This window comes from Lithobates pipiens, unplaced genomic scaffold (genome assembly GCF_037356315.1).
Source record: "Lithobates pipiens isolate NorthernLeopardFrog02 unplaced genomic scaffold, aLitPip1_a1.2 Scaffold_22, whole genome shotgun sequence".
Lineage (NCBI taxonomy): Eukaryota > Metazoa > Chordata > Amphibia > Anura > Ranidae > Lithobates > Lithobates pipiens.
Genome location: NW_027507784.1, coordinates 9,655,211 through 9,727,299, shown reverse-complemented (window position 1 = coordinate 9,727,299; position 72,089 = coordinate 9,655,211). Strand labels below are relative to the sequence as shown.

Sequence of the window (72,089 nt, the reverse complement as noted above, 5' to 3'; positions counted from 1 at the left end):
ATACGGGGGGGGGGGGGGGGTGATCAGAGGGCCCTGCTCGTTAGAGCTTACTATCTAGGAAGGACGGTCAAGTTATACAAAAGGGTAATAGCTGTGGGGATGAGCTAATGGAGAGAATAGTGCAGTTGTTAGATGGAGGCAGGATAGGCTTCTCTGAAGAGGAAAGTTTTCAGGGATCGCCTAAAAGTGGATAAATTTGGAGACAGTCTGACAGCTTGGGGTAGCGAATTCCAGAGGATGGGCGAGGCTCGTGAGAAGTCCCGGAGGCGGATATGGGAGGTGGTGATGAGGGAGTTAGAGAGCAGGAGGTCTTGGGAGGAACGAAGAGGGAGATTAGGTTGGTATTTGGAGACTAGGCCAGTGATGTAGCTGGGGGCAGAGTTGTGGATGGCTTTGTAACTTAATGTTAGTATTTTGAATTTAATCCGTTGGGCAAATGGCAGCCAATGGAGGGATTGACAGAGAGGGGTAGCAGACACTGAGCGGTTTGTAAGGTGGATGAGTCTGGCAGCAGCATTCATGATGGACTGAAGGGGGAGGAGTCTATTTAAAGGTGAACCAATGAGGAGGGAGTTGCAGTAGTCAAGGCGAGAGATAACCAGGGAGTGAATCAGGAGCTTTGCAGTTTCCTTGGTTAGAAAGGGACGTAGCTTGGAGATGTTGCGGAGGTTGAGGCGGCAAGCTTTGGAAAGTGATTGGATGTGGGGCCAAAAGTTGAGTTCAGAATCCAGGATAACACCTAGAACCATGTGCGTCCGCAGTAGTAGATCCCCCTGGAATCCCCAAGGTTTTTTACTGAGTCCGCCAGCGGCTGCATCCTCGCTCTCTCCTCTGCATCACAGAGCTGGCTGCCTCTTTGTTCGGCGGCCGCTCTGTAACATGCCCCCCCCCGACCTGCTTGTGTGATAGTAGAGAGAATCAACATTCCGCCTATCACATGAGCCGGTCTGGGGGGGCGGGGCCATGTTACAGAGCGGCCCCGTACACAGCCAGCCAGCGCTTTTATCCATAGGAGGAGATGCTGCATGTACAGCCCGCCCTGTGTGCCACAGTGCCTGGATAGGAGGATTGGGGGGGCTGCAGGGGACCCCCCTGCCAATTCTCCTATCCAAGTTATTTTACTGTCCCCAGTTCACCTTGCCCCTCCCCCAGTGCTCTCCTCCACCACCACACTCTCCTGCCCCCCAGTGCTCTCCTCCACCACCACACTCTCCTGCCCCCCCCGCTCTCCTCCACCACCACACTCTCCTGCCCACTCCCAGTGCTCTCCTCCACCACCACACTCTCCTGCCCCCCCCCCACAGTTTTCTCCTCCCCTGTTCTTGCTGCCCCCCTGCTCTCCAGCTCTCCTCATCCTTCTCTAGTCACCATCCCAGTGCTCCCCCCTACCCCCCCAGTGCTCTCCCCATCTGTCCCCCCAGTGCTCTCCCCCCTGTTCCCCCCAGTGCTCTCCACTCCGCCCAGTGCTCCCCCCGTTCCCCCCCACAGTGCTCTCCACTCCCCCCAGTGCTCTCCCCTCCGTGCTCTCCCCCTGTTCTCCTCCCCATTGCTCTCCCCCTGTTCTTCCCCCCCCAGGTGCTCTCCACTCCCTCCAGTGCTCTCCCCCTTGTCCCCCCCAGTGCTCTCCTCCACCACACTCTCCTGCCCCCCCCACAGTTTTCTCCTCCCCTGTTCTTGCTGCCCCCTGCTCTCCAGCTCGCCCCATCCTTCTCTAGCCACCATCACAGTGCACTCCCCTCTGCCCCCCAGTGCTCTCCCCACTGTCCCCCCCAGTGCTCTCCCCCCTGTCCCCCCCAATGCTCTCCACTCTGCCCAGTGCTCCCCCCCGTTCCCTCCCCACAGTGCTCTCCACTCCCCCCAGTCCTCTCCCCTCCGTGCTCTCCCCCTGTTCTCCTCCCTAGTGCTCTCCCCCCTGTTCTTTCCCCCCAGTGCTCTCCACTCCCTCCAGTGCTCTCCCCCCTGTTCTCCCCCCACTGCTCTCCCCCAGTGCTCTTCCCCCCATACTTTCTCCCCCCAGTGCTCTCCTCCTCCCCAGTGCTCTCCTCTCCCCCTGTTCTTTTTTCCCCCAGTGCTCTCCGCCCAGTGCTCTCCACTCCCCCCAGTGCTCTCCCCCTGTTCTTTCTCCCCCCAGTGCTCTGAAGCTCTACCCATCACTCTCCAGCCCCCACCCGAGTGCTCTCCAGCCCCCCATTCTTCCTACCCCTGTTCTTTCTGCCCCCTGGTGTTCTCCAGCCCCCCAAGTGCTCTCTATCCTCCGTGCTCTCCACCCCTGTTCTTTTTGGCTCCCCCCAGCACCCTCCACTCCCCACCCCTGTACTCTCCACTCCTCCTGCATTTTGCCCCCACCCATGTGCTCTCCAACCCTACCAGTGCTCTCCACCCCCCATAGTGCTCTCCAGTCCCCCGTGCTTTCCACCCCTGTTCTTTCTGGCCCCCACTGGTGCTCTCAAGCTCCCTCCCCATTGCTCTCCACTCCCCCCTGCTCTTTGTACCCCCCCAGTACTCTCCAGCCCCCGTGCTCTCCACCCCTGTTTTTTTGCCCCCACAGTGCTCTTCACCACCCCACACTCTTAGCCCCAGTGCTCTCAGCCTACCGTGCTCTCTACTCCTGTTCTTTTTGGCCCCCCAGTGCTCTCAAGTTCCCCCCCAGCGCTCTCTGCTCCCCACCCCTGTGATCTCAACTCCCCCTCGCTCTTTGCCCCCACCCATGTGCTCTTCAACCCCGCCAGTACTCTTTGCTCCCCCTTCTCTCCAACTCCCACCCAGTGGTCTCCACTTCCCCAGGACCAGAGGACAGGCTGACTGGGGCTGGAAAATGAGCACAGCTGAAGGTCCAGGTGGCCAGGGACCACTCCATCTCACAGCAGACAGATCCTCTGGAAGGAGCACCATCCCCATCCAAAACGAGAACAGACCCTGCCTGCCGCTGGCCATCATGGATATCCTGCTGGCATGCAAGGTACCGTACCAAGCATCAACAACACACCTTCCCACAGACAGGCAGTGTAGACCGGGACATGGGGCACAGGAGGGGCTGCAATGATGGACACAGTGAGGCTGCATTCACGGCACAGTAAAGCTGCATTTGATGGACACAGTGAGGCTGCATTTGATGGACACAGTGAGGCTGCATTTTATGTACACAGTGAGGCTGCATTTTATGGATACAGTGAGGCTGCATTTGATGGACACAGTGAGGCTGCATTGGTGGGCACAGTGAGGCTGCATTGGTGGGCACAGTGAGGCTGCATTGGTGGGCACAATGAGGCTGCATTTGATGGGCACTGGTGAGGCTGCATTGAGCTCTTGCATCAAGTTTACAGTCTCTGACCATCTCCTGTATCATGTCTGCAGTCTCTGAGGGACTCTGGAGAGGAGTCAAGAGTGGGAGCACCACTTCTGTGGACTGTGGACAGGAGACTATAGGATAAGACCAGAGCCACCAAGCTGGAACCGACTGACTGAGCCCTGCACAGTGCACCTGAGAGGAGGTCAGTGAAAGCACCGCCAGGCCAGTCGGGGGGGTCACTGATGTAAGGGGGGAGTAAATACGATAATGTAAGGGGACACTGATATAAAGGGTTTCCTCCTTATATTAGTAAGCCACCCCCCTTACCTTTGAGTATTGTTTCTGCAGAAGGTGGTCCCCCCCACGTTTTGAGTTCCTGGGGTCCCCCTTGATGATTGATCACTTACCACTATTAACTGCTAAAATGTATGGTTTTCCCTTTCATGAACAAGAAAATAATGACGTTATGCTGTTGGGCTGGTATAATAATGCTGTGAGGCTGGTATGAAATTTTTTCCAGGGGGGGCGCATGCGCGAGGCTCGACATGGCAGACGTCCTTCCATAGAGCTCCGCACTCCCCGCTGCTTCAACGGATCGTTTACAACAATCTGAACCGATCTTTTGCTCTGATTTCCACGGGATCACTCTCTGAATCAGCGCTGTACCTCGCGGTATGGTACTCACGGGTCCCAAGGGCAAAAACAAGCCGAAACCCATTAAAGAAGCTCTGGCCCGGGCCTCCTCCAAAATGGCGGTGAAGGCCCTAGCGAAACACCACGTTGCATCTCCGGCCTCGGACAGTGGTGATGAAGAGGACACTGATACTAACCTCGGCGGCTCCTCACCTCTACCCTCCGCAGGTATGTCACAAACTGCCTTTCTAAGACACATGGAGTCTTTGCTCCAGAAGGCTCTCAAGACAACCTCTGAGCAGATCACTGACAGGCTTTCACGAGAAATCCGGGAGATAGGTCAGCGCACTGCTGATCTGGAAACAAGGGTGGATGATATGGAACTCACCCTCCGGGAGCATTCGCAAGATCTCTCCACGCTCAGGGAGGAGAATGTTACCCTGTTATCACGATTAGAGGACGCCGAAAACAGATCCCGTAGGTCCAATTTACACCTACGTGGCATCCCCGAATCTATTGATGACATACAGTTGTTTGCCACTGCTCTGTTCCAGGAACTGTCACCCTCTCTCCCAATAGAACGTCTGGAGTTCGACAGAATCCACTGAGCCCTCACACGACGTCAACCAGACGGTCCCCCTCGGGATATCATCATAAAATTACACTTTTTCCGCACGAAGGAGCAATTAATTAATGCCGCTCACAAGAAAGAGGAACTTATCTTTCAAACCCACAAGTATCAACTCTTCTCTGATTTGGCCCCTCTGACTATTGCTAAATGGCGTGCCATGAAACCCCAGCTCCAGATTCTAATGCAACACCAACTTAAATATACTTGGAGATTCCCTTTTGCCCTGCAATTTACACATCTGGGTCAACAACACTCATGCTCCTCCCCGGAATCCCTGCAACAGCTCCTGGAAGCACTTCATTTGGCCCCGTCGGCCCAACACCCGGAGACCGCGCTACCCTGCACACCCGCCCGATCAGCTGCCCACCCGTACTCGGCTATGCCTAAACGCAACAATCTCAATCCGGCCTCTGTTCGTAAGGGGACTCCGCAACAACGATATGAAGACACTTTCCTTAGTCCGAAGTCCCGTACTCCACGCTGATTTGCTCGCAGATGCCTTCTTTTTCTCCCTCCTGGTACTCTCGGAGTGCCCCCACCGTGTCCCTGTTTCACAAGACTCCACAGTCGCCTTGCAACGATGGTTCTACCTTTCAAGCATCCTCAAGCTTCTAGTTATTCTGTTTGCCCTTGCTTTTTGTTTTTAGTTTTTTACTTTTTACTTTTTATTTTTCCTCATTGCTTTTGTGCCATCATGCTGGGTCCCAGCGATTCCTGCTGAACTGTACGCAGTCCGATCACATTGAGACATCCCCTGGGACTTGCGTGCTCCATATGGAGCTGCTGGTAGGGTTCAGTCATGCATTTACATTTTTTCTTTTTTATCTTCCTTTTTTTTTCTCTTTTTTGAACCAGCCGCTTATCCTTATTGTTTTCTTTTATTGCGGTCTGTACATTGGGGAGGGGGGGTATAGGGAGGGGTTTGGGATTGTTCCCTTTCCCCCCCTTCTTTATGCCTTGGGGCACCCTTCCTTCCCAACCGTTTTTCCCTTTTTTCATTACTCCCGTATTGCATCCTCCTCTAATGTTCAGTTATTTATTCAGTGATTTATGGCTTCTACTGTTTACTCCTCCATATAAGTCTTTTGGGCTGCTGTCCTCCCCTCTTCCTTTTTTTCCCTTCCTCCTATTCCTTCCCTCTCTGCCCCTATCCCCCAGGTCACTTTTTTTTCTTCTCCTATATCTTTTGCTTCTTCTTTTTTCTCTTCTCTAACCTTTCCTCTATTTCCATCCTTGCTTCAGTTCCCCCTCTCTTCCTCCCTTCCCCTCTTTCCCCCCCTCCCCTTTCCTATTGCCCCTGCACTAGCCCAAAGGTCAATTACGTTAAGCCCATTCAGGGAGGCTCTATGCTTTCTCGTTAATGTTTATAGATTTGTGTTATGCTTACTCAGCATGTTGTTTTCAGAATTATTGTAATGTTTTATATGTTAGATCCTTTTGCAGCGGGGAGTTGTCACTGCTCCCCCACCTTACGGTGCTCTCTCTCTTGGGCCGTTTTTGGTTGGCCGCAAAGAGAGTGCGCTATTTAGTCGGGCAACACAAGACTTGCTTTCCATTTCTCAACTTCAATGAGGTGCCCTACGCTCAATACACCACACTTTCTTTCCCTTCATCTTACTTTCTATCCCTATCCTCTTTTTCTCTCTCTTTCCCCATTCTCCCTTGCTGGTCAGGTGGTCCCTCTGCCCCTCCATCCACTTTAGTGATCCCCCACGTATGTCCGGATTGCCCCCCTAAACATACTCTCCCTTAATGTTAAGGGACTTAACTCCCCGAATAAAAGGGTCAAGGCCTTCCGCACCTTTGCTTCCCTGAAGGCTGATATTGTTGCCCTCCAAGAGACCCACTTCTCTGCTCGTAACACCCCTAAATTTTTTAGTTCCCGTTACCCCCTAGTCTATACCGCCTCTGCTGAGTCTAAACAAAGAGGGGTTTTACTGGCCTTCCACCAATCCTTACCCTTTACAGTTACTACAGAAATGAAAGATCCTGCTGGCCGTTACATTATCCTAATAGGCTTGCTACAAGAAGTGGAAACGACCTTTGTCTCCTATTATGCCCCTAATGTTAACCCGATCCCCCTTTTCTCCCATCTACTGAGGGTAATCAAGTCACACGCTAAAGGTACCTTAATTATGTGCGGTGACTCTAATTTGGTACTCCACCCTCATCTTGACAAATCACCCTACTCTCCGGGTCATTATTCCCCTTCATCACAATTACGTAGACTACTACACCAATTTTCCTTGTTGGACACATGGAGAGAGTGTAATCCGCTGAAGAAAAATTACACTTACTACTCCTACCTGCACAATTCCTTCTCTAGAATTGACCATATCCTTGTGCCAATCGCATCCTCTCCAATCCTACAACATTCCATTATACACCCCATTACATGGTCGGACCACTGCGCTGTGATCACCACGATCTCTTCGTTAATACCCCGTCCTGAGGCCAAAACTTGGTGCATGAACGAAGCCCTCCTAACAAATCAGTCCTACTGCCTAGACATCCAATCGGCTCTTAACGACTATCTCTTACATAATTCCATACCCGATGTCTCATCGACCCTGCTTTGGGAAGCCCACAAACCAGTAGTCAGAGGTACTTGTATTTCCGTTGCCACCCACCTTAAGCGGGAGAAGAAAGCCAGGCTCGGGAGGTGGAGCCGGCAGCCGGAGCGCATGGTGGTGTGAGGAGAGATCTCTGTATCAGCGGACCTTATTCAGCGGCTCACAGCAACCTTATATGCCCACATTCGGTATCCTCTGGCAGGGGAATACCTCAGGCACACGTTGAGCATCATGTCCAAACGCAAGGAGAGAGAGGGGCCACGTAGGCTGACCGATTTCTTCCCGCCGGCGACAAGCAGAGAGGCCCAAGATGGCGCCCACGAAGCACACAGTGCAGCGGCCTCCCCGGGACGCGCTGCTCACACAGACCGACCGGACCTGGGTGAGTCTCATCCCCCGCACTCTCCGCTACCCCCCTCTCCATTCACAAGCCCAGCCAAGCGAAAAAGAAGGCTAGGGGAAAAGGGGGACACCCAGGCAGACACAGAAGCTGAAGGGGAGGAGATGGAGGAATCCTCTCTGGCTACACAGCAGTTAGATGCCTTCCCCACATCAGGGCAGCCCATCCTGGACACCACTATGAAAGAGATGTTGCAGATGCTGAGGGGGGCTTTACAACAGGATATGGCTTCGTTTGTACGCTTCACTAAAACAGAGCTATCAGCAGTTAAAGAAAGAGTAGCTTATGTGGAAAACAAAATGGAGGAATTCACATTAGCTCACAATGAACTGGTCGATGCTCACTTTGATGTTGAGAGCGAAATTAAAACTATGCGCCTCAAAATGGCGGACATTGAGGATAGGGCACGCAGGAACAACGTGAAATTCAGAGGAGTCCCTGAGACTGTGAAACCATCTGACCTTACTGCCTATCTCCAAAAGCTTATGATTACCGCTCTACCAGAGTTAGGGCCGGCTGATCTTATTATTGACCGAGCGCACAGGCTACCCAAGCCTTCTTTTCTATCTGAGCAGGTCCCCAGAGATGTGATTGCACGAATCCACTTCTTCCATGTAAAGGATCAATTAATGCGATTTGCTAGACAACACCCGTCTCTTCCGGACCCCTTTACAGGGATTGCTCTCTACGCAGATCTATCACAAGCTACAGTCGCGGCTAGGCACAACCTAGTCCCCATCACCAAGATTTTACGTAACCATAAGATTTTGTACAAATGGGGTTTTCCAGCTAAACTTGTTTTGGAAATGCATAATGAAACACATGTGATTGCTTCCATAGAGAAAGGTATGGAGCTCCTCAGAAAATGGCACCTACTCCCTACCAATGGAGAAGCGGCGGATCCGGACCCCCTGCATGACAGAAGGAGCTATCATCGACTCAACAGAAGAAACAGATAAGTACAAGACTGACACCATTGTGATTTGCTATTGAGTCTCCGGATTGCACCATTCTATTACCCCTCATTCCGACCATCGTCCAAGTGCCTTAGTTGATGTAGTTGACTACTCGGGCATCGGTTCCATTAAGCATCCGCTGAACGGCCACTACTGTACGTTTCTCTCCCCCACTCAGTTTTCGCAGGATGAATCCTGCACACAGTTCATTGGACCTTCCTATGACTATTCTCCCCAAGTTAGCTGTTGGCCGTTGGAGGCCTATTCCCCTGTTTCTGACTTCCCAACCACGTTTTATCGGTGTCATTGACACGTACTACCCTCCTGAGCGTTACGATCACATCTTTGGCTCTACTCCTACCATTTACACTTGGATGGCAACGATCAGCTGTACTGTTTCAGAATGAACGTTAAAATTATGTCTCACAATGTGAGAGGCCTTAACAGCCCCTACAAGCGTAGATCACTCTGGAAGTCTGCTATCGACATGCACTGTGACATTCTTTGCATACAAGAAACTCACTTCCCCAGTGCTAATCCGCCTAGATGCACACATGGAAAATTCCCCTATATATTTACTGCCAACGATCTGAAGAAAAAGAATGGGGTATTAATAGCTGTAAAGGACACTGTCACCTTTTCTTTGTTGCAGGATTACATTGACCGTCGTGGTCGGTATATTATACTGATTGCTGAAATTAATCACTCCATATATACGTTAGTAAATTTATATGCCCAAAATGTCAGACCTGCACGTTTTGTCTGCAAAGTTGTGCACAAAGCGAAATCTATGCAAAAGGGTAGCCTAGTCTTGTGTGGTGATTTTAATATAGTACTGAATGCTGATCTTGATTCCTCCTCTGTAGCCCTCAGGCAGGGCCCCTGTCTAGACAGCTTCTGCCATGAAGAAAGGCTTTTTGATCCCTGGCGCTGCACCAGGGCTACGGAGAGGGACTATACGTATTACTCTGCAATGCATAACAGTTACTCGAGGATTGATTATTTCCTCACAGACTTGCATGTACTACAAAATGTGGTTAGATCGGAGGTCCACAGCATCACTTGGTCAGATCATGCGCCTATAACACTGGAAATTGTGGACTTTAACAAGACTACTAGTAGGCCACTTTGGCGCAACAATACTTTCCTCCTGTCTCGCCCCACCGTTAGGGACGAGATAGAAGCGAAGGTCAAGGAATTTTTCCAATTAAATGATAATGGAGAGTCCTCCCCTGAAATAGTATGGTGCGCTCACAAGGCCTTTACTCGAGGTGTTCTCATACAGATAGCCTCGAGGGAACGCAAAAATAAAACCCACCGCATAACACAGCTCCAAAATAAAATTGTTGAATTGGAGAGCCTACATAAAAAACCGACCCTCGCTTCTCCCACCATACTCCAACAGCTCACTCAATGTCGGGAAGATCTACGACAGGAGATCAAAACTGACCATGACTTGTACTTCAAAAGACTGAAACTATCATACTACTCACAAAGCAATAAGGCTAGTAAGCTGCTGGCTTTCCAACTTAAAAAAAGACATTCTAAAACTAACCTACCCTTCATCAAGCACCACCACTCCCATCAGACTTTTCATAATCCTAAGGACATAGCGAACGCCTTTAAAGATTACTACCACTCCTTGTATAACCTTGACCAGGACCCTGACACTCACCAACCCTCCGACACGGAAATTGATCGTTTCCTTAGCACTCTGAAGCTGCCTAAAATAGATACCCCTACACTAACTGCTTTAAACTCCCCCATCACTTGTGAGGAAGTGGCCGCAGTCATTAAGACGTTGCCCATGCATAAATCCCCAGGGGCGGATGGCTTCTCGGCCGAATACTATAAAGCACTTACGAATATCCTAACCCCCAAACTTGCGACTGTCTTCAATTCTGCTATATCCACAGGCTCCTTTCCCAAAGAAATGCTACAAGCTATCATAGTCACGATCCCGAAACCAGGAAAGGACAACTCCCTCCCCCAGAACTTTAGGCCGATCTCACTCTTGAACTCCGATTTAAAAATATATGCTAAAATACTAGCAAATAGATTAATGAATATTACCCCTACCCTACTAGGGTTAGATCAAGTAGGCTTTGTCAAAGGTAGGCAAGCACCCGATGGAACAAGACGCATGATCAATCTTTTACGGTACTCAGAAATTAACAAACTCCCTAGTGTATTTTTAGCCTTAGATGCAGAAAAGGCCTTTGATAGGGTACACTGGCCATATTTAAATAAGACCCTTCAAAAATTCGGACTGTCAGGCCAAATTCACACAGCTATCATGTCCTTGTACTCTCATCCGTCAGCAAGAGTCTATAACTCAGGCATTCTCTCCGACCCCTTTAATCTAACTAATGGCACAAGACAAGGGTGCCCACTGTCTGCCATAATCTTCTCGCTTGTCATAGAACCACTAGCAGAAAGTATCAGAAATGCGACAGCTGTGAAAGGAATTCAGATAGGTGCGGAAACCCATAAAATAGGACTATTTGCTGATGACGTCATCCTCACGGTTACTGACCCTGTCACATCCCTTACTGAAATTTAAGAGCTAATTAGTAGTTTTGGAAGAGTATCTTTTTATAAAGTTAATACTAACAAATGCTATGCACTGGGGTTGCACTTGTCCACGGGTATCCTAAGTACACTAAAAAATGTCTTCCAGTTCAACTGGAATACTCCCTCGATCACATACTTAGGGGTTCAACTTTCCCCCTCCGCTTCTGACATATACTTGCACAACTATCCTCCCTTGCTGGATAAACTAGCTGAAGAAATGAATCAAATAGCTAAATTGCATCTCTCCTGCGTGGGACGCATAGCGGCTTACCAAATGCAAGTACTGCCTAAACTACTATACCATTTCAGGACGTTACCAATCCCTATACCCTGTAAGTTCTTTGCTCAACTATCCAAACATCTAAACAAATTTATATGGGCAGGTAAAAAACCTAGACTAGCCTTAGCGAAACTCTATAAGCCAAAGCACCTTGGTGGAATGGGTCTCCCTAACGCACAGGCTTACTATCATGCAGCTATTCTGGACCTAATGAAATACTGGTTCTCCTGTCAATCCGACAATAAATGGTCGAACATAGAACGTACTGTCACCCCTGGACATGATCTCCCTGCTCTAGCTATGGCGGCTAGCATTCATCACAAACCAATTATTCCCAACTACCCTACTATACAGGCCACAATTACAGCATGGTCGGGCCTGACTCACAGCAAAGTCACTGACGTACCGATGAGCAGACTACAAATCCCATTAGCAACCTACCAATATCTCATTCCCAACTTCTCCACACAGCGATGGAAACAATCAGGCAATCACTTTTTTGCGCCCCTTGACGAACAAAGAGACTTAGCTGACTGTTATAGACTATACCAAATTCAGCACCACAATGTGTCCAATACTTCTAATCCAGTAGAAATTCCGCAAGCATCATGGGACTTCCTTCTAAACAAAAGCTCTAAATGTAGAAAGGGGATTTCACTTTTCTATAGACTAGCAAATCCTCTGTATCTGAACTCTAAACTGCCCTGCATGTTACACTGGGAAAGAGAAATGAGGAAGGAATACTCACTCTCGCAATGGCATACAGCACTAAAATATAGCGGGAAATCCTCTGCTTGTATAGATCACTGGGATAATGCCCAGAAGATACTACACCGATGGTACCTAACTCCGCTACGCATCCACAAAATGCATACAGACACAGCCCCTCTGTGCTGGAGGAACTGCCAGCACATGGGGAATCTTCTTCATATATTATGGAGTTGTGAAATTATCACCCCATGTTGGAACAAAATAGAATCTCTACTCAGAGACATCACAAAATCTAAGTGTAATCTTGACCCAGGTTTAGCTCTTCTTAGCCTCTCGATAGAGCAATTCCCCCCAGTACTGCGAAAAATAGTGATTAATATCCTCTTTGCTGCCAGAATCTCGCTGACAAGACACTGGAAGACCCCCACACCCCCTTCTTTGGAGGAGGTTATCACCAGAGTTAATAACATATATATTATGGAAAAGATGTTAGCATACAAAGAAGGGGGAATCCCGGGTTTCCATAAATACTGGGAGACCTGGGATTCCTCCAAATACGCCTCTCCACATTTGTGATCTAAGTCATAGGTTTTCATGGTGAATTGTATCTTAAAATTAAGTTGCCTGAATTCAAAATACGTTTCATCCAACTACAATGTGAGTATAGGTAAAACCAACCATCTTAGCCCACGAGTAGTGTCCAAAGAGGAATCTATATCTCTGTTATGTTGAAGTTCTTCTTTTGTTTAATGTTTTCCCTATGCTTTATGAACAAGTTTTGTTGTACTAAGTGTGAAAACAAATGAGCTGCGTACTCACCTGTGCTATCGCCCTTGACCCTCGGTAAGGTCAACGGATACTAATACTCAGTCAATCCTAATCCACAGCTAAGCCTGCTCACAGTGTGTGCCCGTAGGGGGTGACAGGCTGGGTCTACTAGTAGGCCATTTGAGATTTTCAACCTATAATAGTTCTAATGGGATAATACTGATTCCTTTTTCTTCTCTTTGTGAGTATGTGGAACACTGCCTTAATTGTGTATGATAATGCTGCATATTTCTTTGTCAAATGTTGTATACTTGCTTCATACAAAACTAATAAAAATCTTTGGTTATAAAAAAAAAAAAAAGAAAGCCAGGCTCCAACAGTTGGAATCTGACTTTCACCACCAGTTTTTACAATTTCAGGCATCCCCATCTAGTACCAATAAAAAGTTGCTGGAGAAAACCAGACTGGAACTGGACCTTCTTCTGGCTGAATCTGCGGAAAAGTCTATCCGCCGGTCTGGCCACAAGATTTATACCAAGGCCAATAAACCAGATACCTTTTTGGCACTCCGCCTCAGGTGACCGGATCATACCCACGCTCCGGTTAGGCTTCGGCTGGCTAATGGCAACCATACCAGTAACCCCGTCAGAGTCCTCTCTGAATTTCATAGGCATCTTGCTGATTTATATAAGGAACAGGGGCCTTTTCCCTCGCAGGAGGCAAAGACGTTATTTCAAGACATGCCTATACCTAAATTGCCTGACGCTAGTCGAGAGTCTATCGACAAACCAATCTCGGTCGATGAGGTACTCGGAGCTATCAAAACACTCAAACCCCACAAGCGCCCTGGTCCAGACGGCCTCCCTGGTTTATATTATAAAAAGTTTGCAACCACCTTGGTCCCACTTCTTGCCAATTCGTTTAACGCCTTACTAAAGCAACAATCCCTCGGTCGTGACACTTTGACAGCCATCATTGCTATGATCCCCAAACCCAGCACTGATCACACCCTCTGGTCCAATTATAGGCCCATTTCCCTTTTAAATTTGGATGTGAAAATCCTAGCTAAAATTCTTGCTTTGAGTCTCAATCCGATAATCGGAAAAGACCATGTGGGCTTTATCCCCCGTCGTCAGGCCAGTGATAACATCCGCCGAGTTGTCCTTCTACAGCACATAGCGAAATCCCGTAAGATTCCCATGCATCTCCTATCGCTCGATATCAGGAAAGTCTTTGACACAGTTTCTTGGCCCTATCTTCACAATATATTAGGACGTTGGGGCTTCGGCCCCAATTTTTTGCTCTGGATTAACTCTTATACGCTCACCCCCAAGCATTTGTAAAATATTCCGCTTTCAGCTCAGAGTATTTCCCCATCCGTAGAGGAACGAGGCAGGGCTGTCCCTTATCCCCATTATTATTTGCCCTAGTAATCGAACCCCTTGCAGCCCTCATTAGATCGAACCCGAATATTCATGGTCTAGACATAGCCTCCACATCTCACAAACTTTGCCTCTTTGCCGATGACACTTTACTATTCATTACTTCCCCACACATCTCCCTGCCCAACCTCCTACAACTCCTATCCAAGTTTGCAAAGATTTCAGTACTGGAAGTTAATCAAGCGAAATCCAAAGCCCTTAATGTGTCCCTTCCATTGACTGACCTTAAAGAGGAGCTGCACCTAAAAAAAAAAATATTAAAAGCCAGCAGCTACTAATATTGCAGCTGCTGACTTTTAATAAAATCACACTTACCTGTCCCAGGTTCCAGCGATGTCGGCGGCAGATGACGAGCGATCGCTCGTCTCGCTGCTGCCACAGCTGCCATCCTCTGTCAGGGAATCGGGAAGTGAAACATGACGGCTTCACTGCCCGGTTCCCTACTGCACATGCGCGAGTCGCGCTGCGCGTCTCTTATGGTCCCCCGCTGTGTCTCCGGGAACTGTGTGTTTCCCAGAACACAACGGAGGGGGCGGAGCATCTGCGGGGGTCTGCGGCCGTCTGGCCGGAAGTGGGTGCAGTTACCTGGATTATCCAGGTAACTACACCCCCCCCCCCGAAAGGTGCCGATTGTGGCACCGGAGGGGGGGAGGGATAAGATTAGCGGAACTTCCCCTTTAGGGTGAAGAACCGCTTTAAACTCATGCAGATGAACTTCCCTTTCCAATGGTCCTCTTCCTCGATCCCCTACTTAGGAATTAAATTAACTAGTGACCCCGCCCAACTGTTCCATTCTAATTATCTCCCAATGCTAAAATACCTGTCCTCCTTACTTAATACTTGGCTACCCCTCCACGTATCCTGGCTTGGTCGTATCGCAGCTGTGAAAATGTCCCTACTGCCTAAACTGCTTTATCTATACAGGGTTCTCCCGGTCATGGTTCCACCCTACTTCCATAGAGTGATCGAGAGCAGGGTATATAAATATATCTGGGGTTCTAAAACCCCACACATCTCCAGACCTACCCTACTTCGCAGTAAACTTAATGGGGACCTGGGAGTTCCTAATTTCCTCCATTACTATCACTCCGCTCAACTAGCACAACTAACCCTCTATCACGCAAAGACAGAGATTCCCCTATGGGTCGCCCTGGAGGCAATAGATATACATCCCATTTCTATCGCCAATCTTCTGTGGCTCCCTGCTTCGGCTCGGGGCCCTTTATCTAACCCCTTAACCCAGCAATCCCTTAAAATCTGGGACAAGCTGTGTAAACCGTTGAAATTGCTCTCTCCACATTCGCCTTTACTCTCTCTATTTGGCCAACCACTCTTCTACCCAGCTTTCTGACAGCCTGCCTCTTTCCAGACATGGTCTCGGGCCGGCCTGGAATGTATTCGAGATTTCGTCTCTAACGGAACCATCAAACCTTTTCCAGTCCTCCAGTCGCAGTTGCATATTCCCTCACAGGAATGCTTCCGATACATTCAAATCACACACTTCATTCATACAATCATGGGCCCCCACAGAGTTTCAGACAATCTATCTGTATTTGAGAGTGTATGTGACTCTGACCCACATGCTCCGGGTATCATCTCCAATCTTTATGCTCACCTCACGTCCCCTCCATCCTCACTCCCATCATATGCCTCGGCCTGGTCTAAGGACCTGTCCCTCAACTTGGATGCGGGCGATTGGACAGGGATATGGGCAACAACAAAATTAACATCACAGAATGTGGTCGCATTGGAGGCCAGCTATAAAGTTCTCATGAGGTGGTACCTGGTCCCGACTAGGATCGCTCGATACACCCCAGCCTACTCCCCTAATTGTTTTCGTGGCTGTGACTCAAGGGGCACACACCTCCATATATGGTGGACATGCCCAGTAGTGGAACACTTTTGGGGAATGATGTTTCAAATGGCTTCTGTCCTGTTTAATACTACCCTTATTCCTGATCCCGCCCTTGCCTTGCTTAACATTCCTCCTCCTAATTTTTCTAGGGCACAATTGCGACTCCTCCTTCAACTTACTGCGGCCGCCAAGCAGACCATTGCGAAAGCTTGGAAGACACCACTTTTGCATATAGCAGAAGTTAAATGCAGAGTTACCCAAGCCATGATTCACAGTAAAATTGAAGCTACAATATTAGACAAAATTCCCCAACACCTTAAAATTTGGCACCCATGGTCGGATCACTATCTTCCCCATGACTTTGATAAACGCCTCCTGGAGCCCTGATTTTTTCTTCCAGAACTCGGGGGAGGGTTTCCATCTCCCACAGCACTTGTGGACCACCTGGCCAGTACTTACTCCCTCTTTACCCCACTTTCCTTTCCATCTTTTATCTCTATTTTTCTTTCTCCTTTCTTTTTTCGCTCCCTTTCTCTTTTCCTATCTTGACTACTACTTTTCACACCTTTCTTTCCTTTCTTTAAACTTTATTGATGATGTAGCACATATTACTCTTTACATTTCCATTACTGTTGCCCAGCTTGCTTGGGCAGAGACTCTATCCTCATTGGCTGTTTCAATATAAATTGGGCCTATAACCCTATGATGTCCACATTGCTACCGGTTTTTGGTATATGCTTCCTATTGAGTGTCAAAGCGTTATATAATCTATATATTTTTATATGTAGCCTTTATCCCCCCCTATCTTCCTGTACAAATGTTCTGCTATCAGTGTTTTTCTTATGAAAACAATTATAACAGTGACTGTATCATTTGTATTTTCTGCTTGTTGTCAATAAAATTTTTGAACAAGAAACGTCTGATGGTTTTGCGTACACACGATCGGACTTTGCTCCATCAGACTTTTGCTGCCGGAAAGTTTGTCCGTTCACACAGCCAACAAAACTCAGATGAAAACCGAAAAAGTTTGAAAAAGATGTTGCCTTAAAACAGCTAATTTGGATGTTTGTTGTCAAAAAGTCCGATCGTGTGTATGGGCCTTTATATGTATTAGCCTCATAAAAATGATACCATGATGAGGCTCATGTAGTGGATGGATTAAAATGAACATTTTATTAAATATGACTCCACCATAAAGGCCCGTACACACGATCGGACTTTTTGACTACAAACATGCAAATTAGCTGTTCTAAGGCAACATCTGACCGTGTTTACGCTCCCCCAGACAAACTTTTTTGGTTTTCATTGGACTTTTGTTGGCTATGCAAATGGACAAACTTTCAGACAACATAAGTCCGATGGAGCAAAGTCCGATCGTGTGTACAGAAAACCATCGGACTTTACAAACACGCATGCTCAGAACCAATACAAAAGATCAAACAACAATACAGAAGTTGACCAAAGGTGGCGGAATAGAGCAGAAAAACCGTGTGATATGGTGAAAGTTGGCTGAAAAAGTCCTGCCATGTGTATGCAATACAAGTTCACGGCCAACGCCCTTTGTACAAAAATCCACTGTAAAGTTTGTACAAAGTTCGATCGTGTGTATGCAATACAAGTTCATGGCCAACACCCCTTGCTCAAAAATCCACAGGAAAGTTTGTACAAAGTCTGATCGTGTGTATGCAATACAAGTTCACGGCCAACGCCCCTTGTTCAAAAGTCCACAGGAAAGTTTGTACAAAGTCCGATCGTGTGTATGAGGCTTTAAACAACACTGGAAACCCTTAATTACTGGCTGCAGTAATCATTGCTTTGTGATCTTCGTAGGCAAATGATCATGTGATCAACCACCTGGAGATGCAGAGGAGTCATTTCTACTGTAAAAGCAAAGTATACATTTTTCTCAGTTTCTCTCTTTTCACCCCTGTGAGGGGGGATGTTTTTGGGGGTAATTTGAAGATCAAAGGCCTGCTAGTGTCTCTTCAGATTATTACTTGCAGCCATTATGTTAAGGTGACACAAAGAACAATAATCAGAATAATCACAGCGACGGCGCTGACACCTACAATTATCAACCATTTCTGTAAAAGACAAAAAGGAAAACAAATCGATGATCATTATTTTAAAACAGAGCAAGCAAAAATACTTATATTGAAAAAAAACAAAAAAACAAAAAAAAAAAACAGACTGAAATATTTTGTTTCAGAATTTAGTTTTCGTCTGAAAAATACATTTATTTAGTTACTCCCAAAATTAGTTTTTATTTTGTTTCGTTAAAAAAAATGCATTCGTCCGACAATCCGAAATAATTAAGGTGGAATCTGTCATTAAAGGTTTATGGTGTCTGTCGAATGTTCTAAGAAGATTCGACGGAGCAGCGAATCTGTACGCAACGCAATCGTACATTTCCAGTCAAATGTTCCGCCTACAAGCTATAGTAGAATTCTAATGTTGTATGACACTAGTAATAATTATATTTATTAATTATTATTACTAGTCAACCAACATTAGAATTCTTCTATAGCCTATGGGCGGAGCATTAGACCATAAATGACCGCATGTCGAATCTTTTCTCTCTATGTAGAATAATCTTGGACTAATAGAGTTAGGTTAGGCACATTCAACCTTTTTTGTTATTGTCTCTATAATGTAGAATCTTTTCTCTCTATGTCAAATCTTTTCTCTCTATGTCGAATCTTTTCTCTCTATGTCGAATCTTTTCTCTCTATGTTGAATCTTTTCTCTCTATGTCGAATCTTTTCTCTCTATGTCAAATCTTTTCTCTCTATGTCGAATCTTTTCTCTTTATGTCGAATCTTTTCTCTCTATGTCGAATCTTTTCCCTCTATGTAGAATCTATTCTCTCTATGTTGAATCTTTTTCTCTATGTTGAATCTTTTCTCTCTATGTGGAATCTTTTCTCTCTATGTTGAATCTTTTCTCTCTATGGTGAATCTTTTCTCTCTATGGTGAATCTTTTCTCTCTATGTCAAATCTTTTCCTTCTATGTAGAATCTTTTCTCTCTATGTCTAATCTTTTCTATGTTGAATCTTTTCTCTCTATGTTGAATCATTTCTCTCTATGTCAAATCTTTTCTCTCTATGTTGAATAATTTTTCTCTATGTTGAATCATTTCTCTCTATGTTGAATCTTTTCTCTCTATGTCAAATCTTTTCCCTCTATGTAGAATCTTTTCACTCTATGTCAAATCTTTTCTCTCTATGTAGAATCTATTCTCTCTATGTCGAATCTTTTCTCTCTATGTTGAATCTTTTCTCTCCATGTTGAATCTTTTCCCTCTATGTCAAATCTTTTCTCTCTATGTTGAATCTTTTTCTCTATGTTGAATCTTTTCTCTCTATGCCGAATCTTTTCTCTCTATGTAGAATCTTTTCACTCTATGTCAAATCTTTTCCCTCTATGTAGAATCTATTCTCTCTATGTTGAATAATTTTTCTCTATGTTGAATCTTTTCTCTCTATGTCAAATCTATTCTCTCTATGTCGAATCTATTCTCTCTATGTCGAATCTTTTCTCTCTATGTTGAATCTTTTCTCTCCATGTTGAATCTTTTCTCTCTATGTTGAATCTTTTCCCTCTATGTCAAATCTTTTCTCTCTATGTCAAATCTTTTCTCTCTATGTCGAATCTTTTCCCTCTATGTCAAATCTTTTCTCTCTATGTCGAATCTTTTCCCTCTATGTCAAATCTTTTCTCTCTATGTTGAATCTTTTTCTCTATGTTGAATCTTTTCTCTCTATGCCGAATCTTTTCTCTCTATGCCGAATCTTTTCTCTCTATGTCAAATCTTTTCCCTCTATGTAGAATCTATTCTCTCTATGTTGAATAATTTTTCTCTATGTTGAATCTTTTCTCTCTATGTCAAATCTTTTCTCTCTATATCGAATCTTTCTCTCTATGTTGAATCTTTTCTCTCTATGTTGAACCTATGTCGAGGCTGTGATTTTGATGGTACCCTTTCCCCCTCTCTCACACTCTCCTTACATTCCTCCTCCCCCCTCTTTCCTTTCAGTGATTTGTAATGTATGCTATTAATATTGTTTTCCTACACACTTACATAAGTGTATGTTACTGTAATCTTGTTATCTTTATAAATTCAATAAAAATACAATAAAAAAAAAACAAAAAAAAGAAAAAGCTGATAAGCAGACATGTGCCGACTATGACACTAAACTGTAGGGCACCGGAGCATCTTGAATAGGCAAGGAAACCTGGAGATGGTGGAATTCTTGGTGCATGCACCCAAAAGAGCAGGGCAACTTCATAAACAAAGTGTTGCCACAGAGAGTAAAATCAAGGCTGGAAGAGCTTGCTTAAAAAACAAAAACAAAAAAAAAAAACCCCAGTAACCAATGAAACAAAAAGATACCAATCAAACCAATTCAATCGTTTTGGCAATAAGTGGAGTCAGTGGTTGTAGAGCAATTCGGTAAGATTAGATGTTTTTGCCATTCTATATAAACACATGGTTATTATATTGTGTATTTTGAAAAAAAATATGTATTTGTTAGTAAATATTAAATTATTTAGGAACACCCACACGGCACTGTGTTTCTTTTTCACAACCAAAAGTAAACATTTTGAACATTTATATTCTCCTTATAGATTTCAGAGTTTGCTTTATTGCTGCTTTGATCTCTTGGTTCCTCAGGGTATAAATGAACGGATTCAGTAGAGGGGCGATGACTGTATAGGGCAAAGATAGGACTTTGTTTGCAACTAATAAATGTCCAGATGGAACCGCATAGACCACAATCATGGTGGCATAATAGGTGGAGGCAACTCCAAGGTGGGAACTGCAGGTGGAGAAAGCTTTATTTTTCCCCGTTGCTGAAGAAATCCTGGTGATTGCTTGGATGATAAACCCATAAGAAGTTACGATTGTGAGGAACGGCAACATGGTTGTTGATGGTGAAAGCAAAGATACAACCATTTCAACAATGGAAGTGTCGGAACAAGACAGCTTCAGTAAAGGACTGAAGTCACACATGAAATGGTCAATGATATTTGAGCTACAAAAGTTCAATGTTTTTAGTAAACTTAAAGGGATGGACATAATCAAAAATGGCAAAGTCCAGCAGACAAGAATCAGAGAAAGACACAACCTGGGATTCATAATTAACCTGTAATTGAGAGGTTTACAGATGGCCAAAAATCTGTCATAGGACATTACGGAGAGAAGAAAACTCTCTGCTCCGGCAAAAGACGCGAATAAGAAAAACTTTATGAAACAGCCAACAAGAGGAAATGTAGCACCAGCTTTACGTATTACATGGAGCATGGGGGGAGCAATGCTGCTGGTAAACAAGACCTCAGACAGTGACAGGTTGGAGAGGAACACATACATGGGTGAACGAGACAGTTCAGAGAAGAGCGTCAGCAAGATGATCAGGAGATTGCATGCTAAAGTCAGGATGTAGATAATTAAGAACACGTTGAAGAGAAAAAATCTGTAATTTTGAATGTTGAACCCAACAATGAAAACTTCACTGACAGAAGACTTGTTCTGAGTGTCTGGAAATTGTTGAAAACCAGATTCCATCTTAGCTTTTAAAATCTAGGATCAAAACAAATATTTGGAAATGAATTTTACAGTTTTAAAAGTGTTTTTGATTTAAAGGTTATTTTTTATTTCACTTTTGATTTTCCACTATAAGCCAATTCAACTTTTGCTTGGTATTTTAGTTATAGGTGCACAGTGGTGGGTCCTATATTGTAATATAATGAAATAATAATAATGTTAATAATACAGAAATAATAATAATAATAATAATAATAATAATAATAAAAGTGAGAGTGGAAAACCATCCTAATGGTAGTTTGTCAGGTCACCTTGAGGCCATTTGATAGATGAACACCGTAGGGATCAGGAGTGCACCGCAAGGTTGTGGACCCTACGGCTGACTGCTGCGGACGGGGGTCAAGGTGATAGGAAGGCAGAGCCGCCAGAACACCAAGATGGATCCCACCGGGGTTAGAGCGTAAGATTCCCTGGGGCGCGGAGTCTAAGAGCCAGCAGGTATTCACCAGAGCCTCGAGTGGTGAGGATGGACTTGGCTGCAACTGGCTCCAGGTCGCGACCCCCAGGGTCCCCCAGCTCACACCCACAGTAGGCAATAGGAGGATAGGAATGGTGAGGGACAAAGCCAAGGTCGGGGCCACAAGCAGACAGGAATAGTCAGGGACACACCAAAAGGTCAGGATCACAGGCAAACAGGGATAGTCAAGGACACGCCAAAGTCGGTAATGGAACAACAGCAGAGCACACGGCAGGTAACAGGAAGCTAACACACAAAGGTTGATCAGCAGGGTTGGCCTGCAGTGCACAGGTTAATATAGAGTTCTCTGATAGGAGCTAGGGTGGAGCCATGCCAGAGGATGGATTACAAAAACAGTCAGGTGAGGCTGGTCTCTAGAGATGAACACATGGAGACAGGTAAGCAGACGAACTCTATTGCATAACCATGACACTACCCCCGCTCTTCGAGGCCTCCCCCTTCCCCGCCTGGGACCAGGTTTAGAGGGGAACTTCCAATTAAACTTCCTCAACAGACGAGGTGCTAAGACCTCGGAAGCCGAAATCCACGACCTCTCCTCAGGACCAAAAGCTTTCCAGTGCACGAGGAACTGGAGAATGCCTCTACAGGTTCGGGAATCCAAAATGTGGCTAACCTCATACTCCTGATCATCCTCAGAGACCGGTGCTACAGTAGAGAGAGAACTTATTGAGGACTAAAGGCTTCAGAAGGGCAACATGGAAGGAGTTAGAGATTTTGAGGCTTTTGGAAATCTGGAGCTTGAAACAAACTGGATTCAGTTTAGAAATGATGGTGTATGGACCAATGAATCTTGGGGCAAATTTGAGAGAAGGAACCCGGAGTTTGATGTTTCTGGTGGAGAGCCAGACTTTGTCTCCTGGCTGAAGAGAAGGTGGCTTACGCCTGCGACGGTCAGCAAAACTCTTGAATTTGTTGGCAGCTTTCTGGAGGGAACCATGAACGTCAGCCCACATGGAATTGAATGATTCCTGAACAGTAGCCAAAGCTGAAATGTCAGAAGAACAAGTCATAGGAAGAGGGAGTTGAGGATGTCTTCCATAAACAGTGACAAAGGATGTTTTCTGAGAACTACCATGATTATTGTGGGAGAACTCAGCCCACGGTAATAGTGATGCCCAATCATCATGATGGGTAGAGACCATAGTATAGAGAAAGACCTCCAACTCCTGATTAACTCTCTCAGTCTGGCCATTGGATTGGGGATGATAAGAAGAGGTAAAATCCAAGGTAATGTCGAGGGATTTGCAAAAGTCTCTCCAAAAACGAGAAGTAAACTGCACACCCCTGTCCGAAACAACATGAGAAGGAACACCATGAAGGCGAAAAATCTCTCGTACAAAAAAGGGAACCAAGGCAGGGGCAGAAGAGAGATCAGGAAGAGGAACAAAATGAGCCATCTTGGAGAACCGATCGATTACTACCCAAATGGCCATATTATTCTCAGACAGTGGAAGATCAGTGATAAAATCCATGGCGATATGAGATCAGAGCTCCTAAGGAATGGCCAAGGGCATGAGAAGACCAGCAGGGGCATGAGTGGAAGATTTAGACTGAGCACAAACATGACAAGCCTTAATGTAGTCTTTAACATCCGAGTGGAGATTAGGCCACCAGTAGTGACGACTGATGAGCAGGAAGGATCGGAAGAACCCAGCATGACCTGCCACCTTGGAATCATGTCCCCAATGAAGGATCTTAGCTCTTAGCTCCGTGGGAACAAAGGTCTTGCCAGGAGGAATTTTTGATTCCAGGGTGGTAGAATGGGCAACAATGCATGAGGTAGGAATGATCGGCTCAGGATCAGGGTTGGACACCTCGTCCAAAGTGTCAAAATGACCTAGAGAGAGCATCAGCTCGACCGTTGAAGGAACCAGGTTTGTACATAATCGTGAATTTAAAACGGGAAAAGAAGAGACTCCACCTGGACTGTCTGGGGTTCAGACGTTTAGCATTCTGTAGGTACTGTAGATTCTTATGATCAGTGAAGATCGTTATGGAGTGAGGGGAACCTTCCAAGAGATGACGCCACTCCTCCAACGCCAATTTAATTGTGAGAAGTTCCCGATCACCAATGGCATAATTTCTCTCTGCCTGAGAATTTTTTTTGGAGAAGACCGCACATGGTTGACATTTCTTCTCAAAGAACTGAAGAAGCACAGCTCCCACCCCCATCGAAGAAGCGTCTACTTCAATAAAAAATGGGTCCCCAGGATTTGGTCTCCTCTAGAGGGGTCCGAGAGACAAAGGCCTATTTCAGATCGTGAAACGCAGAGACAGCCTCGGGAGGCCAGTCTTTGGCATTCGCTCCCTTCTTGGTCAAAGCGATAATAGGCGCGGCAATGGAAGAGTAATTCCTTATGAACTGCCTATAATAATTTGTGAAGCCAAGAAAGCGCTGTGTGGCCTTGAGGCTAGTGGGAAGGGGCCAGTTGGTAATGGCTGAGACCTTTCCAGGATCCATGCGAAGACCCGCACTAGAAACAAAACATCCCAGAAACAGGACCTCGGAACATTCAAAGGAACATTTCTCCATCTTGGCATAAAGATTGTTCTCTCAAAGGCACTGAAGTATGGTGCGTACATGGTTTCTGTGAGCAGGCAGATTTTCAGAAAAGATGAGAATATCATCCAGATAGATGACAACAAACTGGTACAGTAGATCCCTGAATATTTCATTAACAAAGTTCTGGAACACAGCTGGAGCATTACACAAACCAAAAGGCATAACCAGGTATTCGTAATGGCCGTCCCTAGTGTTAAATACGGTCTTCCATTCATCACCTTACCGTATTCGAATGAGATTTTATGCACCTCTGAGATCTAACTTAGTCAAAATGGAAGCCCCCTTCAACCTGTCGAATAGCTCAGATATTAGAGGTAAGGGGTATAGGTTTTTGATAGTCACTGCGTTTAAACCTCTATAGTTGATGCAGGGTCTGAGGGTACCATCCTTTTTGGCAGTGAAAAAGAACCCTGCTCCTGCAGGCGATGAGGATTTCCGGATGAAACCTCTCTCCAGATTCTCGGCGACATACTCAGACATGGCCTGGGTCTCTGGAATGGACAGAGGATAGGTACGACCCCTGGGCAGGGTTGCTCCAAGAACAAGGTTAATAGCATAGTCAAAAGATCTGTGGGGAGGAAGCACCTCAGCAGACTTCTTACAGAACACATCCCGGAAATCGCTGTATGCCGCGGGAAGATCACACGATACGGAAGTGGTAGCAATGGGAAGTTTCCCCTTGTGGGTCACCTTGAGAAGACAGGACGAGAAACACGAAGGACCCCAAGCCAGAATCTGCCCAGAGACCCAGTCCACATGTGGCGAGTGGAGCTGTAGCCAAGGAAGGCCCAATAAAATGGGGGTAGAGGCCTTGGGTAGGATGAGGAAGGAGATCCACTCCTGGTGGAGTATCCCTACCGACATCCTAATAGGTAGCGTCTGGAAATGGATAGGGCCCCCTGGGAGCACAGTGCCATCAATTGCCGAGACTATCAGTGGAGTAGCGAGGGGAGAAAGGGTAAGCTTCATAGAAGAAGCAGTTCTCCAGTCCATAAAATTGCCGGCAGCCCCGGAGTCCAGATATGCTAGGACCGATTGGGAAGAAGTGCCTACATGGAGGAGCACTGGAAGAAGGAGACGAGAAGGTGATGTTTCTGGGTCCAATACTCCACCTTCCAAATGTATTAGACCCAAGCGTTTCCCGGACGAAGCGAGCAGGAGTCACGAAAATGACCCTTGCCCCCACAATAAAGACACAAGCCCAGAGTTCTGCGTCTAGCACGTTCTTCAGGGGTTAGTCTGGTCCGGCCCAGCTGCATGGGTTCCTCAGTAGACAGAGGATGCTCCACAGGGCGACGGGAAAAAGGTTCAGGCTGACTAGGACCTAGGGGCTGCTGGCGTCTTTTTTCTAAGGACCTCTCCTGGAAATGAATCTCAATCTGATTGCATAAGGAAATTACATCGTCATCTGGCGGGGATAGCTCTTCCTGCTAATTCGTCTTTCACTCAGTCAGAGAGGCCATGTAAAAAGGTTGCGACCAGGGCTTCATTGTTCCAGCTCAATTCAGCTGTGAGTATACGGAACTGAAGTGCATATTGTCCCACTGAACAAGATTCTTGGTGAAGGCGTAAAAGGGCACTAGCCGCAGAAGAAACCCCAGCTGGCTCCTCGAAGATATTACGAAAGAGCTTCACGAAGTTGGACAGGCTGGAGACCACCGGATCATTTTTCTCCCACAGGGGAGCAGCCCAGGCTAAAGCTGCACCGGAAAGGAGGAAAATGATATAGGCTACCTTTGCCCGATCAGACAGAAAGTTTTGAGGCTGGAGCTCAAAATGAATGGTGCATTGGCTGAGGAAGCCCCTGCAGGCCTTGCAGTCCCCAGAGAAACGGGAAGGAGCTGGCAGTAATAATGAATGCGTGGATGCGACTGGTGTGATAGGTGCAGACTGTACTTGAGGCTGCAGGTTCGGGGTTCCCAAGGAAGCCTGTAGCTGCTCGAAGTGGGAAGCCAGATCTTGAAGGATTCGCATCACCTGACTCTGATTAGATTCCTGGGTCTCAAGTCTCTGAACTATTCCCTGCAAAGGATCGATTGCAGGAAGCGGCACGTCAGCCGGGTCCATGGCTGATCAAACTGTCAGGTCACCTTGATGCTAGGTGACAGATGCACACCGTAGGGTTCAGGAGTGCACCGCAAGGTTGTGGACCCTACGGCTGACAGCTGTGGACAGGGGTCAAGGTGATAGGAAGGCAGGGCCGTCAGAACACCAAGATGGATCCCACCGGGGTTAGAGCGTAAGATTCCCTGGGGCACAGAGTCTAAGAGCCAGCAGGTGTTCACCAGAGCCTCTAGTGGTGAGGATGGACTTGGCTGCAACTGGCTCCAAGTCGCGACCCCCAGGGTCCCCCAGCTCACACTCACAGTAGGCAACAAGAGGATAGGGATGGTGAGGGACAAAGCCAAAGTCGGGGCCACAAGCAGACAGGAATAGTCAGGGACACGCCAAAAGGTCAGGATCACAGGCAAACAGGGATAGTCAAGGACACGCCAAAGTCGGTAACGGAACAACAGCAGAGCACACGGCAGGTAACAGGAAGCTAACACACAAAGGTTGATCAGCAGGGTTGGCCTGCAGTGCACAGGTTAATATAGAGTTCTCTGATAGGAGCTAGGGTGGAGCCATGCCAGAGGATGGATTACAAAAACAGTCAGGTGAGGGTCGGCTGGTCTCTAGAGATGAACACATGGAGACAGGTAAGCAGATGAACACTATTTCATAACCATGACATAGTTACAATAGGAGAACCAAATAAGAACCAAATAATTCACATTTGGAAAGATTGTCATGCATGTCCAGGTGGATATCAAAGTGAGGGCTAGTGAGTGATTCAATGCATTGCCATTCATAAGATAAAATATCTGTTGTGAATAAATAGTCCATTTAAAACTCAAAAATAGAACATTTCATTTTGGCACCATGAGCGAAGTACTGCAAGACTGTAGTGCTGCTGATTTGAGAGCTAAGGAAATTAAAGTAGTGTTGCTTAGTAAAAATACAATTACTACCAACTACTGTCCATAAAAACCAAAATAATAAAATTAATAAAAGAAAAAAAACTAAAAAAAAAGTGACGCAAAAGCAAACAAGTATAGCCAACCAAGACTAAAAAAGTGGTTCACCTTCCTGACAAATAAAAATAACAAACAAAATGTTCAGCACTATCCAAAAAAAATCTGTGATAGAAATTATCTATCGGATACATGTGATCAAAAACATAACATAACCCCCAAAGGAGCTACTGGTTGTTTTTGAGCTTATTTTTGGGGTTCTCCTTGTGACACGTCTAGGGGATGTCCCGTGGTAGATGGCCCAGTAACTTGAGACTGACAATAGATCCAGTTGAATGGATTTTATTTGCAAAACTCAAATCATTGAACAGTCTTTCAACTTGGGATCAGAGGGTTGGAAAAGGAAGTTCAGGTACTCTCTATGTCAAAGTCCAAAAACGTTAAAAAACTTGCTTACTTTGACTGCTTCCAGAGAATAGCCATTCGCAGCTGGATGATCACTCAGGTTGGACAGTCCCTCTCTCACAAGGCCTAGCAGCCAACAAGGTGCTTACTCAGGAACAAAGTCTTTGTCACAGACGTTGTTGCAGAACACGTATGGAAACTAAGCTGTAGAACACTTGTAGGATACCTGGATCTTTCAGCCCACTTGGCAATATCCACAAGACCGGATTCTCTCGGGTACTTCAGCCCTTTCAGGCTCTTGTTAAAAAAACCAACCCGTTCGTGGTGTTCTTCTAAAGAGTCCTCCCCTGGAATGCTTTAAGTACACTGGGTCTCTCCCGAACCGGAGACAGCACCCAACCACCTCAGAATTATCCTTTAGTTTCCTTGCCTTAGGCTAGCCAGCCCCAAGACATTAAAGTCGGGTGGATCCACACCCCAGGCCCATAGTCTTCCTGGGGGCTGGTCAGGAGGACCAGGACCATGAAGTCAGCACCTCATACTGGACTGGAACCCCGAACCATGTGACGTCCACATCTTAAATACCATCTCCCAGAGGGCACAGCAAGAGGGCCACTCCCACTGACCTGGCTCCGAAAAAGAGTAACTTAAGCCCATGACCAGACCATAGTTCTACGCCTGCCACAAGAGACAGTGCCCCATGTGGCTAGGCTGAACATCTCACAGTCCAATCAGACTGATGTAGAGGTCCAATTTAGACAATTATCCCTAAACCAAACTGCAGTTTTTTTTTTTTGTTTTTTTTTTTTAAGTGAGAACACACGTTGTATCTCATCTATCTATGGGGGAATCCCAAATTTCACCAGCCCGGGGCCCCATATCCTCTCAAACTTCTTACTATTGCCTTGTTTAACAAAAAAACCCTTTCATTGTTAATTGTTTTTATTATATTAACTAGCCAAGTTTCAGCTAGCGGGCTAAGGTGAGACTGCCAGTTTTGAGCAATTAACTTTCTTGCCTGAAAGAGGCATCTATTAACTGGTATAAACTTATTTTTTGGAATTGTATGTCCCTCTGGTATAGCCAATAGACAGGTCCTTACCGTTGCTTCCAATGTCAAGCCAAAAACTCTATTTACATGGTCTACAACCTGTATCCAATACCTAAACAGTTTCGGACACCTCCAGAACATATGGATAAAATCTCCGACTTGGCCGCATCTGGGACACTGATCATTATCTCTCCAAACCAGTTTAAACATTTTCCTAGGAGTATGGTAAACTCGATGGAAAAAAAAGAGGTGGGAGGCTTTCTGTGAAGGAGAGATAGAGACCTTACTCCCCTGTTCCATAATCCGATCCCAATCAGATATGGACAATGGGCCCACATCTCTCTCCCATCTCTTCTTATTTTTAACTACACTATTTCGATCTAGACTTTTATCTCCAAGTCTGACATATAGAAAATAAATTAGTCCTTTAAGCGTATCCATGGACATAATTTGTGAAAGCACCGGGATCTGGATCAACTGCACCTCTTGAGACCTAAATTGTGCCTGGATTGCATGCCTGACCTGGAGATATTTATAGAACGAACGGGTCGACAAGAGAAACTCTGACTTTAGGTCCGCAAAAGATTTAATATCGGAACCCTGGAACATCTGTGCTAATTTATCTAACCCTTGGTCTACCCACTCCCTACATCTTTCTACTTTAAATAACTCGATTAAGTTTCTGTTGTCCCACAAAGGGGCTAGTACGGATACCTTCTGGTACCCCAGTAAGGTCTTGACTGTTTTCCAAAGTTTGGTGATCTGGGTAACTGTTGGGCAAAGCATATCGAATGAATTTGCCTCGAGCACTTCCAAGCGTATTGTGTGGGCATCCAAACATCATTAATCTATGACAAAGTCTAACTTCATTTATAGCTGTTGCTCCTGCTAGATGCTGTAGCTGAGCCGCTAAGTAATAAAGTCTAGGATGCGGGATCGCCAACCCCCCTCTTCCGGCGACATCTGCAGCATCTGTAAGCTAATCCTAGGCGGCCCCTTTCTCCATATAAAAAGTCTAAATAAGGATTCTATTTTCTTAAACCACCTTGCACCAATCCATATCGGTGCATTGTGTAGAAAGTACAAAATTTGAGGAAGCCATACAATCTTGACCAAGTTGCAGCGCCCGCCATCGAAAGGGGGAGGCGGTCCCAAATGTCCGCCTTTTGTTTTAACATTACTAGAAGTGGGGATAAGTTATCTTCCAAATAGGAATTTACATCCTTTGTAATCCACACCCCCAGGTATTTAAACCTCTCCACCATCTTCAAATTCGCTATACCCTGTGGAGTATAGGTAAGCTCCTTATCCAGCGGGAGTAGTGCGGATTTGTCCCAGTTAATAGTTAATCCAGACATCTGTCCAAATTCTCTTATCAATCTCATCACTTCTTTCAATGAGGTTTGAACATCCCCTAGAAAAAGCAAGACATCGTCGGCAAACAATGTGATTTTCTCCTCCAGCTGTCCTCTCTTAAAGCCCTGTATAACAGGGTTAGCCCTAATGGCAATGGCCAACGGTTCCATTGCCAAAACGAACAGTAAGGGGGAGAGGGGGCAACCCTGCCTCGTACCTCGTTAAAACAGGAACGTCTCAGAAAACTCATTGTTAAATTTTAATTTTCGCTCTTGGGTTTGTATATAGCAATTTTATCCATTTAATAAAATTTGGTCCAAACCCAAATCTATCAAGGACCTTGAACAAGTATTCCCACTCGAGACTATCGAATGCCTTTGCTGCATCCAGGGCCAATAATGCCCTGGAGCCTCCATTGTCCACCGGAATTTGAATATTCAGATAAAGTCTGCGAATATTGATACTGGTGGACCTATTCGGTATAAATCCCGACTGGTCAGGATGTATGAGCTTATGGATACTTCTTTTCAAGCGTGTTGCAAGAATTTATGCTAGTATCTTTACATCCGAGCCCAGGAGCGAGATCGGACGGTACGAGGCAGGGTCTGTAGGATCCTTACCCTCTGTCACATACCTTAAGGCAGAGCCCGGAGTGCAGGGAGTGGCCTCTCGTAGACCTCTGACTCGAGAGAACCTGGTAGTGATGACAGGGGCTCAGGAGCACAGAGGGGCACAAGTGCCTGACTGGATAGCAGGTGGAAGAAGCAGACCGTTGAAGGTGGAGGTGTATTGTAGTCCGGTGTCAGGATGCAGGCAAAGATGAGGTAGGGTACAGCAGACAGCAGAAGGATTCCTGTAGTCCAGCAACGGCATACAAGTGATCGCAGGAAATAGCAAACAACGGAGGGGTATTGTAGTCCGACAGCGGATGCAGGTGCAACGGAATATTGCGGGAGTGGAAGAGTCCAATAGTCTACAGCCAGAGGTAGAAGGCTACAAATGCAGAGGGAGTAACAGCCAGATATTGTGGAGGACTGGGAGGTGTCCTGTAGTACAACAGCGGTAAACAGACAACTTACAGTTGACGGATGGTGTAACAGTCCAGGTCAGGCACAGGCGGGCAGATCAGTCTCTTCCCCTGTCACAGAGAATGTCCCATCAGCAAAAAGACAACAGTTGTATATATATATATATATATATATATATATATATATATATATATATATATATATATATAAGGGCCTAGGTATACCGGGGATCAGGCAGAGTAGTCCAAAAATAGCAATATAGCAATAGTATAGCAGTGATATCGCAGTAACCTGGAAGAGTCTATTTCCATATAGCAGTACTATTGTACTACACTTGCAGTAAAAAAAAAAAAGGAGGAACAGTTATCTCAGTCCTTAAGCCAAGGGTGTGTACTCCTTCAAGAGGCATTGAATATAGCCAGCATTCCAAACTGCCAGATCCGCCAGGTCTTCCCCTCAATACTGCATGGTATACAGCCTCGTGTTTCCCACAGACAGCACAACCTGGCGTCTCTCCACCTCGATATAAAGTGGCAAATAGGGGATAGAGCTGGAAAACAGCAGGAGAGAGAGAGAGTGGGGGGTTGGTATCCCTCGGGCTGCGGTGCGGTACGGTGCCTACTATGGGAGTCGTCTCCCTCCTATGCAGCAGGCATCAGCTGATCAAAGCCTGAAGCGCCGAACGAGCAAACCATCCTGTCAAGGTTTGTAAGCGAAGCAGGGGGGGGAGGGGGAGAGCGGCAGCAGACTCTCACTCAGTAGCTCTCATCCTCGTGTCCTCTCATCTCCGCCTCACCACACTTCCGCACTGGTCACGCCCCTCTCATCTCCTCCAGCAAGTAGACAGTGGGAGTACTCAGACCTCAAACCAAACTGCAGTTTAGGTATGGTTTAACTTTGAAAAATGCATAGCGCGTGCTCTTCAGGAGCCCGCCATTACATATATACTGTACAAACCTCTCCATTTGAAATAGATGTAGCCCCAAAAAATGTATTTCATAAAAAGCCTTTGTGCACAAAAAACTTGAATACACAAAAACAGGTAGATAATGTGCAATCCTATAAATCCAACATGATTAACAACACACGTGCCACTCTGCATACTGTACTGGATGTGCCATGCTTTTCAAAACTATGTGCCACCTCTGGCACCATGTGCCAGCCCAGGAGTTCACCTCCAATGGAGACCTTTTTATATTATAGGAGATTTAGCAGTGCTTTCTGGTAAATGAAGAGTTAAATCTTCTACTTCAATGTTCAGGCATCATATGGGAATTGTCCCACAAAGAAATTACATGTTGGCCTCCTTTTCCCCCCTCCCACCACAACACGCCACAAGTTGTACTCTCTGTTTAATTAATTAAAAAGTCATCCACAGAAAATTAATAAAAGCAAAGCTTCTCACAGAAAGTAACCATCCATCCAGCTCAGATACTATACCCATCCGTCCGGTATTCTGAAGGTGACTGTCAATACTAGCAGAGTTCACCAGCCAGAAGGTGTCAATGGACATGCAGAGATCACCAGCTGGAGGTTGCCGGTGTATGAATATGGTCAAGATGGTGAAGGGTTAAAGCAGAAATAAACTCTCAAAAAAATATAAATTTGATGTAAACCAGAATTGTATTTCTAGTTTCCCCTTAGCATTTTTAATTTGGTTCAGGATGTGTCGCGCAACCCAGGAGACCCTTGGTTTGAACTTTTATGGAGATGTAGAGTACATAGTGCAGTGATGGGTGAATGGAATAGTTTTACGGCATTAGCTCGGAGGAACACGACAAAGTAATATGTACAGTATTAGCAGGAACAGCAATGCTAGAACTGAGTAAGGCCGCGTACACACGCGGGGACTGTTCGCCCAACTTTGTCCGTCAAACAGTTTCAGCGGACAGTCCGCTCAAAATTAGCATGGAGGAACTTGCCCACACACGACGAACGAACAGTCCGCTGAAACTTGCACGATGACGTGAACGGCACGTACGACGGGACGAAAAATTCGAAGTCCTATACACTGCAATGCAACCTTCGACGTGAAAATCCTTTCTGAGCATGCGCGCAACTTAGTTTGTCGAACAAGCCTACACACGAGGGAACTGTCCCATATATATTTTTTTTTTTATGTATTCTCGAATTGGAATATTAATCATAGGATGAGGATGAATAAAGACATTTGTGATAACTCTGTGTAAATATAAGCAGCAAAGCAACTTCACTTTTCTCGCATTATGAAGAAGAAAAGAATGTGCTATATTAAAAAAATCACAAAATTAGCAGCATGACGAATATGCTAGCTTCAATACGAACACTAGTTTTACAAGACAGAGCGCGTTCCCGCCCTGTAAATCCTTTCTGGGCATGCGCCATTGTTAGTCCGTCGGACTAGCATACTGACGACCGTATTGTCCGCTGAAACCAAAGTACAACGGAAAGATTGGTGTGCAAACCGGCCTTCTTAGTACTCCGGACTTCACGCTGAAAAAGTCCGCTGAAGCCCACACACGAGCGGATTGTCCATTGAAATGCGTTTCAACGGACTAAGTACGTCATACAATTCGATCGTGTGTACGCGGCATAAGCGTTCCTGTTTGCTTTTGGAGTAAGTATTGTGAATGAGGAGTTATAAGATATAATGCCTTAAGACATAAGGGTTAAAGGTAGGAGGTTATGACTTGTTTAGGATTTGTGACAAGATCTAGAACGTTTGGAATGAGAAGAAACAGTCACAAGAAGACAACTGAAATGTATGGCAAATGAGGAGAGTTCTAGAGATTTCTCAATATCCACCCAATGGAAATAATGAATAAAACTAGGATTACAATATAATAATTCAGCAACAATTTCAGTAAAAATAAAAAAGTGGCAGGTCTTCAAAAATGTGTTTGGAATGTTAGTGAATGCATGGAGAAATACACATCAGAGCTTTATAAACTGTACATCATTCAGAAGCAATATTTATCATGAAAAAAGACAAAACATTTATTATGACATTTTTATTATATTAAGACAGCAGATACAGTATTTATACAATGTGAAATGAAGTCAAGATTAATTTGATATCTATGCATCACCCACTTATTCCATCATCTGATTATAATAGAATTATAAAGAATAGCAAAATAAACTTGGCTAATCTGGGCCAAAATATATATTTTTATATGGTAAAAATAAAAAAATAAAATCAGCTTTTAATAAGTAGGTTTCTAAAATATTTTTTATTTGTTGTTCCTATTTATTTTTTGCTACTTATTTAAACCTTTAATATGACCCAATATAGAGAAGTGTGGACAGCCCTGTACAGAGGAACTGATTCTAGACTAGCCAATGATAGTGTACTGATGTACCTGATTAGATTTTCTTTCGATAGAGTAGAAAAATTTAAGAAATTGAACTGAGAAGAAATTTAAATATTAAATCAAAGAAAACAGATGAATTCTCCAGTGAGCAGAAAAGATTCTTTTGTTATGCAGATAATGGCCATTTTATAGAGCAGACTGCCAGTCCTCGAACCACGGAGCTAATATATTTTCTATGATGTTAGTAAGGGATTTGGAGTAAATTGGTCCCACCAAATATAAATGTCCTCTGTGTATTTCACAGCTTGCCATCCCTTAGATACACAGAATAGTTTATCTAAATTAGTAGAGAGAAATCATTGATTCCCTGGGTAAAGAGAACTCAGCTTACAAAAAAATTGAAATAAATAATAAACCTATAGTAATACATTTTTTATCTATCTATCTATCTATCTATCTATCTATCTATCTATCTATCTATCTATCTATCTATCTATCTATCTATCTATCTATCTATCTATCTATCTATCTATCTATCTATCTATCTATCTATCTATCTATCTATCTATCTATCTATCTATCTATCTATCTATCTATCTATCTATCTATCTATCTATCTATCTATCTATCTATCTATCTATCTATCTATCTATCTATCTATCTATCTATCTATCTATCTATCTATCTATCTATCTATCTATCTATCTATCTATCTATCTATCTATCTATCTATCTATCTATCTATCTATCTATCTATCTATCTATCTATCTATCTATCTATCTATCTATCTATCTATCTATCTATCTATCTATCTATCTATCTATCTATCTATCTATCTATCTATCTATCTATCTATCTATCTATCTATCTATCTATCTATCTATCTATCTATCTATCTATCTATCTATCTATCTATCTATCTATCTATCTATCTATCTCTCTATCTATCTATCTATCTATCTATCTATCTATCTATCTATCTATATATTAGACATGTGCATTCATTTTGAATTTCAGGTATTTTCGTTTTCGTTTTGACAAACGATAACGAAAGCACAGAATCCGAAAAACGAAAGATCCGACATAAATAAATGCTTTATTTCCGTTTTCATTGTTACAACAGTTCGATATAGAATAGGAGATTCGACGTGACTCTGACAATAACAATCTGTGTCTATAGACCCTGTGGTCGAATGTGCCTAACCTTACCTTTATTATGCAAGGGGAAACCCGGGGTTCCCCATGACATATGGGTGACCCCGCCCCCCTCTGATGTAACAGAAACCTGCCTGTGTTACATCAGGGGGGGGGGGGGTCACCCATATGTCATGGGGAAGCCCGGGTTTCCCCTTGCGTAAAAGGGGGGCGGGGTCAGGTGATGGGTGGCCCTGCCCTCCGCATATAACAAACGTCAGGCCGCCGGGATCCCCACAATGTCTCCTCCGTGGAGACAGAAGATGGATGGATTCGCTGTGCTGGATCAGATCAGCCATCGCTGGAGAGATATCATCCAACGCTGGATAGCAAGAGTGGATTACCACCACTGGAATCTTTTTTTATTTTTAATAAAGGAATTTTTCAAAAGTGTGTTTGTCTTATTTAACTATTTTTTACACTTTCTTTGTGAAATGGTAGGGGTACTTTTGTACCCCCTTACCATTTCAAACGGGGGGGCAGGATCTGGGGGTCCCCTTGTTAACTAGTTGCTGACCGCCGGCCGTCAAATGATGGCCAGGCGGAGCACCTATTGTGGCAGGAGGCCGTCATATGACGGCCTCCCGTTTAAACAGGGAATGCGCGCGATCGTGCGCGTGCATCCCTGTTTCTTCGGTGGCAGCATGTCATGGAGACACCGCTCGCTACCGAAGGGGGTGAACATCCATTGGTTATGGCTGTTTACCACGTGATCGGCCGTGATGAAGTCGCGGCTGATCACAGATGGTCACACCCTGCCTGTGCACGGCGCATGCGTGCGATCCCCGGGAACACTGCTCGTCACCAACGCTGGTAAACAGCCATTGGCCGGCTGTTTACCCACATGATCGGCTGTGATCCTTTCACAGCCGATCACTAAAATGTAAACAAACCATGGTAACGAGATGTTACCGGGTTCTCCTCCTTTACACACCGATCGTGTGTGAGGAGGAGATTGCGGTAACATCTCGTTACCGCCTACATTGTACACCAATCACACTGATTGCTCCCCCCAATAAAGAGGACCTGTCACCACCCCTCACAGCACCTGTCAATCACAGTCCATCAGAGTACCTGTCACAGTCCATCAGAGTAGTTGAGTACCTGTCACAGCCCATCAGAGTACCCGAGTACCTGTCCAAGTCCATCTGAGTACCCGAGTAACTGTCCCAGTCCATCTGATTACCTGAGTACCTGTCACAGTTCATCAGAGTACCCAAGTACCTGTCCCGGCCCATCAGAGTACCCGAGTACCTGTCACGGCCCATCAGAGTACCAGAGTACCTGTCACGGCAAATCAGAGTGCCCGAGTACCTGTCACGGTTCATCAGAGTACCCGAGTATCTGTCATGGTCCATCAGAGTAACCGAGTACCTGTCACGGTCCATCAGGGTACCCGAGTACCTGTCACGGTCCATAAGAGTACCCAAGTACCTGTCACAGTCCATAAGAGTACCAAAGTACCTGTCACAGTCCATGATGGTACCCGAGTACCTGTCACAGCCCATCTGAGTACCCGAGTACCTATCTCACTCCATCTGAGTACCCGAGTACCTGCCCCAGTCCATCTGCGTACCCGAGTACCTGTCCCAGTCCATCTGAGTACCCGAGTACCTGTCACAGTTCATCTGAGTACCCGAGTACCTGTCACAGTTCATCTGAGTACCTGTCACAGTTCATCTGAGTACCTGAGAACCTGTCACAGTTCATCTTAGTACCCGAGTACCTGTCACAGTCCATATGAGTACCTGTCACCGCCCTTCAGAGTACCCAAATACCAGTCACCAAGCCATCAGAGTACCTGTCACCAGGCCATCAGAGTACCCGAGTACCTGTCACCAGGCCATCAGAGTACCCGAGTACCTGTCACTAGGCCTTCAGACTACCTGAGTACCTGTCACCAGGCCATCAGAGTACCCGAGTACCTGTTACCAGGCCATCAGAGTACCCGAGTACCTGTTACCAGGCCATCAGAGTAACCGAGTACCTGTCACCAGGCCATCAGAGTACCAGAGTACCTATCTCCAGCCCATCAGAGTACCCGAGTTCCTATTTGCAGCCCATGTCTCATAGAATATACGTTGGGTTGTTTGCTTTCCAAAATGGGGTCTTTTTGTGGGTAATTTCCCTGTCCTGGTGCTCCAGGACCTTCAAAATTGTGATAGGTAGGAAGGTTATGAGATGTGTCATTTATGCTCCTAGAACGCCTGAACGTACTACTTCAATGTTCGGCCTCTCTATGTGACCAGGCTGTGTAAAAGTCCTACACATGTGGTATCACCGTACTCGGGAGGAGTAGTAGAATGTGTTTTGGGGTGTAATTTTTGCTATATACATGATATGTGTTAGAAATATCTTATAAATTGACAATTTTGTGTAAAAAAAATGTGTTTTAATTTTTTTCCACATATTCCAAAAACTTCTGGAAAAAAATGAACCGTTCAAAAGACTCATTACGCCTCACAGATTATATGTTGGGGTGTTTTCTTTCCAAAATGGGGTCATTTTATGGGAAATTCCATTGTCCTGGTACTCCAGGGCCTTCAAAAGTATAATAGGTGGTTGAGAAATGAGATGCGTCATTTTTGCTCGTAGAACGTCTGAAGGTAATACATCAATGTTGGTGCTCTGTATGTGGCCAGGCTGTGTAAAAGTCTCACACATGTGGTATCGCCGTACTCGGGAAGAGTAACAGAATGTGTTTTGGGGTGTAATTTGTTGTATGCATATGTTGTGTGTGAGAAATAACCTGATAATATGACAATTTTGTAAAAAGTAATAATAATAAAAAAAAAAATCTTCATTTTGCAAAGAATTGTGGGAAAAAATGACAACTTAAAAAACTTACCATGCTACTTACTTAATACCTTGGGATGTCTACTTTGTAAAAAGGGGTCATTTGTACTTTCTTGACTTGTTAGTGTCTCAAGAAATGAGACTCACCAGATGTACTGAAGGCCTGATCAGATGTGATCAATTTTCAGTGATTGGCACCATAGTTTGTAGACTCTATAACTTTCACAAAGACCAAATAATATATACTAATGTGGGTTATTTTTACCAAAGATATGTAGCAGTATAAATTTTGGCCAAAATTTATGAAGAAAAGTTACTAATTAGCAAACATTTATGACAGAAACAAAGAAAAAAGCATTTTTTCACAAAATGTACGTTTTATTTTATTTATAGCACAAAAAATAAAAGACCCACTAGTGATTAAATACCATTAAAAGAAAGCTCTAATTGTGTGGAAAAAAGGACGCAAATTTCATATGGGTACAGTGTTGGGTGACTGAGTAATTGTCATTCAAACTGTGAGAGCGCTGAAAGCTGAAAATTGGTCTGCTCAGGAAGTGGGTGTAAGTGCACTGTATTGCGGTGGTTAAAGGGGGCTTCCAGATTCTGATAAGCCCCCTGCCTGCAGACCCCCACAACCACCGGCCAGGGTTGTGGGGATGAGGCCCTTCTCCACATCAACATGGGGACAAGATGATTTGAGGGGTCACAGACCCCCAAAGCATCCTCCCAATGTGGCTTGGTACAGTTCAGGAGGGAGGGGGGGCGCTCTCTCGTCCCCCCCTCTTTTCCTGCGGCCAGCCAGGTTGCGTGCTCGGATAAAGGGTCTGGTATGGATTTTTAGGGGGAACCCCACATCATTTTTTTTTATTTGATGCGGGGTTCCCCTTAATATCCATACCAGACCTGAAGGGCCTGGTAATTGAATTTGGGGGACCCCCATGCTTTTTTATTTATTTATTTATTTATTTTCATCAATGACTTTCAATGAGTGTTCTCTGTATTACGGAGCCGACAATTCATAATAGCCGCGAGTGATTTTAAAGGACTTTTTCTTCCTGCATAAATGACACTTTGTGCAAGGACAGTTCTTAGCACCAGAAACATGCGCCCCTTCACAGACATACTATAGACAACCCCCCCCCCCCCCCACGAAATTTAAAGGAATATTACACTTTTATTGTTTCACTTTAATCCTTATTAAAATCACTGCTCCTGAAAAAACAGCCGTTTTTAAAACTTTATTTTGCATTGATACATGTCCCTTGGGGCAGGACCCGGGTCCCCAAACACTTTTTAGGACAGTAACTTGCATATTAGCCTTTAAAATTAGCACTTTAGATTTTGAACGTTGGAGTCCCATAGACTTTAATAGGGTTCTAAAGTTGACACGAAGTATACTATATACTAGCTCTGTTGAATCTTCTTTATACATTAGACAGACACCATAAGCCTTCAAAGACAGATTCGACCGTAATTCATGTGGATTTTCGGACGAATGCAATTTTTGAACGAAAAACAAAATAAATAAAAACGAATTTCGGGAGTAACTAAATAAATTCATTTTTTGGACGAAAACGAAATTCCGAAATGAAATATTTTACTCTGCACATGTCCACTATCTATACATATATATATATATATATATATATATATATATATATATATACACATTACTATAGGTTTATTTTTTACTATTTTTTTTTTTTTTTTTGTAAGCTGAATTTTCTTTACCCAGGGAATCAAGGATTTCTCTCTACTAATTTAGATAAACTATTCTGTTCATCTGTGTTCACACCAGAACTTTAAAACGGACCGAAAATTTGTGCGAACTTTATAACCTCATTGAAGTCTATGTGACTCGAATGTTTGAAATAAAAAGTGCTAATTTTAATGGCTAATATGCAAGATATTGTCCTAAAAAGGGTTTGAGGACCCAGCTCCTGCCTCAGGGGACATGGGTCAATGCCAAAATTTTTTTTAAATACGGACGTTTTTTCAGGAGCACTGATTTTAGTGATTAAATTGAAAAAAAGTGTAATATTCCTTTAAATATCGTGCCTGGGGGTGTCTATAGTATGCCTGTGAAGTGCCACGTGTTTCCCGTGTTTAGAACAGTTCCTGCACAAAATGACATTTAACAGAAAAAACTGCTTGCGGTTATAATGTAATATCTGGTTCTGGCAATACGGATGAAAATCATTGAGAAAAATGGCATGGGTAGCCTCCCCTGCCCATTACCAGCCCCTTTGGGTCTTGTATTGATATTAAGAGGAACCCCGTACCCAAATTAAAAAAAGGAAAGGTGTGGGGCCCCCAGGCCCCATATACTCAGAACAGCAGTATACAGGCGGTGCAAACAAGACAGGGACTGTGTAGGTTTGTTGTGTTAAGTAGAATCTTTTTGTCATTTTGAACTGGTACATTTTTAAAGTGTAGCTCCAGTCAAAAAATCTATTTATAAGCTTTTTGTAAAACATAGGGAAGGGTTATCACCCCTGTATATTTTTTTTTGCCGTCCGTCTTTTTTCATCTCACTTCCTGTTGTCTCCTTCGTTTGCAAGTAGGAGGCGTTTGTAAGTTGGGTGTTTGAAAGTAGGGGCCTGCCCTATATGCTCTGCAGAAATGGGGGCCTAAGGTGTTGGTGTTGCCAACACCTTAGGCCCCCCAAGAATTGTAATTAAATGCCATTGTTTAACAGTGGTAGAAAAATTGGGTCTTTGGTGGTTGTGGTGCTGGTGCCACAACACTATAAGTCCTCACAGTTACTCTCGGTGGGCGCAAGAACAGGCCCTGCTGTGAAATATTATAACAAGAATTGTAACTACATGCCCCTGTTAAACAGGGGCTGAAAAATTGGGCCTTAGGCACTGGTGCTGGTGCCACGACACTGCAACCTCTTCCATGTACTCTAGTTGGAGTGCAGGAATGAGCCCTGCTGCAAAGCATTAAATCCAAAATTGTAATTATACACCCCTGTTAAACAGGGGCTGAAAAATTGGGCCTTAGGCACTGGTGCTGGTGCCACGACACTGCAACCTCTCCCATATACTCTAGTTGGAGTGCAGGAATGAGCCCTGCTGCAAAGCATTAAATCCAAAATTGTAATTATACACCCCTGTTAAACAGGGGCTGAAAAATTGGGCTGGTGGCATCACCCAGAACCAAAAATGTTTTTCCAAGCTATCAGCAGGATCATTGAGGAGGAAGAGGATAGTCAGTCAACATAACAGAACAGTCACTCAGCATCAACATAGGCAGTCTTGAAGGGATGTGACATTTCAAAAAAAATATTCGGTTACATCAGCTTCAGGGGCTTGGTAGCTGGTGGTGATCCAAGACTGATTCATCTTTATGAAGGTCAGTCAATCAACCGAGTTGGTGGACAGGCGCACCCTGTGATCGGCTACAATGCCTCCAGCAGCACTAAAGGTGCATTCCGAAAGAACGCTGTATGCAGGACAGGCCAGTAGCTCAATTGCATACTGTGCAAGCTCTGGCCAGTGATCCATCCTCAAGACCCAGTAAGCCAGAGGATTTTTGGTGGGAAAGGTGTCCAAGTCTGACCTTGCCCCTAGGTATTCCTGCACCATGTAAATCAGACGCTGGCGATGTTCGCTGGAACCGATCATACCTTGGGGCTGCAGACTAAAAAATTGTCTGAAAGCATCAGTAAGACGGCCACCATCTCCACTGCTCCTTCTGTGACTGACCGAAGCCTCAGCAACACATTGTCCAGGACCAGGAGTTTTTAACCTCCCAGTCTCTGGGAACACATTGCACAGACCTTTCTGCAAGGCCTCCCGGAGATGTCACATCCTTTGCTCCTTCTGCGACGGCAAGATAAGGTCGGCAACCTTACCCTTGTACCGTGAATCAAGGAGAGTGGCCAGCCAGTAATGGTCCATCTCCTTGATCCGAAGAATACGAGGATACTTCCGCAGGCTTTGCAGGATCAGGGAGGCCATGCAGCATAGGTTAGCTGAGGCATTCAGTCCTGAGTCCTCTGGGTCACTAAGGACAACATGATCCGCAGCCACCTTCTCCCAGCCACGTACAAGTCCACGTGTTTCTTGGGACTGTAAATCATCCCTAAAAGTCTGCTGATGCTGAGTGCCAAGCTCCACCTCCATGCTGACATAAACCTCCTCCTCCTCGTCCTCTTCCTGTGTGATGGGTGGGACAGCAGGAACACTGTCTGGATAAAGGGGGCATTGAGAGGTAAGGAAGTCCTCCTCACCCTGCCTCTGTTCTGCCTCAAGTGCCCTGTCCATTATTCCATGCAGCGTATGCTCCAACAGTTGGACAAGAGGTACAGTGTCACTGATGCATGCACTGTCACTGCTCACCATCCTCGTGGCCTCCTCAAATGGTGACAGGACAGTGCATGCATCCCTGATCATGCCCCACTGGCGTGGTGAAAAAAAAATGAGCTCCCCTGACCCTGTCCTGGTGCCGTAGTCACACAGGTACTCATTGATGGCCCTCTGCTGTGTCTGCAGCTACTGCAGCATGGCCAACATTGAGTTTCACCTGGTCGGCATGTTACATATAAGGCGGTTCTTGGGCAGGTTCAAATCCTTATGGAGCTCAGCTAGCTGAGCATTGGCATTAAATGATCGGCAGAAAAGCACACAGACTTTCCTGGCCTACTTCAGGACATCCTGTAAGCCTGGGTACCTGCCCAAGAACCGTTGCACCACCTGCTTAAGGACGTGAGCCACACAGGGCACATGGGTCAGTTGTCCCTGTTGGAGGGTGGAGAGGAGGTTGGTGCCTTTGACGCAAACCACCATTGCTAGCTTAAGCTGGCGTGGTGTCAACCACCTCTCGGCCTGCCCATACAGTGCTGACAAAATATCTGCCCCAGTGTGGCTCCTGTGCCCCAAACAAACCAGCGCAAGCACGGCATGGCAGGCATTTTGCCTGCATATTTGTGTAGCCCCTTGAATGCCTACGGAGCATGGCTGGTTTCAAGGAAAGAGCACTGGAAGAGGCCATGGAGGAAGAAGAAGAGGAGGGGGTGGAGGAGAGAGGTGTGTCACAACCAGTAGTAGCATTTTGGAGGCGTGGTGGCGGAACAACCTCCAACACTACTGCACCTTGTCCTGCATCCTTCCCAGCTGCCAGAAGAGTGACCCAATGGGCCGTTAAAGACAGGTAGCGTCCCTGTCCATGGCTGCTGGACCATGAGTCAGTGGTAATATACAAATATGGTGCCTGGCGGGTGTCTGTAGTATGCCTGTGAAGTGCCACGTGTTTCCCGTGTTTAGAACAGTCCCTGCACAAAATGACATTTAACTGAAATAATGTCATTTAAAGCTGCTTGCGGTTTTAATGTTATATCTGGTTCCTGTCTCCTTCCATTTGCAAGTTGGAGATGTTTGTAAGTTGGATGTTTGAAAGTAGGGGCCTGCTCTATATGCTCTGCAGAAATGGCGGAACAAGGTGTTGGTTTTGCCACAACATTGTAAGCCCTCAAAGTGACTCTTGGTGGGCGCTGGAGCGCCCTGCTGTGAACGATTATATCAAGAATTGTAATTACATGCCATTGTTGAACAGTGGTAGAAAAATTGACATTTGGTGGTTGTGGTGCTGGTGCCACAACACGATAAGTCCTCACCGTTACTCTGGGTGGGCACAGGAAGGGGCCCTCCTGTGAAATATTATATCAAGAATTGTAATTACATGTCCCTGTTAAACAGGGGCAGAAAAATTGGGCCTTAGGCACTGGTGCTGGTGCCCCCACACTGCAACCTCTTCCATATACTCTTGTTTTATTGCAGGAATTAGCCCCGCTGCAAAGCATTGCTTTAAAAATTGTACTTAAACGCCCCTGTTAAACAGGGGCAGAAAAATTGTGCCTTAGGCACTGGTGCTGGTGAGAGGTGTGTCACAACCAATAGTAGCATTTTGGAGGCGTGGTGGTGGAACAACCTCCAACACTATTGCACCTTGTTCTGCATCCTTCCCAGCTGCCAGAAGAGTGACCCAATGGGCCGTGAAAGACAGGTAACGTCCCTGTCCATGCCTGCTGGACCATGAGTCAGCAGTAATATGCACCTTACCGCTGACCGCCCTGTCCAGCGACGCAAGGACATTGCCTTCCACATGCCGGTAGAGAGCCGGAATCGCCTTCCATGAGCAAAAGTGGCGTTTGGGGACCTGCCACTGAGGAACCGCACATTGTACAAACTCGGGAAAGGGGGCCGAGTCTACCAACTGAAAAGGCAGCAGTTGAAGTGCTAGCAATTTAGCCAAGCTAGCATTCAACCGCTGGGCATGTGGATGGCTGGGAGTGAACTTCTTTTCGCCAGTCCAGCAGCTGGGGCAGGGACATTTGCCTGCTATAATCGGACGTGGGTGTACTGCTAGCAGAGTGCCAGGAAGCACTTGGCTGTGACACACCTAATTCTACACCTTCATTCCTCTCAGAGCAGGTTTCAGAGAGGACTGAAGGTCTAGTGGGGTTGGAGATGCCAGCTGATGATGAGCAAGGAGGGGTCCGCTTTGTTCTTTGGTGTGGGTCTTTGAGGTACGCTTGCCAACGAGCTGCATGGCAGGTCAACATATGTCTGGTCAAGCATGTGGTGCCCAAGCGGCTGATGTTTTGGCCACACGAGATACGCTTGAGACATATGTTGCAAATAGCAGCGGTGCGATCTGATGCACTCGTCTCAAAAAAGGCCCACACCAAAGAACTTTTAGAATAACGTGCAGAGGCAGCGCCCTGCACAGGTGGAGCTCTGCGGTGTGATTCAGTCGGTGTGCTGCCCCTAAGCTGGCCCCCGGAGGGCATCCTGCCTCATTGGACATGTGCCTCCTCCTCCTCTCTCCTACCAGGCACCCATGTGGAGTCAGTGCCCTCATCATACCCTCCCTCTTCATCGCTGTAGCAAACCTGGCAGTATGCTGCAGCTTGTGGAACATGACTGCCAGACTGCTGTCCTTCTTGAGCATCCCCTCTCTCTGCATTCACGCTACTGCCTTCCTCTAGCTGAGTGTCATCATCAGAGGCTACAAAACACTGGACATCCTCTTGGAGCATGTACCCAACACTGTGCTCAAAGAGTTCAGGAGATTCCTCAGGAGGACGTGGTGGGTCTAGGGAAGGAGTCACTGATGATGACATTGAGAGGAGGGAAGATGATGCGTTGGCAGCTGCTTTGCTAGTACCCTGAGACTGGGTGAGAGAGGATGAGGAGGATGAAGAGGGCTTGGTCATCCACTCTACCAAGTCGTTGGCATGTTGCGGCTCAACATGTCCAGCTGCCGAAAAGAAGGACAAGTGTGTCCCATGGCCACGTGCTGATGACAATGCACCGTGTCCACGAGCAGCACTGTTGTCTCTAGACACAGAGCCTGCTTGCCCTCTTTTATCGGCTCGCGCCTGTCTGCCTCTCCTTGCTGGCCTTCCAGACATGGTAATGGCCTGAAGGAAGTTGGGTAAAAAAGCAGTTGAATAGTGTTTATTGTGCTGGAGGCACACAACACCCACTAACTCCTGCAGATGCCTTTATTATAGAACACCAGAGATAAAGGGGTATACTGTAATGGAGTCACACAACACCCACTAAGCCCTGCAGATGGCTCTATTAGAGAACGGCAATAAAGGGTAGATACAGGTGTATATTGTGCTAGAGGCACACAACACCCACTAACTCCTGCAGATGCCTTTATTATAGAACACCAGAGATAAAGGGGTATATACAGATGTATACTGTGCTGTGCTGGAGGCACACACAACTTCCAATAATTCCTGCAGATGGCAAGTGGGCTCAAATAGAGAAGAGCTATGTAGGTGGATATAGCAGTGTGTACTGGGTACAGAGCACGCAGACAGCACGCACAAGCTCCTAACACTACTGACTGCAAGCTCTATTATAAAAGATAGATCACTAGCTATATAGGTGAGGTGAATATAGCGGTGTATATTGCGGTCAGGGCACGCAGACAACAACCACTACACAACAGCAAGATCGAAAATCGGCCGATAACGATCGGTGTGTACTGTGTTGAAGGTCCACAGAACACCCACTAACTGCTTCAGACGTCAACACACTACACAAGGCCGCCGCGCTGGCGGCCTTATATAGTGTGGGGCGTGCACTACACAGCCTGAGCTATGATTGGCCACAGGCATCCTGCCTATGGCCAATCATGGCTCTCCTCGCTCCTGGCGCTGTGATTGGCCAAGCATGCGGGGTCACAGTGCATGCTTGGCCAATCATAAGCCAGCAATGCACTGCGCCATAGCAGTGCATTGTGGGCCGTAAGCGCCACACGAATTTGACGCGAACGGACCATAACGTTCGGACTTCGCCCGGACGGGCGAACAGCCGATGTTCGAGTCGAACGTATGTTCGACTCGAACACGAAGCTCATCCCTAATAAAGGGGTATAATGTGCTGGAGGCACACAACACCCACTTTAACTGCTGCAGATACCTGTATTTGAGAACCCCAGCAATAAAGGGTAGATACAGGTGTATACTGTGCTGAATGCACACAACACCCACTAACTCCTGCAGATGCCTGTATTAGAGAACACCAGCAATAAAGGGTAGATACTGGTATATACTGTGCTGGAGGCACTCAACACCCACTAACTCCTGCAGATGCCTGTATTAGAGAACACCAGCAATACAGGGTAGATACAGGTATATACTGTGCTGGAGGCACACAACACCCACTAACTCCTGCAGATGCCTGAGAAAAGAACACTGTCCCTGCCTATCTAGCTCTTTCCCTGCATGCCAGAACACACTACACAAGGCCGCCGCGCTGGTGGCCTTATATAGTGTGGAGCGCATACTAAACCCCCTGAGCTATAATTGGCCACAGTGGAAGAATCGCCCTACAGATACATAAACATGATAGTATCTCCGCCTCCTCTGTTCCAATGGTCAGACTTGTCCTGACACACCCCTCCTGCAAAGCCATTCACTGGGACAGTTCGTGTCTTGCTGTTTCTTCCCCCCCAGCTCTTTTGCAGCAACAGAGGGAATGTGATCACTTGTAAAAAAAGTGAAAAGGGTATTTATAATGTATTTAAAGGAACACCTTTGGGATGAATTAGTGCAGAGATGGCAAGTCAGGCCTTTTCATCCAACATCAGTGCCTGACCTCACAAATGTGCTTCTGGAAGAATGGTCAAACATTCCCATAGACACCCTCTTAAACCTTGTGGATGGCCTTTCCAGAAGAGTTGAAGCTGTTAGAGCTGCAAAGGGTGTGGCTGCACTACTGCTGATCTCCTGAGCTCCAGTGAGGCCTACTGATCCAGGGAGCTTGATTACTCCCTAAACCCAGAGTGGATGCAGGAACCTGGGGTGGACCCAGGGGAGGATCCCCCAGATGGCCAGAGTACCGGTCCTCCCATACCAGTGTTTGAGGACCTGGGAAATGGCCCAGCTAAAGGTGAAAGCCTGTCGGCCTACAGAAAGAAGATCTGTGCTAGGATTGCGAGAATCGCCAAGGAGGAAGAGGTTTTGGCGAAGTTAAAGTTGGACTTCAAGCATAAAAAAATTGCAAATGACCGGCTTCACAGCTCTAAGAGAAGACAGATGTGGCCTGAGTTGATGGCTTTGGAGGCCAAAATAGAAAAACAGAGTCGGCTGGTGGCCACATTAAAAAAAACCAGCGGTGCTTTCAAGGAGAAGTATGGCAATGATGATCGCTTCCGTACAATGCGCAGAGCGGCCATAGAGGCCAGTGGAGGGAAGGCATCACCAGAGTGTGAAGAACCAAGGTCAGTGCAAACCAAAAACATTTCTGTGGGCTCGGACTGTGTTTCTGGCCAGCATGCTGGAAAATCTTTGCTTCCTGTGCCAAGTATCAATATGCCGGGAGAAAATGGGGAAAGTTCTGGTGCACAAGCTGCAGGTGATCAGCAGTCAAATGTTTTGACTGGTAATCTGTCATCAGGCCAAGGAAGTTCTGTGCCCTTCTCACCGCAGCAGGAGGCTATGGAGCAAGATGATCCATCTGAGCCTGTGAAGGGAACAGGTATGTTAAAGATAATTTCAGAAATGGAATCACCTTTGCATGGTTGCAAGTGTGCCATGTCTGGATCATCCGAGGATGAATAAGAAGATAATAATGTCCCGCCAAAACCTTTGAAACATCAGATGACAGAAAAATCTGGTTTTGTTCATGACTTGCCTGTACAACATAATGGAGGTGTAGTTCCTATGGATGGTGCAGTAGAGGGAAGCGGAGAGCAAATGCATCTCCTGGCTGAGACTTCCACCTGTGTACAGCCAGTCAGTGAAGGGTGCGCGGACTCTGCTGTGAAGGGTGCGCAGACTCTGCTGTGAAGAGTGCTGATAAGGACATCTCCACTGTTGGTAACCCTTTAGTTATTGGTAATGAAGTAAGAATTACCAAGGGTAATGTAAATATTTCTTTGTCAGAAGTCTCTACTCCATCTGTTCCTGACAATAACGTTGTTACTGCTTTATCTAAAGTGGGGTCTGTAACTAAAAGTGATGTAGGGGATGTTGCAAGGAGTGCGAATGTTTCCTATGCTGCAGTGCTGGCTGCACCTGTCCCAAGGGTGAGTAGGGCCAGTTATTCTGCAGTTGCTAGGGGTGATGTGAGTGAAGGTCCAGCTAATCTAACACCATCTGGTAGCTCCTTTAAACGCCGCAATGTGGTCCAACTGAGGTGGACTGGAGAAGGCCCCCCCCCAAATAGGAGAGATGTGGTGGACCGTATTCTGGGGATGGGGTTCAAAGCGGAGGAGATTTTTGCACTTATCAGCCCGGTTGGGTCATATGAGTATGATCTCTCCTTTGTCAAGGCGGAAGGGTTAGATATCTTTTGGGAGAGGTATGAGCAGAGGTGGAAGGAGTCCCCAAGATGGGCAGGTTTGTCACCCAAAGTAATTTCTCGCCAGACATTATATAAGAACGTCACCATTCTAGTACGTAATGAGTCTATTCCTGCTGCGGATCTGGTGGTGTGGTTGGGGAGATATGCGGATGTCCAAGCCCCTTTGAGGAAAGTTGTAGATGATAGGGGGATATGGACAGGAGGATGGACAGTGTTAGTAAAACTGCATGTCACGGGTAATGTTGTTAAGCACATCCCTTCGTCTGCCTTTATAGGTCGTGACAGGATTATTACCTTTTATGCAGGCCAACCAAAGCTGTGCCATCGCTGTGGGGAAAAGGGGCATTTTTCCAGTTCATGTTCTGTGCAGAAATGTTCCCTCTGTCAGGGCTTAGGGCATGTTGCAAAGGACTGCAATAGAATACGTTGTAATCTTTGTAACAAGTTGGGTCACCCCTATAGCCTTTGCCCTGAAGCCCTCCATAATCAGCCGGAGGTGGTGGAAGAACTGCTGAGGATGGAGGAGGAGGAACATGGGGAGCAGCAAGGGGTTGGTGGAACTGTTTCAGCTAGTCCTGAGGGCCCCCCCAGGAGTCAGTTTCCCAACCTGAAGGTGTGACCCCTCTTGTGTCTGTTCCCCAGTCTGTGCTCCCTACTGTGTCCGTGTCTACTTCTGTTGTGTGTTCTTCCCCAGTGTTTCAGGTGCCCAGTGTTCCAAATGTAACTAAGTCATCCAGATTGGCTGAGGCTGCCAAAGGGGCAGATTCATGCAGATCTGAGGTGGCAGCTTCATCGGGGCCTTCCCTAAGGCACCGTAATACCTCTAGTGGGGGTTCAAAGATGAAGAAGGGGCAAGTTGTCACTGCTAATGATCTAGATGAGGTCCTTTAGGGTAATGTTTCAGGGGAGGAGGGAGAGTGGACCAAGGTGGGGGGAAGGAGGAATAAGGTAGTCCTGACCTCTGCCTCCTCGGTTTCCTCTTTAGAGGTAGATGACCTACCTCTGGGAAACAAGTTTGGGTCCTTATCTGAGGGGGAGGAGGTGTCTTCCGTGTCTCAGATGGAGGAGGATGAGGTAGAGTGTTCCTTAAAGAGATTAAGGTCTCCAGTAAGGGGGGAGGGAGCTCAGGCTAAGAAACGCCTACCTCAATCATCATGATGGCAGTTCCCACTCCGATAAAGGTGGCAACGATTAATGTTGCCAGCATAAAATCTGTAAGGGCTCGTTATATGGCCTTATTTTTGCTCAGCGAGATGTATGCTGATATTTTATTTTTGCAAGAGACCCGGCTAAACAGCCCTGCTGATATCCAACTGGCAAAGAGGGAGTGGAGGCGTGGGCCCTCCTTCTGGTCTCTTGCGGCTGAGCCTTACAGCGGAGTTGCAGTACTTTTTACTGGCATGGTAACGTGTCGGCGGGTTATCGAGGTAGAGATTGGAAGGTGTATGGTCCTGGATGTCTCTGTGAAGGGGCATGATCTGCGTTTAATAAATATTTATGGACCACAAACTAGATGGGAGAGGAAATGCCTCTTTACAAAGATTAAGCCTTTCCTTTTTACATCTCGGCAAGTTGTCTTTGGAGGTGATTTTAACACCGTTACTAGGCCCAAAGACAGGAAAGGCTCCACTGACAGTCTGAGATATGATAGCGTCTTTCTCAATACGATAGCCAGGGAAGCAGGTCTGGAAGATACGCATATTAAGCGTTGCCCAGACAGCACGGGGTACACGTTTAAGCGAGGCAGTTGTGAGAGCAGGATAGATAGGTTTTTTTTTTAAGGGGGACTCTGCCTTTTCGGCTCCTGAGTGTCGTATGGTGGAGTTCTCTGATCACCTTTTGCTGTCTGTTATTCTCAATGCTTCAGATATGCCACCTAAAGGAAAGGGTATTTGGAGGATGAATTCGGCTCTGCTGGATGATGAGGAGGTAAGGCAATCCTTTGAGGCTTTTTTTCAGGCTCAGGTAACCATCCTGGATTTCTGCAGCAGTAAGTCGGAGTGGTGGGAGCTTGCCAAAAGCCGGAATAGTGGGTTTTTCAAGGCCATAGGAAAAAGGAAACAGCTTGATAAGTACATTGCCTACCAGCAGCTGCTGAGAAAACTTGACCGCCTTGTCTCGAGTGGTGGAGATTCAGGGGCAATCTCTGAGGTGAAACTTCTCCTTAGGAAGTATCAGTAAGACCGGCACGCTTCTTTGGTTCTGGAAAGGGACTATGGGAAATATCACTCGCCCGACCCTTATCAGAACTGCAAACAAAGCGCAGCAGTTAAGATGGTTGTTGGGCTAAGGGACAGTACGGGCTCTTTGACAAAATCCAGGTCAGGGATCCTGGAGGTCTCAAGGTCTTTTTATGTAGATCTTCTGGGAGAGAAGTACCTCGATCGGGCAAAGATGTTGAGTTTTCTGGATTCTACACCAGGTCTGGGAAATAACATTCTGCTGGCAAGTTTGACAGGGGAAATCACAGCAGAAGAGGTAGTCAAAGCTATAGATGGTCTGGCTATTAAGAAAACCCCGGGGCCAGACGGATTGACGGCTGAATTTTATAAGACTTTCAAATCCAGCTTGGTACCTTATCTTGTGGAGGTATTTTATGGCTGTCTGCAGGAGGGTTCACTCCCTCTCTCCATGAGACAATCTACTGTGATTCTGTTGTCAAAAGGCAAGGATCCCTCGATGATTGAGAATTGGCGCCCCATTAGCCTTCTCAATGTCGATAGAAAGATTCTGGCAAAGATAATTTTCTGGCGCTTGTCGTCAGTAGCAGACAAACTTCTTTCTCGTCAGCAGCACTGTTCGGCCCAGGGCAGAAGCACTTTTTCAGCGGTTTTAGCTGTCCGGGAGGCTCTGGAGCGTTGCAGGACTGAAGGCTGGGGAAAGTATTTGCTGGCATTGGATCAGGCAAAGGCTTTTGATCGTGTCAATCATGAGTACCTCTGGCTTCTCCTTGACAAGTATGGCCTGGAGGGTGGGTTTATTGGATGGCTTAAGACTTTATACAGAGAGGCAGAGAGCTTCATGCTTGTTAACGGTTGGGTTGGATAGCCCTTCAGGGTTGGATCGGGGGTGCGCCAGGGGTGTCCACTGAGCCCTTTGCTATATGTGTTCACAATCGACCCCTTCATCAGAAGACTAGAGAGCGGACCATTGTGCGGGGTGCCGGTGGGCATTACTGGTGAGCCGCCCTTGAGGGTTGTAGCCTATGCTGATGACGTTTCTGTCTTTTTTTTTTTTTGAATAAATTTTTATTGAAAAAGTGATAGAACAGTACATAAAATCATCATCAGCAGATACAAGTGTTTTCTTGTTTATATAAGTACAGTGTACAAAGTAGACTATAACACGAGACGAGATTCTCATCATCTTGAAGGCGTGTAAAAGAAAAGAAAAGAAAGGAAAAACAAGAGACTTAAAAAAAACCTGAACGAGAGCAGACGCTAATCCACTCCCTCATAGGATTAGACAGACATGAGGAGACTATAACTGGATGGATCTAACTAGCCCGGAGGCTCTAAAATTAACCTCATGGAACTAACCAAGTATGGCAAAAACAGGAGAGGGGCTGGGAGAGGGGGGGGGGGATAGTGGGCTTAGGTCCAATACTCCATGGAAGGAAGACATCCAACAGTGGAAGAGTTCATGTTTGATGAGGATCTCTGTACACAAAAGAGTGTTTATCAAGGAGCGTGCGGTCGTGTGTAGAGAGGTGTATCGAGATGAAAAGGTCCCATCTGTCATGAAAGCGTTTGGAGGCATTCTGGTGGTCCAGGTTGGCATTGATTTTGTCCCGAAAAAGGAGTTGTAAGAGATCCCTTTCGACCTGTGAAATGGAGGGCGTGGATGCGGAGGTCCAGTTTGCCAGTATGGCCCTTCTGGCTAATAGGAGGCAGATCAAGGACCAGTCCTTTCCCGGTGGGCTGGGGGGGGTAGACCAGGGAAGTAGAGTGTAGTCCCAATGCCCAAAGATGAGGAGGAGCGGATTCTTGGGGAGTTTCAACAGCGTAATCCTGAAGATATAAGCCAGAACTTGATCCCAGAAAGTAGCAATAAAGTTACAAGTCCAGAACCGGTGTACGAGAGAAGGTTTGGGTTGTTGGCACATTGGGCACAGTGAGGGGGAGGGAGAGGCCGAAGAATGGTTGGGAGCGGGTAGAAAAGGAATATGGGCGCGGTGGGCGATTTTTAGCTGGGTTTCCCTCCATAATTCATTAGGGATCAGATTGTACACAGAATTGAGGCCTTGCAGGATTTTGTCTACTATGTCCTCCTCTGGAAAGTCCTTCGCCCAATTCAGCACTGATGACGAGGCTAAGGATGGAGTAATTTTCAAAAGTAGTGGTTTGTATATGTCAGAAATTTTGCAGGTGTCATTCCGGATGAGAGTGTCCATGAATGATGTAGTGAATCTGACGGATTCGGTCCTGCAGGTTTTTTGAAGAAAGCTGACACATTGGCGATAATGGAAGTTTGAGGCATCCGGAAGAGAAAATTTTGCTGCTAGGGAGCTGAATGGCAGCACCCTGCCAGAATCCGGCTCACACATGGAGAAAAATGTAACAAGACCTTTTTGGCGCCATTCATCGTAAGGTTGTCGTTCCAAACCTGGAGTGAAATTTGGGTTCCCTTGAATTGGAAGAAATTTAGAGATGAAAGGAGAGAGACGGAGACTTTTCCTTACCTCCCTCCAGGCAATGGCAGTGTCCCTCAGCAGGAGGTTGTGTTGATGCGGAGTTGCTAGAGATTTCCACTTGCAGTGAAGAAGGGCAGTAAGGGAATAGGGGTGGACCATAGCCGTTTCCAAGTGAAAGTTTGAACATTGGGATTTTTGGGTAATCCAATCTAGACTCACCCTCAAGAGACATGCTAAATTATACAGTCTAACGTTCGGAAGACTAATACCGCCTTCGGTCCTGGGAAGATGAAGTTTCGAGAAGGCAATGCGCGGTCTTTTGTTTCGCCAAAGAAATTTTGATATTGCAGAGTTTAAAATTTGAATATCTTTGTGTCTGATGAGTAAAGGTATCGTTTGAAGAGGGTATAGCAGGCGTGCGAAACTGACCATTTTTATCAGGTGACATCTTCCCAGGAGCGAGAGGGGCAGATCCATCCAGTTTTCAAATTCCTGAGTGAGCTTGCTAAAAAGGGGAGGATAATTTAGATGGTAAAGTGAGGAGGGAAGCTTCCCTATTTTAATACCCAGATAAGTGATGTGTGATTTAGCTATCGAGAAGATGGAATTGTGAGACCAGGCCGGAGGTGGGAGGGAACCGAGGGGCAGTATCTCGCTCTTGGAATAGTTTATGCGTAAACCGGAGCATTTTCGGAATAGATCAAATGTGTTCTTTATCATGGGCATATCTGCGGAAGGATTTGCAGAGAATATGAGGACGTCATCTGCAAAGAGAGACGTCTTCAGTTGTAGCTCGCCTATCGGAATGCCATGGATAGGGGCTACTGTGGACAAAAACCTAGATAGTGGTTCCAGGGCCAAATTAAAGAGGAGAGGGGATAAGGGGCAGCCTTGTCTCGTACCCTTATGGAGGCCGAAATTCATTTGAGAGCAGGCCAGCTGCAACCAATCTCGCGGCCGGAGAGGTATACATAGATTTTATTAGATGTAAGAAAGGGCCGGTGAAACCCATTTTGTTCAGAACCAGAGACAGCCATTCAAAACTAACATTGTCGAAAGCTTTTTCGGCATCAAGAGTAATGATGGCAAAGTCCCCGGTCGGGTTGCATCTAGCGTGCTCTAGTGCCATCATCACCTTTCTGATGTTGATCGTTGCCGTTCTGCCTTTCACAAAGCCTGACTGGGCAGGATGTATCAGAAAAGGGATGACGTTAGCTAGCCTTGTGGCTATGATTTTGGATAAAATCTTGACATCAAGATTTAGGAGCGATATGGGCCTATAAGAGCCTGGTTCTGTAGGTTCCTTCCCCTTTTTTTCTAGAAGTTTTATTATCGCCTGGTTGCCTGTGGGTAGATAGGGGCCCCCTGTCCATATGTGTTGATACACCCTTTCAAGTGTGGGTGCTAGGAGTGAATTGAGTGATTTATAAAATTCGCCCGTTAGTCCGTCTGGACCCGGGGCTTTGGAAGAGGCTAGAGTCCGAATCGTGTTGGTGATTTCCGCGAGAGATATGGGGGCATTTAGGGAGTCTAGTTGTGAGGGGGATATTTGAGTCAGGGTTACTTTGCCTATAAAGTCGTGTGCCGCTTGCTCGTCGATAGGGTCTGCCGCATATAAGGCCGTATAGTAACGCAGCATGGCAGAATTTATGCCCTGTTGCGACGTTGTTATAGAACCGTCGGGCTCCCTGATAGCGGGTATGATAGTTGGGCGGTAGGTTCCTTTACATAGTCTGGCTAGCAGTTTACCGGCTTTGTTCCCGAATTTGTGGAGAGTGGCATCAAAGTGAGCTCTCTTAATCGATTCTAGTGTGCCGGCCCAAGTTTCAAAGGATTGTTTGGCTATTCGCCAAGCTTCCCGGTTTTCAGGTGTGTCATGGGTATAGAGTGTACGCTGAGCCTGATGGAGTTTGGAACTGGCCGTAGTATAGTTAAGATGTGCATTCTTTTTGAAGGAGGATGCATAGGAAATAATGCGGCCTCGGAGGAAAGCTTTCCCTGCGTCCCATAGCAGATTGGGGTTGTCCGCATGGTCCGCATTAGCTTGTGCGTATAAACGCCATTCTTTGGTGATGTAGGTGTGGAAGTCTGCGTTGTGCTGAAGGAAGGCTGGGAATCGCCAAATTTTGGGATTCGGATGAATATCAGGAGTCTCTAGAGATATAGATATAGGAGCATGGTCAGAGATAGCAATATCATGTATCTCCGCGTCTGGGATGTAGGGGAGTAGGTCATGTGAGCTAAATATGTAGTCAATTCTAGTGAATAGGTTGTGTGGGTGGGAGTAGAAGGAGAAATCCCTATCAGTCGGGTGGTGTATGCGCCATAGGTCAAGTAAACGAAGAGATTCCATTGTGTCCGCTAACAATGTAGTGTTGGACGGTGTCGAGGACGGGTCAAGTCGTTGTTTCGAAGATTTATCAGCTAGTGGGTGTAGTACGGAATTAAAGTCTCCCCCCACGACTTGGGGTAGGGAGGGGTAGCGCAGGAGCCAGGTGGTCAGTGTGGTGAAGAATTGCTTCGTAGGACTGTTTGGGGCGTATATGTTGGATATCACTATTTCTTTTGTCCCAATGCGGATACGAATAGAGAGCAATCTGCCCTGAGTATCCGTATCCGTTGACAGTATAGTGCAAGGGAGATTTTTATGAATAAGGATAAGGACTCCCGCTTTACGGCCGAGAGCTTCTGAGCCCGCCACCGCCCCCACCCAGAGTTTCTTCATCCGAACAAAATCGGTTGAGGAAAGATGTGTCTCCTGAAGCAAAGCTATATCTGCTTTGAGCCGTTTGAGATGGCGAAGAACCTTCATTCTCTTAGCAGGGGAACGAAGGCCCTTCACATTCCACGAAATTATTCGCAGCATGATGGGATTAGGATGGGGATATGATGTGCTAGTAGTGAAACCATTCGGATGTGTGTGGTTGAGTGTAGTGAGCAGTAGTTATTCATACTGGAGCATGGGAGCAAGGCCCTAAAAAAGGGGGTGATGAGTATGCGAGCACTAACAGAGAACCTATCGGGTAGAGGAAAAGGAGAGGAGGGGGAAGGATAAAACTGTCGCAATAGCCAAAGATAAGGTAAGCAGAAATAAACATAATCGCTAACTAACTTCTCTTTTTTCCGCATGGGGATCACTGCGAAGACCAGTTCCCATAACCAGCCCTGCATCATGTCAGAGGCTTCCGCCCCTTAGAGATGGGGTACAAGGCAGCGGTAAGGCATGTGGGAGAGCAGCACATGGACGCAGGTCTGCACAGAGAACCCAGGGGGAAGAGGGTACGAATGTGTACAAAAGTGAAAATATATATGTCACAAATTATTGTACATAAGTTGTCATGTTTAGCAGAATACCTCTATAGCCATGAACCTCTGAGGAAGGGTAAAAATACAACTGAAATATAACTGAACAAAAAGGTTCATCCGCAATGAGTCAGTTCAAGATGTATGCAGACAGAACAACAGGTCTGAGCAAGTAGTAACAAATATTACCTGTGAGGTGTGGACTGTCCAGGAGGGAGAGTCCAAAGTTCAGAACACCTTAACTAGGTACGGAGGAAGGCCAAACAGAGCCATAAAGAACGGGACACTTGCGTGTGGAAGCAGCGGGGCCAGTGCGAGCCCCTCAGCGTGTAGTGAGGCCATGATGAGTTGGACCCGAGGCCCTGAAGCGCTTGGGAGAGTCCTTGCGCGGGCTCCTTTGATCCAGGGCCCGGTTGAGTGGTGGGGCCTTAGGCGTGGGGCTGAGGAGGGATCCTGAGCGCGACGATTTCAAGTAGGCAGATGCTTCCTCCGGGTCTTGAAAGGACAGTTGTTCACCAGAGGGTGTTTTGATCCGTAGGGTAGCCGGGAATGCCAAAGTGAATTTGAATTGCCGTTGGTGAAGTTCGGCACAAACATGCTGGAAAGCTTTGCGTCGTTTAGAAACATCTACCGAATAGTCGGCAAAGATCAGGATGCGGACTCCTTCAATCTGTAGGGATCTTGCTTGCCGGTATTGTTGCAGTATGGCGGCTTTGTCTGAGTAGTTGAGATATTTGGCTATGATCGGGCGCGGTAGCTTGCGTTCCGAGTTGAAAGCCCCCATGCGGTGAGCGCGCTCCACGATACACGGGCCTCCCAGACCCAGAGCTTCAGGGATGCGACGAGCGCATACTTCCATTAGGGCAGATTGATGGAGCGATTCAGGGAAACCTACGAAACGCAGGTTGTTCCTCCTGGACCTGTTCTCGAGATCATCGAGTTTTTCCAGAATAAATTTGTTCGTTCTGTCCTGTGCATGTTCCAGGGATTGCGTCTGGTAAAGCTCGTCCTCAATGGTGGATATGCGATGCTCTGCTTCATTCAGTCTGGATGCATGTTCCCCCAGCTGGGCTTGGACTTTCTGCATGCCTGAGCTGACAGCTTTCTCCACTGATGCAGCGATCATAGGGGAGAGGAGAGCAGCCACAGCCTGTGCCAGGAGTTCTGTGTGATGGTCTCGTGGCAGTGGAGGTAATTGTGGCTGCTGGATGAAGGGAGATGATTCAGGGCTAGATGGAGGAGGGGGGGCCTGGATCTGTGGTGGTATAGAGTCACTGATACTGGATGGATGAGTAGGCTGTCCCCCTACCTCCATAGCAGGCGACGTCTCCTCAAGCTGGGCCGCACAGGCCGGATCCGTGTAGGCCGAAGCCGGGGCCTCGATTTGCGGCTGGGCCGGCCGCGCGGCGGCGGCCGCGTACGATCGCGGCCCGGTTTTTTCGAGGAACCGGTCCATCCCGTGGCCGGGGACGTGGAGAAGGCTGATGGGGCTGTTTGGGGCGGAAAACGCCGATTTTTAGGCCGATGTGGAGGGCGGTTTGCGGGAGCTGTGAGAGGCACAGCTACTCCATGCGGCGCCGGAACCGGAAGTTGTTTCTGTCTTTGTCTCTGGGACAGAGGAGGCGCAAGAGGTTGTCTCAGTTATAGAGCAGTATTCTGAGGCATCAGGCTCCAAGGTCAACCATGATAAGAGTGAAGTTTTTTGGATGAGCGAGGGAGGTGAGAGCTTTGCACTTCCGGACACCTTCCCCAGGCCTCAGCAGAAAGTCAAAGTATTAGGCATCGAGTTTGGCCCTGATGATTACAGTAAGGCCGCGTACACACGCGGGGACTGTTTGCTGAAACTGTCCGCCGAAACAAGGTTTCAGCGAACAGTCCGCTCGTGTGTGGGCTTTCAGCGGACAGTTTCAGCGAACAGTCCGCTGAACAAGGTTTTTCGGAAATTCCGAAAAACTGTCCGCTGAAACCTTGTTTCAGCGAACAGTTCCCTCGTGTGTAGGCTTGTTCGACAAACTAAGTTCCGCGCATGCTCAGAAAGGATTTTCACGCCGAAAGTTATAATGCAATGTATAGGACGTCGTATTTTCCGTCCCGTCGTACGTGCCGTTCACGTCATCGCGCACGGTTTCAGCAAACTGTTCGTACGTCGTGTGTGGCCATGTCCGTCCATGCTAATTTTGAGCGGACTGTTTGACGAACAAGGTTGAGCGAACAGTCCCCGCGTGTGTACGCGGCCTTAGTCAAATTGGGAAGCCAGGATGAATGATGCTGATGTCAAGGTGAAATGCTGGAAGGGGTGGCGGCTCTCCTTGAGGGAAAGGGTGGACTTGATTAAGACCTACCTGATTCCTACCTTTCTGTATGTCAGCTTTGTTTGCATCTTGCCAGAATCTTGCTATACCAGGATTTATAGTTGTTTCTTCCAGTTATTATGGGGGAACAGGCTGAATCTTGTGAAACGGAATGTGACTTACCTATCTAGGCGGAAGGGTGGCCTAGGGATGGTCAACCCGGTTGTATTCTTCTCTCTGATGTTTTTGAAGCACAATTTTGGTAACATGCTAGCAGAGAGACCGCCTGGATGGGTAGGTATTTTCCAGATCTGGTTTAGACCTTTTCTGGACTGTTGGGAGAGTGGCGGCCCAGTGAAAAGCCTGAGGATCAAGCATGGTAAGCTCCCGGCTTATGTTGTCCTGTGTCTGAAAATTCTTAGATGGTGGCATGTGACAGCGGAGGATATCAGGTCCCTTCCTAGGAGACTCCTGGGTGAGAAGATCGTGGGTACTGTCTTTCATGCGCCACTGGCCTTAAGGGATTGCCCAGGTCATATTATGAGGGAGGGTTTACGTTTAATAAATTCTGAGCGGATTCCCTTGAAATTTAGGGACCAGGCCTGGCTCGCTTTTCACGGTAGGCTCTATGTGAGGGGGAACGTGAAGGGCCGCTCTTTGGACAATCGTGGTTGTCCAAGAGCGGAGTGTCAGGGTGAGGTGGAAACCATGGACCACTTCTTGCTTCAGTGCCCTTTCAATATAGAAGTCTATAAAAAGGTGGGGAGGGCTCTGAATATTCCTTTCCTGCCTAGCATGTCTTATGCTGAGTGGGTGTATGGAGCATTGCAGAATCGCAAGGGATTTGATTTGGACACTCTTTTTTTAGTCAGCTTAGTAGTCCGATATTACACCTGGAATGCACGGTGTCAGGTATCCCTTCGGCAGAAAGTCCTTCCTGTTCCGGTGGTGGTGTGTGAGATTCTTGGTGAGGTAGGGAAAATTCGGGGTCTTGAGAAAGACAGATGGCAGCAAAGGGTCTGGATAAAGGTGTGGAGGAATATCAGGCCTGTAGCTGCTGTTTGTTGATCTCTGGGTGTTGGGTTCTTTCCCTGTTTTCTCTCTGGACACTCCCTTAGATTTTCAAAGTTAAACATATTTATTTATTTTTTTTTGAAGAAAGGCTACATACACATGATAATCTATGTTTCTTGGTCTGAATGGTAATCAAATTTAGTAATGGGTATGTATGTGTGTGTATGTATATATAATGTTTATGTGTATATATGGTATAATACAGAGATATTTCTCTTGGTTGGGAAAAACGTTTTGTTTCCCATATTATAGGTTGAAGTAAGCCTTTATTATTATGTTTGGTCGTGTATACAAGATGTTATGCATATGTGTGTATGTATATATATATATATATATATATATATATATATATATATATATATATATATATATATAAATGTATATATAATATTTATTTATTTTTTGTATAAAAAAGTTGGAATGTGTTTCTCAAAATAAAAAAATTGCCAACTCAATATTGAACCCTACAGACTAAGACTGGGATGTCATTAACCACTTGGGACCAGCGCTATAGCTGAATGACGGCTACAGCGCGGATTTCCTTTTCCGGGACTACGTCTATTGACGTAGTCCCGTGCACGAGCGGCCTGCGCGCCTACTGAGGGGCGCGCGCAGCGCGCTCTGTGATCGGCGAGTCTATGAGACTCGCCTGATCACCGATCAGAGCGAGGGGTCGATCCCGACCCCTTATCACGTGATCAGCTGTCAGCCAATGACAGCTGATCATGTGATATAACGGAGCCGGTAATCGGCTATTATTCCTCCTCGCGCTAACAGCGCGAGGAGAAAAAAAAAGCCGATCACCGGCGGCCATGATCGGGACATCAGTCCCGATCACGGCCAGCCCTGCCAGTGCCCACCTGCCCCCTCATCAATAAAGATGTTAAAAAATAAGTGCCCCCCATCAGTGCCACCCAGCAGTGCCCATAGTGCCACCTAGCAGTGCCCACAGTGCCACCCAGCAGTGCCCACAGTGCCATACAGCAGTGCCACCCAGCAGTGCCCACAATCTGCCTCAACAAAGGTGCTGCACCCCAGTGCCACATATCCGTGCCCATCAGTGTCATCTACCAGTGCCCAGCAGTGCCCAGCAGTGCCGCCCATCAGTGCCCAGCAGTGCCACCTATCAGAACCACCTATCAGTGCCGCCTATCAGTGCCCATCAGTCCCATCTATCAGTGGTACCTATCAGTGCCCCTTAGTGCCACCCATCTGTGCCACCCATCCGTGCCATCTTATCTGTGCCCATCAGTCCCACCTTATCTGTGCCCATCGGTGCTGCCTTATCTGTGCCTATTAGTGCGGCCTTAACTATGCTTATCAGTGCCCACCAATGCAGCCTATCAGTGCCCACCAGTGCAGCCTATCAGTGCTGCCTCATCAGCGCACTTCAATGAAGGAGAAAAATGACCCGTTTGCAAAATTTTATAACAAACTATTAAACATGATTTTTCTTTTTTTTTGCATATTTTTTTGTTTGTTTAGCAAAAAATAAAACTCCCTGCTGTAATTAAATACCACCAAAAGAAAGCTCTATTTGTGGGAAAAAAATGATAAAAATTTCATTTGGGTACAGTGTTGTATGACCGCGCAATTGTCATTCAAAGTGCATCAGCGCTGAAAGCTGAAAATTGGTCTGGGCAGGAGGGGGGTTTAAGTGCCCAGTAAGCAAGTGGTTAAAGTTAATTGTGTGTGAAGGCAGGCGTCCCAATACTTATGGTAATATAGTGTATCACAAAGTTAAACTTTTATTATGGACTCCTACATGATTTAATATATATATATATATATATATATATATATATATATATATATATATATATACAGTGGTGTGAAAAAGTGTTTGCCCCCTTCCTCATTTCCTGTTCTTTTGCATGTTTGTCACACTTAAGTGTTTCGGAACATCAAACCAATTTAAACAATAGTCAAGGACAACACAAGTAAACACAAAATGCAATTTGTAAATGAAGGTGTTTATTATTAAAGGTGAAAAAAAATCCAAACCATCATGGCCCTGTGTGAAAAAGTGATTGCCCCCTAAACCTAATAACTGGTTGGGCCACCCTTAGCAGCAACAACTGCAACCAAGTGTTTGCGATAACATGCAATGAGGCTTTTACAGCGTCCTGGAGGAATTTTGGCCCACTCATCTTTGCAGAATTGTCCTAATTCAGTTACATTAGAGGGTTTTCGAGCATGAACGGCCTTTTTAAGGTCATACCACAACATCTCAATAGGATTCAGGTCAGGACTTTGGCTAGGCCACTCCAAAGTCTTCATTTTGTTTTTCTTCAGCCATTCGGTGGTGGACTTGCTGGTGTGTTTAGGATCATTGTCCTGCTGCAGAACCCAAGTTGGTTTCAGCTTGAGTACACGAACAGATGGTCGGACATTCTCCTTCAGGATCTCTTGGTAGACAGCAGAATTCATAGTTCCTTTTATCACGGCAAGTCTTCCAGGTCCTGAAGCAGCAAAACAGCCCCAGACCATCACACTACCACCACCACATTTTACTGTTGGTATAATGTTCTTTTTATGAAATGCAGTGTTCCTTCTACGCCAGATATACTTGGACACACATCTTCCAAAGAGTTCCACTTTTGTCTCATCGGTCCACAGAATGTTGTCCCAAAAGTCTTGGGGATCATCAAGATGTGTTGTGGAGAAATTGAGACGAGCTTTGATGTTCTTTTTGCTCAGCAGTGGTTTTCTCCTTGGAACTCTGCCATGCAGGCCATTTTTGCCCAGTCTTTTCCTGATGGTGGAGGCATGAACGCTGACCTTAACTGAGGCAAGTGAGGCCTGCAGTTCCTTGGACGTTGTTGTGGGGTCTTTTGTGACCTCTTGGATGAGTCGTCGCTGCGCTCTTGGGGTAATTTTGGGCGGCCGGCCACTCCTGGGAAGGTTCACCACTGTTCCATGTCTTCGCCATTTGTGGATAATGGCTCTCACTGTGGTTCGCTGGATTCCCAAAGCTTTGGAAATGGCTTTATAACCCTTTCCAGACTGATAGATCTCAATTACTTTCTTTCTCAATTGTTCCTGAATTTCTTTGGGTCTCGGCATGATGTGTAGCTTTTAAGGATCTTCTGGTGGACCTTACTGTGTCAAGCAGCTCCTATTTAAGTGATGCCTTGATTGTGAACAGGTGTGGCAATAATCAGGCCTGGATGTGGCTAGAGAAATTGAACTCAGGTGTGGACAACCACAGTTATAGTATGTTTTAACAAGGGGGGCAATCACTTTTTCACACAGGGCCATGATGGTTTGGATTTTTTTTCACCTTTAATAATAAACACCTTCATTTACAAATTGCATTTTGTGTTTACTTGTGTTGTCCTTGACTATTGTTTAAATTGGTTTGATGTTCCGAAACACTTAAGTGTGACAAACATGCAAAGGAACAGGAAATGAGGAAGGGGGCAAACACTTTTTCACACCACTGTATATATATATATATATATATATATATATATATATATTACAACCTCAATTAAATAAAATTCCAAATGAAATATAAACCATTATAAATCTTGCAACAATAAATCACTTTTTTTTATTATTATTATTTATTTAAAAATGGTCCCCATTGTCCAATCCAACAGGGTTTAAAAAATATACAATCCCATCTCGTGTTTTTTTCATTTTAATTCTTCCTCTGGTGACTGTATGGTGGTACAGCCTCTTGGGTAGCCAATCTCCAGCAATTGTTCTGTTGTGCAGTAAAACATGTACAAGCTTTAAATATCTTAAAAAAAACAATGTCAGGTCTAAAGCCTCATACACACGATCAGACTTTATACAAACTTCCCCTGTGGATTTTTGTACAAAGGGCGTTGGCCGTGAACCTGTATTGCATACACACGGCAGGACTTTTTCAGCCAACTTTCACCAAATCACGTGGGTTTTTCTGCTCTTTACCGCCACCTTTGGTCAACTTCTGTATTGTTGTCTGATCTTTTGCATTGGTTCTGAGCATGTGTGTTTGTACTTTGTACAAAAGTCCGATGGTTTTGTGTACACACGATCGGACTTTGCTCCATCAGACTTTTGCTGCTGGAAAGTTTGTCCGTTCGCACAGCCAACAAAAGTCCGAAAACCGAAAAAGTTTGTCCGGTGGAGCATACACACGGTCGGATGTTGCGTTAAAACAGCTAATTTGCATGTTTGTTGTCAAAAAGTCAGATCGTGTGTACGGGGCCTTTATATGTATTAGCCTCATAAAAATGATACCATGATGAGGCTCATGTAGTGGACTGATTTAAATGAACATTTCATAAAATATGACATTAAGGCCCATACACACAATTGGACTTTTTGACAACAAACATGCAAATGAGCTGTTTTAAGGCAACATCTGACCGTGTGTGCGCTCCACCGGACAAACTTTTTTGGGTTTTCATCTGACTTTTGTTGGCTATGCAAATGGATAAACTTTTAGACAACATAAGTCCGTTGGAGCAAAGTCCGATCGTGTGTACAGAAAACCATCGAACTTTAGAAACACGCATGCTCAGAACCAAAGCAAAAGATCAAACAACAATACAGAAGTTGACCAAAGGTGGCGGTATAGAGCAGAAAAACCACGTGATTTTGGTGAAAGTTGGCTGAAAAAGTCCTGCCGTGTGTATGCAATACAAGTTCACGGCCAACGCCCTTTGTACAAAAGTCCACAGGAAAGTTTGTACAAAGTCTGATCGTGTGTATGAGGCTTTACACAACACTGGAAGCCCTTAATTACTGGCTGCAGTAATCATAGCTTTGTGATCTTCGTAGGCAAATGATCATGTGATCAACCACCTGGAGATTGCAGAGGAGTCATTTCTACTGTAAATGCAAAGTATACATTTTTCTCAGTTTCTCTCTTTTCACCCCTGTGAGGGGGGATGTTTTTGGGGGTAATTTGAAGATCAAAGGCCTGCTAGTGTCTCTTCAGATTATTACTTGCCGCCATTATTTTAAGGTAACACAAAGAACAATAATCAGAATAATCACAGCGACGGCGCTGACACCTCCAATTATCAACCATTTCTGTAAAAGACAAAAAAGGAAAACAAATAGATAATCATTATTTTAAAACAGAGCAAGCAAAAAATACTTATAATGAAAAAAAAACAGAAGTCTGCTTTTAAGGCATAATCCATTCATTTATTATTAGACCTGCGCACACTGAAATATTTTGTTTCGGAATTTCGTTTATTTATTTAGTTACTCCCGGAATCCGTTTTTATTTATTTTGTTTCGTTAAAAAAATGCATTTGTCCGACAATCCAAAATAATTAAGGTGGAATCTGTCATTGAAGGCTTATGGTGTCTGTCGAATGTTCTAAGAAGATTCGGCGGAGCAGCGAAACTGTACGACGGCTGCAATCGTACATTTCCGGTCGAATGTTCCGCCTACAAGCTATAGTAGAATTCTAATGTTGTATGACACTAGTAATTATTATATTTATTCATTATTATTACTAGTCACCCAACATTAGAATTCTTCTATAGCCTATGGGTGGAGCATTTGACCATAAATGTGCGCTCACGGCGACTGCTTCGTCGAATCTTCATGAGGAATCGTTTCTCTCTATGTCGAATAATCTTGGACTAATAGAGTTAGGTTTGGCACATTCGTTTGTTAAAATGATAACGAAAATACCCGAAAATTCATACGAAAATGCATTCGGATGAAAACGAATGCACAAGTCTACTTATTATTATTATTTTGTATTTCTTGATCATACATCACGGGACACAGGAGCTTCATTACAGAGTGGGTTATATAGGCACCTCTGGTGATTGGACACTGGCTAACCCCAATTAAGGAGAATTCCTCCCCTATATAACCCCTCCCATATGGAAGGCACCTCAGTTTTTTCGCCAGTGCCTAAGGTGGTTGGTCACGTAAAACATGTGCTATGAAGAAAGCTCTGTGCAGGTCCCTGCAGGGGCTTAAGGGCTATGAAAACCGGATCCATATCTCGGGCCGATATTTTGACTCCCAAGATGGTATGGTACCCAAGCCTCGTCATCCGAATAAACGAGGTTTGGCCTGTAAGTCCTCTCCCTTGGAAGACTGGGCTCTGGGAAAACCAGACTTGGTGTACTATTTAAAGAGTGGCACAAACGTTTCAGGCAGAGTCTTTTACAAGGTCCAGGTAAGAGGTTCCTCTGAGAAGGAACCCAAAAAATCCTGAAGGTTGGCACAACTCTGCCCGCCGTGATGGGTGAAGGCTGGAATCTGTCTGTTTCAGCAGTTCCTGCGGCGGGGACAGGTAAGAGAAGTTAATCCTATATAAATCATATATTATGGATTTCTTCATGTGTGTAGTTGAATGTCTTACCTGGTTTCCACCACTAGAGGGAGTAAGAGCAGCCTGATGCATACTTACATGCCTTTTCAGTATACCCGCTCAGTGAAGCCAGTCACCGGATGGCTCACATCCTCCGCTGCAGACTTTGCCACAGTAAGGTAAAAAAGAGGTCCCACATCGTCTGGGGGTCCTGCGCAGCTCTGTAGGTTGTCCTCTTCCCCCCCCTCGGATGCTGGCAGTCCTCGTGCGTGCGCGTGTGTGCACGCGTGCTGGGCACGCTCCCATACTAAAGGAAGAGGGGGCTGTGGTTGCGGGCCGTGCACGCCAGCGTGCACAGCGCTTTACTGCGCAGGCGCCAAAACGCCAATTTTAAAAAGCCCAGAACGCCAGGGGGCTGTAAGTGGAGGACACAGAGCTGTGGGCAGTAAGCATCCTAAGGGATTGGATCCAGGCAAACCTAAGACACCTACTCAGCATCAGGTTGTGCAGTTTAAGCATATATGTTTATTGTGAGACTTGTAGCACAACAGTGATTGCACTTTTGTACTAGTACCTCTGGTTTGTAGCTTAGGACTATGTCTCCTAATAAGAGGGTCTCAGGGGGAGGTAACAAGGGCACTGGTAAATCACCGCCTAGGTCTAGGGGTCCTAAAGATGCCTGTAGATTACCATCCCCCCATTCAAGACTGGAGCCAGCCTCACAGGATGAGTCAGTGCCCATGTCAGGTTTTTGCAGCCTCTCCTAATGTTTCAGTCCTAGCACATGTCACTGAAGACTCCCTTAAGGCTACATTGGAGGGTTTTGTAGGGAGAATTATGAATTTTATTTCAGCTTTCCTGAAAAATAGCAGAAAAAGGGGTTGATCCCCTCCCTCTGTTGAAATTCCTCTTTCAGGTGACACCTCTGACAATGAGGAGAGATCCCTGTCATGGGATAGGGATCAAGAGCAGTCGGATGAATCAGAGAAAGAGGAGAGAGTCCCCTCCTCCCAGGCACTTAGAAAGCAGGTTCAATATTATACTGAGTTGGTGCGTACCACTTTCAGAATGCCTGCTGCTGAGGCCACTACATCCTCTGTTTCTTCCCTGGGGGTCAGGAGAATCCCACAGACTGCCTTTTCCTTTCCAATTCATCCCTTAATGGATAAATTGTTATATGAGGATTGGGGACATCCCGATAAACTGTTTGCTCCTCCTAAAAGGTTTTCTATGCATTATCCTCTGGAGGAAAGTTTCACCAAGAAGTGGGGGGTCCCATCTGTTGATGCGGCTGTTTCTTGTGTGAATAGAAACCTGACCTGTCCTTTGGATAATGCGCAGGTATTTAAGGATCCAACTGATAAGAAGCTGGAAACCTTATTGAAAGCCTCCTTTTCTATGGCTGGCGCTGTGGTGCAACCTACAGTCGCAGCCGTGGGGTTGTGTTAGTTCCTCAAGGAACAGGTTAAGCGGATGCTTGGCCTCCTTCCCAGTGAGGAAGTGGAGAACTATGCAGAAATACCTCAAATTCTGTGTTTTATGATTGATGTGATTTTGGATTCTGTCCAACAAGCATCTCGTTTGTCTCTCCTGTTGGTACACATCCGAAGGGCCCTATGGCTAAAAAATTGGGCAGCTGAGCTATCATATAAGAAGTATTTGACTGGGTTCCCGTTTAAAGGGGAACGCTTATTTGGGGAGGAATTTGATAAATTCGCCCAAAAGATTACAGGGGGTAAATCTACTCTCCTACCAATCAAAAAGAACAAATGTCCATCATTTATGCGTTCTCTTTCTTCCAGAGCATCAAGCTCTAAGCAGTGGGGTCGGCCTTCCCAAACTCCCTCTAGAGGAAAGGCCCAAGGGTCACGCCCAGGGGCAGAAAAAGACTTAGGGGCGAAAGCCTGCCAAGCAGAGCCCAAAAGCTTCCTTGTGAAGGGGCGCCCCCACTCGGCCGAGTGGGGGGAAGGCTCCTGCAGTTTGCAGAAGCCTGGCGGGAAGAGATTCGGGACAAGTGGGTAACCTCCTCAATATCTCTGGGCTACAAACTAGAGTTCCAGGAGATTTCACCCTCTCGCTTCCTAAGGTCAAGGATCCCCAAGGATCCAGTAAAGCAAAGACCGCTACTTCTGGCCTTAGATCACTTACTATCCCAGGGGGTGATAGTGGAAGTGGACCCAAAAGAACAGGGTTCAGGCTTTTACTCAAATCTCTTCACCGTTCCAAAGCCAAATGGAGATGCCAGACCTATCCTGGATCTAAAGGATCTGAACCAGTTTTTGCACATTCGGTCTTTCCGAATGCAGTCAATACGCTCTGTGGTCTCTTCCCTGCAAGGGGGAGAGTTTATGGCATCAATAGATATCAAGGATGCATATCTTCATGTGCCAATATTTCCTGCACACCAAAAGTATCTAAGGTTCGTGGTAGATCAGCGCCATTTTCAATTTGTGGCCCTGCCTTCCGGTCTCGCTACAGCTCCTCGAGTCTTCGCAAAGATTCTAGACCCTCTCTTGGAAAACCTAAGAGCTCAGGGTATAACCGTGATAGCTTATCTAGACGGTTTGCTACTCATAGAGCAAACAGTAGCGCTCTTGAATCACAGTGTTATCAAAACATTACAACACCTGAAACACCTAGGTTGGATTATAAACCTAGAAAAATCGTCCCTGCAGCCTGCTATCAGGTTGGAATATCTGGGCATGGTCATCGATACCGCTCAGGGCAAGGTGTTTCTACCAAGGCCAAAGGCCATGGCCATAGGGGCTCTGGTGTGCCTAATACTGGGCAGAAGGACTTCTCCTATTCGGCTGTGTATGAAACTGTTAGGGAAAATGGTCGCCTCCTTCGAGGCCGTTCCATTTGCCCAGTTTCACTCAAGGCCTTTGCAAAGATGCATCCTTGCGGCTTGGAACAAGAAGCTCCAGGCCTTGGATCTTCCTATGTGTCTATCCCCAGAGACACGCAAGAGTCTCGTTTGGTGGTTACAGACCAAGAATCTGCTGAAAGGCAAAACTTTTCTTCCCCTTCCATGGAAGATTGTAACTACAGATGCCAGCCTGACAGGCTGGGGGGCAGTGTTGGAAGAAGTATGCACGCGGGGGAAATGGTCTGCGGCCGAAAAACGATTGTCCATAAATATTCTGGAAATTCGGGCAGTTTATATGGCTCTGATGAACTGGTCCTACAGACTACAGGGTCTCCCTGTTCGAAAACAGTCCGACAATGCCACAGCTGTGGCCTATATCAATCACCAGGGTGGCACCAGGAGTCTGGTTGCACAAAGAGAGGTGAATCGCATACTTGCTTGGGCAGAAAGGCATGTTCCATGCCTCTCTGCAGTCTTCATTCCAGGAGTGGAAAATTGGCAAGTGGACTTTCTAAGCCGCCAGCAGTTATGCCCAGGAGAATGGGCTCTACACCCCAACATATTTCAGACCATATGTCACAAATGGGGCACTCCAGACGTAGATCTGTTTGCGTCCAGATTCAACAGGAAGCTGGACAAATTTGTGTCACACAAGAGATGTACTTGCTCAGGGGTCAGATGCTCTAAAGCCCCGTACACACGAGCGGATTTTTCAACATCCAAAGTCCGACGGAATGATTCCGTCAGACTATTCGATCGTGTGTGGGGGCTGCAACGGACTTTAGATTCGCAAAAGTCTGACGGACTTTAGAAATGGAATATGCTTCAAATTTTTCCGACAGAACTCCGCCGGACCCAGTTCCTACCGAAAAATCCGCTCGTGTGTGTTCTATTCCGACGGACTAAAACCGACGCTAGTGCAGCTATTGGCTACTGGCTATGAACTTCCTTATTCGAGTCCGGTCGTACGTCATCACGTTCGACTCCGTCGGAGTTTGGTGTGATTGTGTGTGGCCAAGTCCGCTCAGTCGAAAAGTCCGTCAGAACTCTGTCGGAACTCCAGCAGAACTCCGTCGGAAGTCTGTCAGACTTAATCCCTCGAAAAGTCCGCTCGTGTGTACACGGCATAACAATTCCCTGGGATCAGAACAATCTAATTTACGCCTTCCCACCATACCGGCTTCTGTCGCGGTTCCTGGGAAGAGTCAAGAGGGAAACAATGTCGGTTCTATTGGTAGCCCCGGCTTGGCCCAGGTGACCTTGGTACGCAGAGATCATGAAGTTGGCAGTAGGCAGGCCATGGACCCTCCCTCTCCGACCAGATCTGTTCTCACAGGGTCCAATTTACCACCCTGCTTTACGCAGTCTGAATTTAACGGTTTGGCTGCTGAGACCCACATTCTGAGAGACCGAGGGCTTTCGGGGCCAGTCCTTTCTACTCTGGTCAATGCCAGAAAGCCGGCCTCCAGGCTTATTTATTACAAAATCTGGAGGGCATATGTTTCCTGGTGTGAACCCAGGGGATGGCATCCTAGAAAGTATGTCATTAGCAGGATCTTGGCTTTCCTCCAGTCAGGCCTAGAAATGAATTTGGCCATAAGCACTATCAAGGTGCAGATTTCGGCCCTCTCAGTGTTTTTTCAGAAGCCACTTGCATCACATTCCCTGGTGTGGGCTTTTATCCAGGGGGCTTTGCGGATAAGGCCGCCAGTCAAACCTCCGGTATGCCCATGGGATCTGAATTTGGTTCTCTCGGCATTGCAGGGGCAACCATTTTATCTGGCTTCGTTAGTTCTTTTGACTAAAAAAATGAGTCTTCTTGATAGCCATATCCTTGGCTAGAAGAGTATCAGAACTAGCAGCTCTCTCCAGCAAGGAACCTTATCTAATTATTCATAAGGACTGA

At 46.1% G+C, this 72,089-nt stretch overlaps 1 protein-coding gene across 1 annotated transcript; it reads right to left on the bottom strand.

Moving 5' to 3' along the window:
• Positions 1 to 20,725: 20,725 nt before the first annotated feature.
• On the bottom strand, positions 20,726 to 35,210 carry LOC143925297 (olfactory receptor 1468-like). The gene is made up of 2 exons (XM_077449880.1): positions 34,955 to 35,210; positions 20,726 to 21,694 (listed from the first exon to the last, which is right to left on the bottom strand). The coding sequence occupies exon 2, from the start codon at positions 21,677 to 21,679 to the stop codon at positions 20,726 to 20,728; it is 954 nt and encodes a 317-aa protein (XP_077306006.1). The 5' UTR covers positions 21,680 to 21,694; positions 34,955 to 35,210.
• Positions 35,211 to 72,089: the final 36,879 nt, after the last annotated feature.

What these genes read in the sequence shown, in the direction of transcription:
- LOC143925297 (XM_077449880.1), bottom strand. Translation starts at nt 21,679, where the DNA reads ATGGAATCTGGTTTTCAACAATTTCCAGACACTCAGAACAAGTCTTCT.